Source organism: Acomys minous, assembly GCF_964271855.1.
Source record: "Acomys minous genome assembly, chromosome: 6".
Classification (NCBI taxonomy): Eukaryota; Metazoa; Chordata; class Mammalia; order Rodentia; family Muridae; genus Acomys; species Acomys minous.
The window spans coordinates 8,881,677-8,953,765 of record NC_140487.1 but is presented as its reverse complement, the minus strand read 5'-3'; positions in this window follow the sequence as shown (position 1 = coordinate 8,953,765).

Genomic DNA, 72,089 nt, shown 5'->3' with positions numbered 1-72,089 from the left:
TTTCACTTATAATGTCCATGTTACAATGTGTTTGTGTGTGTGTGTGTATATATATATATATATATATATATATTCATATTTATATATAGTTTTTCTATGATGATGATGATGATGATGATGATGTGTGTGTGTGTGTGTGTGTGTGTGTGTGTGTGTGTGTGTATAATCCTAATGCTGGGGAATCAGAAACAAGAGCATCTCTGGGGCTGACTGGCATATCGGCCTGTCATTCTTGATGAGTTACAGAGCAATCAGAAACTATGTTTCACAATTAATCAATCAGTCAATCAATCAATCTGATGGAAAATGCCTAAGAAACAGCACCAAAGGTGCTCTCTGGACTCTACACCCAAGCACATGCACATACCTACCATTTCTTTATTACCAGACCATTTAAATATAGCCTGTTGAAATAATCAGGTTAAGGACGATTTAGGTGATAAGAAGTAATAGTAGTCCACACATGAAGAGGAACACACGGTGTCTTTCTGTGCCTTGGTTACCTCTTTGGTACCATTTTCTAGGATTCCTTTCTCTCCTGTTCTACTTTCATAGCTCTAGATCTAAGCTATGGGATCAGTTGCACTTCTATTCTCCCTAGCCTGCTAACTATCCCCACACTATCAGATTCACCAACTGTAGAGCTACCTTGATTTTAAAGCTGCACAGCTTCACTGAGAGCAGTAGTCTCTCTATGAGCTCTAGAGTGTGGGTGCAGTGTTACCTTTAGATTCCCTCCTGAGGCATTGTACAAAACCAGCAGATTTTGTAAGCTGAGTATATTTCTTAGCTCACTTTATAGTATAAGATAGGAAATACCATTTACCAAGAAATATATAAAAGCCAACTATAGCTTTAAAAATCCATACTAGAAATTTAGTAACTCAATATCTTTTGGACAATATTTCTGAAAAACCAAAGAAGAAAGTCATTAATTTTTCTTTGAGTTGGCAAACTCTACATAGAACATCCATAAGTTTCAAATTCAGATGAAATATTTTGAGGAAACAAGTGTTAGATAAAACAAAATTCAGTAGTGTTGTTTGCAATAAACTTTTACCTCAAGTTTCATGTTCTAATAGAAATAGTAAAAATTACTGATATTTTAGTGAAAACTGAGTCATATTTTCTCATAAAGATTATTAAAATGTTCATTTTCTCATGCTTGACTCCATATAAATTGAAGCACTATCTAAATGGCATTATACACACTATGAAAGTGTCTGTCTTAGGTAGCGTTTAATTTTTGTAGCTGTATTCCATTACCACAGCAATCTTTTTTTTTTCATTTTTTTCTCCTTTATTAATTTATTCTTGTTACATTTCAATGGTTACCCCATCCCTTGTATCCTCCCATTCTTCCCTCCCTCCCATTTTCCCCTTATTCCCCTCCCCTATGACTGTTCCTGAGGGGGATTACCTCCCCCTGTATATGTTCATAGGGTATCAAGTCTCTTCTTGGTAACCTGCTATCCTTCCTCTGAGTGCCACCAGGTCTCCCCCTCCAGGGGACATGGTCAAAGGTGAGGCACCAGAGTATGTGAGAAAGTAATATCCCACTCTCCACTCTACTGTGGAGAGTGTTCTGTCCATTGTCTAGATCTGGGTAGGGGTTTAAGGTTTAACGCCTGTATTGTCCTTAGCTGGTGCCTTAGTTTGAGAGGGACCCCTGTACCCAAATCTGCCTATCATAATGTTCTACTTGTAGGCTTCTAGGACCCTCTGGATCCTTCTACTTTGCCATTCTCCCATGATTCTCTCATCTAGAGTCCCACTAGAATGCCCTCCCCTCTGTCTCAGTTTCCTGGTAAGTGAAGGCTTTCGTGGGACATGCCCCTTGGGCTAATATGCAGATATAAGTGAGTATATACCATTTGAGTCTTTCTGCTTCTGGGTTAACTCACTCATTATGATCATTTCTAGCTCAATCCATTTATCCACAAATTTCGGGAATTCCTTGTTTTTAATAGCTGCATAGTATTCCATAGTGTATATGTACCACAGTTTCTTTATCCATTCTTCTATTGAGGGACACTTAGGCTGTTTCCATGTTCTGGCTATTATGAATAAGGCTGCTATGAACACTGTCAAGAGAACAAAGCGACAGCCTACAGACTGGGAAAAGATCTTCACCAACCCTACATCTGACAAAGGTCTAATATCCAAAATATATAAAGAACTCAAGAAATTAAACACCACCAAACCAAATAACCCAATTGAGAAATGGGGCATGGAACTAAACAGAGAATTCTCAACAGAGGAATATCAAATGGCTGAGAAACACTTAAAAAAATGCTCAACCTCCTTAATCATCAGGGAAATGCAAATCAAAACAACTCTGAGATTCCATCTTACACCCATCAGAATGGCTAAGATCAAAAATTCAAGCGACACCACATGCTGGCGAGGATGTGGGGAGAGAGAAACACTCCTTCATTGCTGGTGGGAATGCAAACTAGTACAACCACTTTGGAAATCTATCTGGTGCTATCTCAGAAAAATGGGAATAAGGCTTCCTCAAGACCCAACTATTCCACTCCTTGGAATATACCCAGAAGATGCTCCAGCACATACCACAGCAATCTTTTTAAAATATATTTTATTAATTTATTCATGTTACATCTAAATTGTTATCCCATCCCTTGTATCCTCCTATTCCTCCCTCCCTCCCATTTTGCCTTACTCCCCTCTTCGCTTACCAGGAAAGTGGGACAGAGGGGAGGACATCCTAATGGGACTCTCGGTGAGAGAAGCATGGGAGAATGGGGAAATAGAAGGATCCAGAGGGTCCTAGAAACCTACAAGAACATTATGATGGGAATATCTGGGCCCCAGGGTCATGCTGAAACTATGGTACCAGCCAAGGACAGTACGTGCAGTAAACTTCGAACTTCTACCCAGATCTAGCCAATGGACAGAACATTCTCCACAGTTGAGTGGAGAGTGGGGACTGACTTTCACATGAACTCTGGTGTCCCATATTTGACCACATCTCCTGGATGGGGAGACCTGGTAGCACTCAGAGGAAGTATAGCAGGCTATCAAGAAGAGACTTGATACCCTATGGGCATATCCAGGGGCAGGAGGTCCCCCTCAGTTACTACAGAAATCTTATAAAGGGAATAATTTAATTGGGGCTGGTTTATAGTTCAGAGGTTTAATCCATCATCTTCATGTCAGGAAGCATGGTGGCATACAGTCAAACACGATGTGGGGGAAGTAGCTAGGAGTTATACATCTGGATTCTCTGACAGAAGGAAGAAGGAAAGAGATTGGGCAAGATTGGTGCATGTGAAACTTCAAAGTCCATCCCCCAATGACATACTTTTTCCCAAAAAACAAAAACATACTTCTTAATCTTGCTGTTCCTTATGGCCTTATGGGGGGCTATTTTTATTCAAATTACCACATTCCATTCCCTGACCCCCCCTATAGGTTTGTAGCCATATCATAATGCAAAATGCATTTACTCAGAAGCATCCATAGTCTATAACAATCCCAACCCTGTTTTACAAAGCCAAAGCTCTAAACCTCTTCCCAGAGGCATGGCAATCCCTTAACTTTAAACCCTGAAAAATCAACATGAAAAAGCAGATCACATATCTCCAACATATCATGGCATAGGATTATTATATTATCATTCTAAGAGGTGGGGGGGGTATTGGGAGGTGAGTGGGCGAGAAACATAACTATGAAATACTGCACCAAAGCAAGACCAAAATCCAGTTCCAAACTCTGCGTCTTATGTCAGCTCTCCAACTCCTCTCAGCTTTGCTTACTGCAACACACTTCTTTCTCCGTTGGCTGGTAGCAGCTTTTCTCAGCAGATTTCCCAGGCCTTTGGCGTTTCCAACAAGGCAATCCAGGCTCCATCGTTACAGCTTCACACAGTTTCCTCTCTGGTCTCTATACAGAGACATCCCAGATCCATTCTTGGCCTCAGCAGCTTTCTTTATCCATAAAGGGAGATTCCATGACCCCTCATGTTTATCCTTGACTCTAAAACCAGAACCATGTGGCCAGAACTGTCAAATTCTGCTGCTTGCTGGGCTGTAACATGTCCCATTGTTCAATTATATTTTTACCAGCTCTTTTTTTTTTTTTCTGATGGTTTCCTTCACTGTATATGCTTAGCTATTGTAGACCAGGCTGGCCTTGAACTCAGAGATCCACTTGCCTGTGTCTCCTGATTGCGACTATTAAAGGCATGTACTACCGCAGCTGGACCTAAGTAGTTCTTTCATTTCTTTTCACGAGTTGGAAGCTTAGCTGGGTCAGGTCATTCCTTAAGGTCACCATTCCCTTTTATGGTGCTATTTTTCTCCTCAACCCGTATATTTTTTTCTTGCTCAGACTTTGTTTCATTACAGTTCTGGATAATACTTGTCACTAACAACCAGGCAACATAGTCGATGCTATGTTGTTTTGAAATAGCCACTGCCTCAGCTGTTAATCCATAACTCTTCAACTAAACCTTAGATTTGTGGACAAGCAGCCATGTTCTTCAACAAGAACATGACAAGAACAGTTTCTAGGCCACACTCCTCCCCTCTGAAATCCTTGTGCCAGTCCCCACAGTTCAAATCACCCTCAGCGTCACAGTCTTCCATTCTTCTACTACTTTCCTAGAGTAACTCCCCAAAGTCCACATTCCTCCAAACAAACACACAGTCCAGCCTATCCCAGCAGTACCCAACTACTGCAACCAGCTTCTTTATTAGTTACCGCTTACACTGGTGTGAATAGATGACATGACCACGGCAACAGTTCTAAAAGAAAGCATTTAGTTGGCGTTTACTTACAGTTCTGATGTTTCGTCCATTATAATGATGGTAGTAAGCGTGGTGGCATGCAGGCAGACGTGGGGCTAGAGAAGCAGGTTAGATTTTTACATCGAGATCCTCAAGCAGCAAAGAGAGAGAGGAGTGGGGGGACAGGTGGGGGCCTGGCTTGAGCAACTGAAACCTCAACCAACCCCCTATCCTACACAGTGAGACACTTCATACTTCCTCCAACAAAACCACATCTATGCTTGTGAGTGCCATTTCCTAAGGGATCATGAAGCCATTATTATTCAAACAACCACAGTGTCCTAGGAAAGATTTAATTTATAATGCTTCATTAATTCTCCCCCAAAACACCTTCACAATGATCCGGCATGATCCTCAAAGCCTAAGCATTTGTTTTTTAAAAGTATGCTTGGTACTTAAGGTTATTTGCTTGTTTGTCCGATCCTTTGTTTTGTGATGAGATTTGAATTTGGGGTCTAGGACTCTACCCCTGAGTTACTACTCCAGTTTTTAAAACCGTATCTTTTTAAAGTTTATTTTATTTATTTTTTAAATTAATTTATTCAGATTACATCTCAATTGTTATCCCCTTGTTTGTCTCCTTCTGATCCTCCCTCTTTCCCTCCCACTTTCACCCTATTCCCCTCCTCTAGGTCTGTGACAGAAGGGGACCTCCTCCCTCACCATATGGTCACAGCCTATCAAGTCTCCTCTTGGTAGCCTTCCTATTCTTTCTCTGAGTGCTACCAGGTCTCCCAACCAAGGGGAAGTGGTCAAATATGGGGCACCAGAGTTCATGTCAGGGTCAGTCGCCGCTCTCCACACAACTGTGGAGAATGTCCTGTCCATTGAGTAGATCTGAATAGAGGTTCAATATTTACTGCATGCATTGTTTTTGGTTGATGCAGTAGCTTGAGCAGACCCCGCCCCAGGGCCTAGATCCACCCATCATGATGTTCTTCTTGCAGGTTTTTAGGAACCTCTGGGTCTGTCTATTTCCCCCATTCTCCCATACTTCTCTCGCCTCTTGAAACAAGCTGGAGCTAAATTGCTCATGGTAGCCTTCAATTTATTTCTGCCCACAAGTAAGGATGATCACTGCATGAACACTGTAGTTAAGTGCCTGTACTGATGACTCCCTGTTCTATAAAGGCCTTCTTCCATTCTTGCCTTCCAGTTGAACCATATCTCGTCTTAAATTTGAGTTTATGTTTCATAATCAGATTTCTGCTCTTTTGTAATATGTTTCCATGCTAAAAGTAGTTCAGGGTACTTCAGAAGGGTAGCCAATGTTTGGTCTGAGATATGAAAAGAACACAAGTGCAATCCATTGAGAAGAACTTCACTTGCTATGATCCCCTGAATGCTATCATTAAACAAACAGAAGCTAGGGAATTTATCAGTAGTTCTGATTGTCAAATGAGTGCCACCTTTAAATATGCTGTGGTGACAAAAATTAATAGCTGCAACCATTATATTTATAGAGGCAGCTTTTCCTGAAATATACAATGTTATTAAAACTCAATGAATTAGCCATGTCAATTATGATCAAGTTGTAAAAGCATTTTTATATGAAAACTGTTGGAATTTGCATTCTTCTTGTCTTTAAAGAAAATAACTTTGTCTAAACTACAGTGAAGGAACTAATTAATAGAGTATATAAAACTAAACACATAAGGGGCATAGAGAAGCACACTTACAATTCTAGTACTTAGGGAGGTGGGACATGAGTGAGCACTGTCATTAGTTCCGTGTCAGCATGGACTGCGTAGTGAGTACTAGGTGAGTCATAGCTACATCAAAAGTCTCCATTTTAAAACAGGAAATAAACAAGGCAAGATAAATCAAAGGAAAATCAACATGTAAAAACAAACAAGCCACAATACACTAATGATAAACAAGATGACTGTAATATTTCTGAATATAGGAAATAGCACAGTTCTAATTTTTCCCTAAAGCTGAGTGCAGTATTTTCTAGGGATTATGATTACATAAATAGAATCCTACCAGCATTCCCCTCGAGAGCCTCACATGCTAAGAGACAGGAACCTGGATATGTTAGCAAATATAAGCAATAGATGACTCTATTATCTCCAAGATTAACTTCTCTGTTTCTATTAACTACGAAGCTGACCACAAAGCATTGTGAAGGCATCTTCAGAAAATACCTGAAAACCTTTGGAACCACCTGGACTAAATGAATGTTTTTGTAAGTTGAGATACTGAAAGTATTTACATTTTAAAATAGGGATTATTGGAAGTAAATTTTAAAATGTTCTTTTATGTAGTTTTGAATAATATCTTATGCAAATTACACTAATGAATATTTTATTTGATGAGATGTCAGAAGTAACCATTTTCAGTTTTAAATGTTAGGTCAGAGTTTTCTACTCATGCCCTCGTACAAATTCCAGAAAACCAGACTTATCAATCATTTAATTCATTTACAACATTTATCACATGACTATAAATTTTCCACCCTGAGCAAGACATTAGAACATTGATTCTATAATCCAGTAAATGAGTATTAAAAATGCAGGTATATAATACTGTATTACAAAAGTAGTTTTGTTATAAAATTTTTGCATAATTACAAAATACTTTCTAATATAAGTTGCCAATGTTGAGATAGAATTTTAGTGAATCTAAACATGTTTTTGCTTTGATCCCAAGTGTGGTATGTGAAACAGACTTTTGTAAGGGCATGTGATGTTTGTCCTCTGGAAAGAGACTTGCGTGAGGGAAAGTGATGTTTTTCTGCTAGAAGTGGAATTACCTCATGCAAGGGCATGCTTTTTGACACCTGATAAACAACCTGCTATGCATATAAATGAGCCCCAAAACAGAGGCTTGGCTCTTGGCTTTTGGCTTTTGCATCCCTTCACATCACATGGCTGTTCATCACTTTGAGACACTCATAGGAATGTTCTGGAGACTTCTTCAAGGTTCCAGCTGCTGTGGTTCAGGTTGCTTTTACTGAAGTTCTGGGTTGCTGGTTAACACGTCTTCTGGAATCGTGATGAGGAAGAGTCTATTTGACCCAAGAACCTGAGTCTAAAAAAAGCTTTGCTCCTTCTACCCCTATTAACCTTCTTTCCTATCTAGGGTAGGTGGGTTGGTAGGGAGGTGTCCTTTCATTAAATAACCCCAGAAAAGCATATCTGTAAAAGAGCAAAGCCTACAGAGAGTAGCAGAGAGTTCAATCTGCACAGTATGACTGTGGAATGTCTCTTATAGAAACAATTACACTTAAAAATCTTAATATTAACAAATACCTTTGCATAAGTGAAGGGCAGCAAAATTGCCAAGACAGGGTGCTCCTGGGAATAACATTCTCAGTATCAGAAAAAAACAAATGCTAAAATGCTTGGATAGTGTGATGCTTACGTGTAGTTATCAACTTGACACAATGCAAAGTCTCCTGGAAAGAATGTTATCTGACACTGAGGTAGATAACAGTGGACTTGGGCATGTCCTCTGGGAGTGTTATTACATTGATTCGTGTGGGAGGACCCAGCCAATGGTGGGGAAACCATGCCTTAGCTTTGGGTCCCAGTCAGCATGTCAGCAAGCAAGCATACATTCATGCTGCTCCCCTCTTCAGTGTGGAATGATGCAAGTACCCGCTTTAAGCTCCTGGCACCTTTACTTCCCTGTTATGATAGCCTGTAACAAGGAACTGTAAACTAAAATTATTATTTATTTCTAGAGAACTGTACCATAGCCATAGAAATAAAATCGATCCTGAAAGGAAAGCATACAATACTTTTAAAGGAAAAAAACTGAGAAGAATTTGCTGAGGTTCTGGGATAACGAGAAGGACGTGAGAGAGAAAACTCAAGTTTATGTTGAAATCTAACCTGCCTCCCTCAGAAGTATGAACACTAGTTTGGGAATGCTGGACTTGACTACTTTTAAAGCACGAATTAAAGAGCTTATTTTTACACTGTTAGCCTTTGTTATTTGCAGTCTGGTGTGAAGGTGGGAGGTTTTAAAGACCAAGTATTAGTGAGGACATTGTAAGAATTAAGTTTAGGAACAAATGTTGAATATGGACAGAGTCATGCAATGGAGATGGAGACCCGCAGGCTGTCTAAGATATATCGTAGAATTGATAATTGTTATAATATGGAGGCAAAAGGGGGAGAGGAATGCAAGGCTTCTGGCTCGTACTTAAAAGCATTTGTTGGTTAGTGGTTCCATTAGCTATGAGTGGCAAAAATTCGCTGAGAAGAATAATGTGGAATGTAAGCATGGTAAAAGGACAAGATCATTTTACTGGGAAATTTTACATGTGGAGTGGATGCATGTCTGAGCCACCCTCCTCTCTTAGCTACATGCTTAAATCAGGAATAGTTTTATTCAGGAAACAATTTTCTCCATAGAAGGGGCCACGTAGCCATTGTTGTTTGTATCTGGCAATCATTGGGTTACACAGAAAGTTTACTCCACCTCTGAATTAATGAAGTTTCCTGGAAAAGAAGGAGGGCTCTTTTAGATCTCATATGTGGGCACTCATCAGGATTTGCTTTGTGATGGCTCAGGTGCAGCGAATCAAACCCCTGCTAGCTCGACGAAGGAAAGAGGAGAAGAATCCCAAAATCGATCTGAATTTTGTCATCCTCTGGAGCAAAAAACATAAAACAAAACATCAAATGTTTGCCATATCCATAGGATATGCAATAGAGAGAGCAAGCGTGAAATTGAAATTGGTAATAGAACATCAGGATTGACAATGCACAAGCTGATGGATACTGCATGCAAAAATCCCAGCATTTACAGTCAGATAGAGGAGAAGGTAAGCACAAAAGAGCTAGTGAAATGTCAGTAATTCGAAGACTATCAAGAAAGGCAAATGAAGAGAAACTGATTAAAGGAATATGAAGGAAACTGTTAATTATGGCTTCACTTTCTCTGAAACTGATGGCTTGGAGAGAGAGGGGGAAACTTCAGGTAAAAGTATGGTTGGCTATGTAAATGATCATTTTTGTAACAAAGAACACAGAAACTAATTGATTCTTCCACAATGAAGTAGCTTAATTCAGAAAAATATAGCAGGCTATTAAGAAGCAGAGGATGTTATTATGTGACCTACTAAAACTCACTCAGAAATATTTGTTTCTAAAATATTTGAATAAGCATGTTTATGTCCTACTATACACATACAATGCCTTTGCTAGTCAATTTGGGAGTTATACAATTAACTGGAAATTTAATTTAAATTGGCCCCATCCCCACGTCTTCTTATTATTTGACTTGTTCCAGATCTGATAGAATTTTGAATTGTATTTTTGATATGCCATTCATGTCAAAATCTGTCAAACAACTGCTTGATATTCCCTAAATCGTATGAGGATATATTATTTATTGTACAAAAGGTTTATAAAATGCCTCCGAGAGACCAGGCCTTAGAAAAGTGTTTTACTTCACTGCTTTTATAACAGCCTAGATATAAAGTTTTACTGAAACTCATGTGTGAGGTTAAATTTACACAAATATATATCCATCTGTTTCAGGAGACACACTCAGGAACGGGGTTTAGCAATATAAGCAAAAACAAAGCCAGATAGCGTTGTGATGAAAACATCCTAATTAGAACAAAATCTTTTTCTGCCCTCATTTGGAATTTCTGTTATTTTAAGTATTTCATGCCTTTTATTGTGGTTAGCTTAAAGATCAGGAAAAGTTCAAGTAAACTTTCCAAATGCTGAGATGTTGCCAAAAGGTAAATCTAAACATACAATTTACATTTAAAATTCAGTTTAATGAATGAATACACTAGGCTTTTCACTGCTACAGATCTCTATCTCTCTAGTAGAGTCTGCTTCTAATAATTATCGAAACTAGACTAACATATTCATATTTACAGCCAAAATGGTGTCTAAATTTAAAAAAATTCATCTGAGATCCTTGGTAAAAGTGTAGTAATTACTAGTTTTTCAAGAAAATAGATGATGTGGTTTCAAATTTCATTATGCCTTTAAATTTTTGAAATGAACTCTGTCTTGTTGGTTGTTGGTCTCTTGTTTTGCTCTTTTCCTTGGGTTTAGTGTCAATTATGGCATAGATGATATGTTCTACTTTTTAAAATTATTTAAGTTAAAAAATTTAATCTAAGTTTATAGTCATTCAACCAGCCTACATAAAGACAAATATGTTAAATGAAAGCAAAAGAAGAGGGAGGGAACAAGGAGATAGGAAGTAAAGAGAACAAAGAGAAGAGGGTGGGGAAGAAAGATGGGAAAATCACAAGTGACTGTTGAGTGATCTAGAAACAGGAATCTAGAAAATAGTGGGAGAGGGAAAGGCAGGGATGGAAAACGAGGGAAAACCTCAAATCACTAGAGAAATCATCAAGAATTATATCAGTAAATTTGTCATGATACTAAAACTGAAACTGAAGATAGAACATCCTTTATGGAAACAACTTGCCATTAGCAATATGCTTTTTATCCTATTAAAATACGCAACTCAAGAGAAATACGGTAATATTCTGATAACTAAAGAGGCTCCAACAACTTTGTGAAGTGTTTAGTTGGAGTTCATTCCAGTCTCAGGGGGAGCTTTAAATTCAATCTCACTTAATTTGCTTGGGCATCTTTAATCACACCGTTCCTGTGGACCATCAGTTACAACCCTCCACCTAATTTTACACCTGAGCTAACTGAGCAAGAGAGATTAAATAATGTGTGCCACTCACGAGGTAAGTTAATGATGCAGGAGAAGGTAGAAAATGGTATCTTTATCTTCCTTGTAGCTATCACCTCTTAACAGTTAAACAATTGTACCATTAGATGGAGAATTGGAGGTTTAGAAACCAGAAACATTAGCATGCCATCAGTAGGCTGCTGTTAAGAGATTTTTACAAAAACAAATCTTTAGAATAGGATACAGAAAACAGAAAAGGTCATATCTATGTTCAACATGGAAAACTGGCTCACATCATTTACCATTTTTCTTCTTACCCCTCATGACAGTTCACTAGCTCACCTCAGTTATTCTTACTCCCCTTATGACAACTTCTTAACTCTCAGATCATGGTCAGAAAGATGATCTTGGTGAACAATGCCCTGGAAAACTGAGAGACACTCCATGGAAAAAGACAGAGGTCCTTTCACCCCAGCTGTGCTTTGCTCCCTGGATTGTTCTTGGTGTGATTTCATGCCTCCTGTGGAAAACATTTACATTCAATTCATAAGACATGTTTATTCTTGTTGGGTGTCAGAACCCCAGTCTGGTCAGTGTACCCCGAATTAATCCCTCTGCCTTGCTTTCATACTTTCCCTGATATTATCTATAATTTGTGTCAGGAAATTGTGTTTAAATTGGTTTGTCCTGAGAAAGTTTTAAGAAAGGGCTGCTCTATTAATATTTAGTATGTGCTTACTGACATTTGTTTACATGTTTTTCTGATCTTTTCTGAACTCAAACAGCCTTTCTTAGGTCATTGCTTTCTTTGTTACATTCAGGTATGAAACTACATTGAAACTGAAATAAGTTGTCTACAGCATCAGGCTGTAGGCCAGCTCATGCGTTCAGGTCTTTGGATCCCAGGCCTGGCACACAAAGTCTGCACAGGTTAGCTGGAAAGTTGTCACTAATGTTCACATAGATTTTGTTAACTTAGCTTAAATTATTTATGCATTAATTCAGCAACCAACCTATACCAAAATTGTTTTAGGTACTGACTTAAAACTACAAACAAAATAAAATCTATTAATTTAAAGTGATTTAAAGTGTTTGAAGAGATAAAACCAACTAAGCAAATAATTTTAGAGTTTAAATAATAAATATTTCTACAAGGAAACAATGAACAAGTGTTAAAATGAAAAATGGTCATAGAAAAATATGAGAATGGTATTGTAAATGGGTATTGGGTTCACATATTATTTATTCTAAACAATCAGTCATAATCTAACACACACACACACACACACACACACACACACACACACACACACACTACTATTGACTTCATTCATGGCTTGCCATGACCAAACAATCCTTACAGTTCAGCACAAAGCAAAAGTATATGTATATGACTGTTTGGTTCATCAACTGAATGCAAAGGAAAATATTGATGCATAAATTCTATTTTGTTATAATTATTGTCCATTTGCCAGGCCTTGGTATAATATAAAAATGGCAATAGTTTTCTGTTATTTATGAAAGAAATCCACCAAATCACCTGATGCATCAGACTTGAGCAGTATCTGTTCCATCTGGAGGATAGATTTATAGAACCTGAAAACCAGGAATGGGTCTAAATCAATAATATTTAGTGGGAAGCACTTCTTAGAAAATAGTGATTCTTATAATTTAGTGGTTGCAATTTTTAAGACAGTTCAGATCTATCAAGAATGATGAGGCATAAAAGTTACAGGATGAGGTCATAAGCAAAAATCAATTTTAAAAAAAGGTACAATTTCAAAACTTGAATGTGAATTCTAAATGGAAAATAGAGTCATTCAGAGTCTGACAAGAACTTCCTTGTCTGTCAAGCTAAAGTCTTACATGGTGAAGAAAATTATCCTACAAGTATTGCCAGTGAAGTGACTCAGTCCAGTGACTTTCATCCCTACCACAGAGGAACTGCATCTAGCTCTTACCCCTACATATCATAACAAAGGGATCAGAGATTAATTTGAGAATTATATAGAAATATTTCTTAAAATGCAATTACTCATTGTACATGTTTGAATTTTTATTATGTTTATTGACTGACTGACTGCTTCATAGCTTGTTTACTTGCTTGTTTGATTTAGTATGTGGGCCAGGGTACAGGGGGGTCTATAACATACATTAGAAGTCAGAGGACAATGTATGGGAACTGGATCTCTACTTTCAAAAATGAGATCAGGGATTAAACTTAGATCTTCAGTCTTGGCAGCAAGTGTCTTAACCTACTGGTCCATTAAGTGGCCCCATTGTAAATATGGTTAACATGACTAAAATCTCACAGTATTTTTAATAGAAATGCTGTAATTGCTCTAGTATTATATACATATATATTCACATATGTATTTTATACACACATTATATATACATGCATAATATATAACATACACATATGAATATACATTCATATATACATATATAATATATATCCTATATTCATATATATGGGATACATCAGTAGAAATCCTTCTCTAGAATAGTCTTTGTGTTATATCAAGAAACCATAATCATGTACTCTTACATCTTTTGTTCTTGGGTTTAAGGATTCATCTAGACACATTAACGATGATTTTAATCACAAATCATTCAATATAACACAATATACAAAATCAACTATTAGACACTCAAAGTCCTAATTAAAGAGATATATGTCATTTATGAAGAAAATAAATGATATTTTTAATTAGGACTCATATATTAGAAAAATCATTTAAATTCCTATGATTTTTTTTTACATTATTTGAACTATAAGAAATTAACCTGTTAAGTAGCTATAATTAAGTAAAATTTAAATACCAGCAGTCCAGATTGTGAGGAAACTCACATACTACACAAAGATTATGGAAATGAATCTGAACTACTTACCATACAACCTGTTTGTGTGTGTGTGTTAACATGCATACTTGCGTGTATATGTGTGTGTTTGTGTGTGTGTGTGTGTGTGTAGCTGTATTTACATGTGTGCATTGCCAAGAAACATGTTATGAGCAGTAAAGGGAGACGGGTTTCCGATGTAAAGACATTAGGAAGTGGGAGAGCAGGACTTAGAGAAAGAAATTTATAAAACGTTATGGTCCTCTGGGTGTTCTTTCAGAGTCACAGGCACCAAATTTGTTTTATTACAGAAAAATGATAAGATAATAGGTGTCACATATTAGATAATATGAAGTTTATTAAGTGAACATGGGGAAACAAGGAAAGTGGAGGACTCCAGAAAGAGAGAAAGAGACAGAAAGAGGAAGAGAGGGGAAGAGAGAAGTAGATGAAAAGAAAGAAGAGAGAGAGGGGTGAGGTAGGACTGACATTTTATATAGCCCTGGGCAGGGCCACGCCCCCTGTGGCAGGTAGGCAATGACATCACAGGTAGGCAGACTGAAGCAGAATCCTAACACTAGTCCTTACAACAAGCCAAAGCACATTTAATGATTTTAGTTACACTCAAGTGAACAATAAAAGCAATACATTTTAAAAATTAATAATTCATGGCTTGAGATATAATATTTGCACCAGTGGATACAATGTTTGCACAAAGTCCTGTGTTCAATCTCCAGCATCATGTAAATAAGATATCTTAACTATTTTTACAAGACTATAATCTTGCACAGCAATAAGGAAGTGGGAAGATCCAAAGTTCAAAGTTATCCTCGAAAACATAACAAGGTTAAAATCATCTTGTAATTTATGAGACCTTCTCTTAAAAGAAGAAAGCAAGCAAAAATAAAATAATCAATAAAAATTAAAAATAAAGTATTCAACCATAGTACAAACTGTTAATGTCTTTCTCAGTGTTCTATTTCTGTGAAGAGGCACCATGAACACAGTGATGGTTAAAGAGGAAACCATTAATTTCAGAATGACTTACAGTTCCCGTGGGTTAGTCTCTTAGCATCATACTAGGGAGCACAGTAGCATACAGAAAGGGATAACTCTGGAGAGATAGCTGAGAGCTCCAGTCCCTCTTAAGTAGTGCTGTTCCCTGATAACGAAGTACTCAAATATATGAGTCTATGGAGGTCATTCTTAGTCAACCCACCACAATCGACTCTCTGGCCCTAGAGACTTATAGCAATATCATAATGCAAAAATGAATTCAATCTAACTTCGGAACTCCCCATATTCTATCACAGTCTTAACACTGTTTAAAAGTTCAAAGTTTCTTCTGAGACTCACAACAATCTCTTGATTATAATCCCATGTAAAATAAAAATAAAAAAACCCAGATCACATAATGCCAACATGCAATGGCACAGAATATACATTACCTTTCCAAAGGGAAGAAAATGGAGTGCAATGAGGAAATACTGGCCCAAAGCAAGACCAAATTTAGTAGGGTAAACTCCAAATTCTGCATCTCCATGTCTGAAGTTAGAATGTTTTTCAGACCTCTAAATCCTTTCAGCTCTGGTAACTGTAACACATTTATCACTCTTGGGATGGTTCAATATCCTGTTCCCAGCTCTCCCTAGCAGGTATCCTATGGCTCTGACATCTTCAACATCTTGGAGTCCCCCCAGTAAAATGCTAGTATTGATGATGTTGTTTAGTAGTGAGTGGGACTATTATGCAGATTTACAATGAAAAAGAGAAAACTAAGCAAGAAAAAAAATACAAGATGAGGGGAAAATACAAGTTTGAGGAGAAAAGAAGAACAACAGAGTATAATAAGAGTACTCAAGGAGATAAAAGTTCGTAAAAAACCTGAGGCTATATATAATGAATGTTCGTTACCTCAGGGCAATACCACACCCAGATAAGCTTCCAACTAGTGAAAAGGGATTAAAGAAAAGCTTAAGCAGTGATGAAAATCATTAAAAACAAAAGACTCTTATAAGTTCATTGGAATGAAGAAGCCAGAAGAATGTGGCAGATATGGCCAAATAGTTCTGGTTTTAGTGTCAAGTACACAAGAAATGGGTTGTAGAATCTCAAGCTTGAAATTCATTAATCCAGAACTCTTCAATTTAGCCTCAGGAAGATTTTTCATATAAGCGCAGGAAATACCCATACTCTTTGGTAAAATATCACAAGAAGAGTCTCTTGAGCACAAACCCCATAATTCAAATCACTCCCAGCATTGTCTTCCATGCTTATACTGGGGAAATCCCAGTAAGCTCTGCTGAAAGCATTTAGCTGTTGTCCTAATCTAAAGTCAGAAGTCTACATTCTACCAATAAGCAGCATTGTCAGGCCGGTCATAGCAATGTCCTGTTCTAACGTCTGTCTTGGTGTCTATTGCTGTAAAGAGACACCATGAGCACATACACTCTTATAAAGGAAAACATTTCACTGGAACCTATTTACAGCTTCAGAGGTCTAGTTCAATGCCATCATAGCAGAGAATACAGTGGGTTACAGGCAGATATGCTGCTAGAGATGTAGCTTGAGAGTTCCACAGATGGATCAGCAGGCAGCTGGAAGAGACAGACACTGGGACTTGTTTGGCCTTTTGACTACCCAGAGTCCACCTGTAATGATATACTTCCTCCAACAAGACTATATCTCCTAATCTTTCAGAAGTAATACCATTTCCTGGTGACCAGGCATTCAAATATATGATTTTATGGGGGAAATTCTTATTCAAACCCCTTCAGTTAATGTACTATTTTAATATGTGGTAAAGAATCTTGGTAGGTATATATTGAAAGTATTTTCCAGAGATAAACCAATATGCTCCAAAAAAGATCAGAGATTATTAACTGTAGGTCATAATGTACAATGCCTTGAACCTGAGGAGAGGTGTTTCTGCCAGCATTTGTTGGTCATTTCATGGAACTATGGCATGCATATTATATGTGTGCATATTTTATTTTCAGATTCAAGGCTGTAATGAAGTCACATAGGGAAGCTTCGATAAGCTCTACTAGGACCACCTGTGATGCATTATGTATGTATTTTTGAATTTTGAAAAATACGTATAATATTTTTTGGTGGTTATGCATTCAGAAACTTTTTCTGTTTTTTTTTAACATCCCTTATACTCAGGGATACAACCTTATGTAGGGCCTGTACACTGCATAGGTTAAGAAGTTGTGGACTGAATGACAGGTGCCATCGAGAAAGAGAGTTGACTTATTGATTGTTCAAGTTAAAACATGTTTGGTTAGTTGGTTCACAAAACTGAGCTAATCAAAGTATAGCATAAAATGGAAATTCTGAGGATTTCTGTGTGTACAGGGCTTTTCTTCATATACACAAGGAATGTGATATGTGGTAAATTAATTATTCAGAAGTCTAACCATAGAGAAATGGATGGTTGCTTACGTCTCCTTTCAATACACAGAAGTGTGGGTGGGTATCTCAATGCTCGGTGCTTCTTCTTTTCCAGGATCCCAGAATTCAGGCAACACTCACCATTCTCACCAGTTACAACACATCCTGCTTTCTTATGGGAAGTAACTGTGCAATACCATTTTTATGGGAAGATGTTTGGGACACTTCCATGAAACCAAAGATAAAGAGGGACTAAGGCACTTACAGTAATATTCTCTCTACTAGAAATAAAAGAAATATTTCTAAGATGAGAAGTCAAATACCAGTGTAGGATACCTGTTTAAGTTTTTAAATAGGTTCTATCCTAAGAAAAGAAGCATTTTTCCTAAGGCTAGTGGATTCAGAGATGATTATTCATTCTCCTTCCTGATGTATAACATCCACTGTAACAAATCTGACACACATGGGCTCTAAGCTGCCAATAGTCATACACATCTAGTGATAGGCACAGTGCCCTTATTCTCGAGCTTAGCTAAATTTTTCAGAAATTGCTTATGCAAGATTAGAACTTGGATTCTATAGACCAGGATGATTCTTTTTGTTCTTTTTAAACTATTTTCTGCTGGTGTCTCCATCACAAGAAGAAGGATTCAGTAGGGTGATGACCCTGCTGATGGCAGGACCAGAGAGAAAACGTGAATCAGATAAAAGGCTCCTCTAATACTTTTTCAAATGTCCAGGAATGCAGTTCCAAACCTCCTATAATATTTTTCAATTAATAAATCATTTCCATTTACAAGTCAATATCATTAAAAAGTTATGGGGAGAAACTGTAATGACTCTATTGTCACCTTTGGACTGCCTTCAGAGAGGCTGATATGAGAATAAGTTCTGCACTTATTGAATGAAGGAAGCAGAAGCAATGATCTTATAACCAAATGAGATTCGTTGTAAGGTATAACCATTTATTTCAACAGTAACAAAACAATAGATATGAACTCTAACAGAATACGATTACTTTTCTGACTTATCAAAAATTTTCAAGATGCTTTAAAGACCTTAGTAAAAATCAGAGGCACAACATTTTTAGTATGTCATTATCTTTAACTTTTATAGTGACTCTTTTCATTCTTCTAATGCAATATATTTCACTTGGTTCAGGAAAAAAATACACTGAAAGTAGGCAACAATTTTTAATTGATTTTGTTTCTATGCATTCTATGTTTGCAGAAGATATACATTACATTTGCATGTAATCTTAAAAAAAACAAGAGTGCATAATTTTCACCTACTATTTGTTGACTGAAATCTGAGCCATTCAAGCTTTCACTTCAGTGATTATCCCTACAGGATGACAACTAACATTTAATGATCCTATAATAGCTACTATCTAAAAAAAAAAAAGGGTAGCTCCTGATAAATGATACAGGAATCTTTCCTTGCCTCAACATGTATATGCACACACAAAAGCATGCACACATGGAGAAGCAAACATACATACAAATAAATAAAGTATGGTATTAGATACCCATATATAGAACAGGTCATTCAATTATAGCCTACATAATCTGTTGCATATTATGCTTAGTAAGAAGACTAATGTATGCATTATTTATTAACTGGTTCCTTTAGAAATCTCCTCAGCTTTGTTAATGAAATCTCTATATAGTAACAAAAAGAAAACTTTGTGTGAATTAATACATTAAACAATTTCAGAGCTGAGTAATATTCCATTGTGCAAATATACCATATTTTCTTTCTCCATTCTGCAATTGAAGGCCATCTAGGTTGTTTCCAGATTCTGGCTACTACAAATAAAGCTGCTATGAACATACCTGAGCAAGTTCCTGGTGGTATGGTGGAGAACCTTTTTGGTATATGCTCAGGAGTGGTAGACCTATTCTCAATTTTCTGAGAAACTGCCAAATTGATTTCCAAAGTGGCTGTACAAGTTTTCACTCCCACCAGCAATGGAGGAGTGTTTCCCTTGCTCCACATCCTTGCAAGCTTCAGCTATCATTTGAGTTTCTGATCTTAGCCATTTAATTGGCATAAAATGAAATCTCAGAGTCATTTTCATGTGCATTTTCTTGATGACTAAAAATGTTTAACATGTTTAAATTGCTTCTCTGCATAATCTAGGCCTGTAGCAGCACACAGGGATTGAACCATCAGCTATAGAGCATACAGGGGACCTACCAAAGACCCCTACACATATGTAACAAACATGAAGCTTGGTCTTCATGTGGGACCCCTAACATCGGGAGCAGGTACTGTCTCTGACCTTTCTGCCTGCTTCTGGATCCCTTTACTTTAACTGAGCTACCTTATCTAGTCACAATAGAAGAAAGTGCACCTAGTCCTCCTGCAACTTGATATACCGAGGATTGACATCTATGGGAGGCTTCTCATTCTCTGAGGAGACAGGGAGGTGGTAATATAGGAGCAAAGATGAGAGGGAAGGACTTGGAGGAGAAGAGGGGGGAATTTCTCATCTCCCTGTCTCCTCAGACAATGAGAAAACACATTAAATAATTTTCTATTCATTGAAATATTAATTATGTATCTTGTTTTATGAGTGTGCCCTTGTGTGTGGGAGAGTATATCTAACAAACATGCCTGAATGTATGTTGGTGAGAAATATTCCATGAGAGACTAGTGATATAAAATAGAAGAGGGAAAATAAAACTCTCTGAACCTCTGGGATGAATATAGATAGAATTTTAAAGCAATGAGCAGGGACTCAGAATTTCTTTTATTTGTAAAAGAAGAAATGCATCAAACATAGTTGATTTGTAGGTTTCATTATACAAACATGGAAAGCATTTTCTTGTGTTTTTCATTTTCTCAGCAAAATATGAAATATGATTATTAGTTGAAAACGGTATGAAGTGGTGAATGAATAATGGTAGAAAAGCCTTAGAAAATGTGTATTAGACTATAGTATTTCAAGGGTTATAATGTAATTTGGACCTACTTGAATTATTAGTATAGAATGCTTATTATAAGCTAGTGATTGAATACCACTTATTTATTATTAAAGATCTTATATACATATATTTAAACTTTTGCCAATTGATTGGAACCAGGAACAGAGTTTATAGTTAAGGAAAAACATAGTATTTACGGACCAATCATACAGCTATGAAAAGAAATGAAAAATGGAACAGAAGACTAGGCTGGGCACTATATCTCACATTAACACAATTATTGTAGTTGAGTGGTCATATGAGCTTTGTAAATGTGGTTTCCCTCCAGGTTCTATATTGGCTTGTGTGGTCATTTCAATAAGAATGTCCCACATCAGCTTATATAATTGAGTTCTTTGTCCCAGTTGGTGGAACTAGTTGGGAAGGGTCCGAGATGCGACCTTGTTAGAGGCATATCACTAGGGGCAGGCTCTGAATCCAAAAGACTGGAACCATTCCCATCCTCTGTAGGTCTCTCTCTCTCTCTCTCTCTCTCTCTCTCTCTCTCTCTCTCTCTCTCTCTCTCTCTCTCTCTCCCCACCCCCTCACCCTCCCACCCCCATCTTCTACTTTGGGATGAAGGATGTAAACTCTTGGATACTGCCTAAGAAACAAGCCTGGTTGTCTGCTGCTGTGATTTGTGCCATGACTGCCATGGAATCGACCTTGAAACTGAAGATTCCTAATCTACTCTTTTTTTCTGTAAGTTGCTTTGGTTCTGGTATCTTCACAAAAATAGAAAAGTAACTAAGGTAAATTGAAAATGTTTTAGAAAACACAAATGTTCTTACCTGGAGGCCAAAATTTTCCAGATTTCTTTTTCTTTGGTTTTGTTGCTATTTGTTTGTGTTTTATTTATATTAAGGCAGAGATAATATAGGCCCCATTTGCTTGTAGCTTGATACTTGCTACCTAGGCCAAATATGACCTTGAATACTGATCCTTGTACCTCCATTCAAATGCTGAGATTTCAGGTATGCCCAGGGTGTTTACAATTTATTTTCCTTCTGGAGTTAAGTCTATAGTCACTTCATATCATGAGTTTATCTCAACAGACATAATGTATAAAGGAAAAATAGATAACAATAATGAAACATTTATGAACCCTTATGAAGTTTAGAAGTCATTTATGATAAGTACTCCTCTCTTAATTTGAATATAAAGTTAATGGATAAACCCATCAATTTTCTAAGAAGCTATATTATAGGGACAGATGCTCCACTTTCTACTAGTAAAGATAGTATCTAATAAATTATGCAGATGTAAAATCCACAAGAGATATTATCTGAAATTGTCTCATGCATATACAAAATGAAGTGCAGTGCATTCTTTTAAGTTTAAGTGACTAATGTAAATGTGGAAATCAGTAGTGGCCATAAAGCAATAATAAACAAAGGCATATTTATTCAAGCTTGCTATAGAAGAAAGCCAGGCACCATAATTTTTATTTGGAAGAAATGCAAAGATAGAGCAATTGATGGGAAATTTTTTTAGAAAAAATATAGTTAGGCCTTCTGCTATATTCTAATAGAAGGTTTTCAGCATGGAGAAGCCTTCAGATACTAAAATGTACAGTGTTCAGATCTCTTAGACACACACACACACACACACACACACACACACACACACACACACATTCTTCTGTACATTGTCATAACATCATATCTAGGATATTTATGAAAACTCATACAAATTAAGTTTTATAATTTTTTAATTTGAATTGTGTAAGAAATTTGGGAAAGGAAATAAAATAGATATGACCAGTAGCAATAGTTTTTCAAATGATATAATTAACTCTTTAATGCCCAGATGGGGAAGGCATGGACCTAGAGGGCCTTTTGTCAAAGTGAGGTTGTGGATAGTTGCTGGATAGGCCTGACTCTTCTGAGGACATGTGGTGGCCCCATAGACTTTGTATGTGAATGCTTGCCCCGTAAGGAGTGGCACTTGTTGGAGTAGGTGTGGCCTTGTTGGAGGAAGTATGTCACTGGTGGTAGTCTTTGAGGTCTAGAATGCTCAAGTCTGGCCAATGTGCTTAGAGATGAAGATACAGTACTCTGAGCTTTAGCACCATGTCTGCCTGTATACTGCCATGCTTCTTTGCATGGTGGTAATGGAAATGCTTTTGCCAAAACCACCATCCATGCACTTTCAGAATGCCTTATCCTGTCATTTCATAGTTTTCCCTCTGACCAAGAAACTCCACAACCAGAGAAGTGTGGGAGCGTGCCCACGGTCAGTTATGGAATCCATTGGTTTTAGCATGTTTCCCATCATCCTGAAGCAGCTGGCCTGATAGAAAGAAGGGATCAGCTTTTGAAGACACAGTAATAGTGCTAATTAGATGAGAGCAGCCTGGAGGATGGGAACAGGGTTCTACAGAGGTAGTATAGGCTTGAATCAACATCTAATATATGGTATGATTTCTCCCATAGCTAAAGTATAGAAGTCCAGAAATCAAGAGTTGGAAAGGGGAATAGCTCCACTCATGGTCATCTCTAGTGATGTCCTTGCCAGACACAAGGATACCAGCTAAGCACCTCACATTCAAATGTGCTGGCTGCTAACTTGATGAAAGCATCCCCAACAGAAGTAAACTGCATTTCATACCCTGTGCCCTATTTCTCATGCCACAACTCTGCCTGCTTTTCTAGAAGCACCTTTCCAAGCCCTTGCATGCCAATTCCCCTGAAATTACCACCAAGAACAGTAAACGGTATCCAATACCCTGTGCTCCATTTCTCACCCCTCAACATGATCTGCATTCCTGGAGGCCTTCAGTCACCAGAGATAACCAGCTAAGACCCAGCACCAAGCCTTTGCAAGCCATACTTCCCTAAAACACACCATCAGTCTTAAACTATACTCCAACTCCTTGACTCTGCTTTCAAAACCAGAAAACAGATTGTTTTCCTACAGGCTTGCCCGTACTGGTTACCGCACACCAAACTGGTACTAAAGACACCAATGGCAAGGGTAGCACCCAAAACTCCAGAGGCCACACAGTCCACAAAAACCCCAGAAGGGACACCGTACTAGACCTGAGGAATAGCTAGTCACCAGAACTCAGGCTACCCAAGTCAGTTGACAAAAGAAACAGAAATAAGCTCAAATCTACATCTAAACCAATAACTTCAAAACACTGATGACTAGATGCCAGAGTAAAAACACTATCAACAACAGCTTGGGCAACGTGACACCACAGTGTCCCAGCTATTCTACTACAATAAGCCATGGATGTCCTAATATACCTGAAGCGGAAGAAAAGTACCTTAAATCTAATCTAATGTAGAGGCTGGAAGCCTTTAGGGAGGAAATGGTTGGATCCATTAAAGATACACAGGAAAATACAGTGAAACAGTTGGATAAAATGAATGAAAAGATTCAGGAACCTGAAAATGGAAATAGAAGCAATGAAGAAAGTACAAATAGGAGGAAACCTGGAGATGGAAAACCTAGGTAAGAGAGCAAGAATTACATATACAAACATGAATAATGGAATACACAAGATGGAAAAAAGAATCTTAGGTATAGAAGATTCAATAGAAGAAATCAATGCGCTGGTCAAAGAAAATCTTAAATCTAAAAAGCTCCTGACATAAAACATTCAGAAAATTTGGGACACTATGAAAAAAATAAAAGCAAACCTAAGAATAATAGGAGTAGAAGGACAAGAAGATTTTCAGCTCAAAGTTCCCAAAAATATTTTCAACAAATCAGAGAAGATAATTTTCTTGACCGAAAGAAAGAGATGCCTAAAACATAGAAGAAGTTTATAGATACCAAATAGAATCAACCAGAGAAGAAAATACCCCTTCCACATAATAACCAAAACACTAAATATACAGAATAAAAGAGTATTAAAAACTGAAAGGGAAAAATGCTAAGTAAAATATAAGGCAGACCTATCAGAATTACACCTGACTTTTTAACAGAGAATCTAAAACCCAGAAGGGCCTGGGTACATGTTTTGCAGTCTCTAAGAGACTACCATACCATCCCAGACTAAAAAAAAAGAGCAAAAATTTCAATCATCATAGTGGGAAAATACAAGATATTCCATAACAAAACCAAATTTAAACAATATCTACCCGAAAATATAGACCTACTGAAGATAATAGATGGAAAAATCCAACTCAAAGAGATTAGCTACACTCAAGAAAACTAGGATATACACTCCAAACCAGTATAACCAAAAAAAAGTGAAAGACACACACACTCACACACACACACACACACACACACACACACACACACACACACACACTACCAACAACAACATAAAATAACAGAAGATAACAATCATTGGTCATTAATAGCTTTCAATATCAAGGGACTCAATTCTATAATAAAAGGATGAGAGCTAAGAGAATGAAGTGAAAACAGTATTCACCACTCTGCTGCATAGAAGAAACAAAGATAAACATTATCTCAGAGAAAAGGGCTAGAAAAAGTTTTCCATGTAAACAGAGTGAAGAAACAAGATGGAGTAGCCATTCTAATAATTAATAAAAAAAATAAACAAAGGAGGTGAGGAAGGACACTTCATATTTATCAAAGGACTTCTGGAGGTATCACCATCCTGATTTCAAGCATGTACACATTCCTGATTTCATTTCAGTACTACAGAGCAATCATAATAAAAACTGCATGGTATTGGCATAAAAACAGACAGGTTTATCAACTGAATCAGTTTGAGGACCCAGAAGTAAATCCACACACATATGTACATTTGATTTCTGGCAAAGAATCCATAACTGTACATTGGAAAAGAGAGAGAATCTTCAAAAAATAGTGCTGCAGTAACTGGATGTCTGAATGTAGAAGAATGCAAAAAGATCTATATTTACCACTCTGCACAAAACTCAAATCTGAGTGGATGAAAGACCTCAACATAAACCAGAGAAAGGAAATTTAATAGATCTAAAAACATCTTCTTAAATCCTAAACAACTTAAGCTTGATAGTAAGGCTAAAGCTATTTAGTCTTCAATCCCACCAGAGTCTTGAGCGTTAAATACAAGCTGTAATAGAAAATGATTTAGGTTCATAACTCTGAACTCATCAAGATAGTATAGAAAATAGAATATTTTCTCTTAAGTTGCCAATGCATTTGGACTGGATATTGCAAATGTAAATCCTACCTAACAGTTTTCATAATTATTATTGTATCGTGGTTCATTATTAAAATAAAAGAGGCTTTTATTGGACAGAAAAAAGAAAAATCTATTAGAATAGAAATTGGGTAACAGCCTTGAACTCATTGGCATGGGAGATGCTTTTCTGAACAGAAAACCAAGAGGTGAGGGACAAGGATCAAGAATTAATTAACGGGACATTTTAAGCTTCTGCAATGCAAAAGACTCCATCCATAAGAAAAAATGTCAGCCAATATAACAGGAAAAGATCACCAGTTTTCAATAGAGGAATCTCTATTGGCTGAGAACCACTTAAAGAAATGCTAAAAAAACAAAACAAACAAACAAACAAACAAAAAAAGTCATCAGTAAAGTGCAAATCAAAACAACTGTGACATTCCATATTACACCTATCCGAATGGAGAAGATCAAGAATTCAAATGACAGCACATGCTAATATGGATTTGGAGCAAGGGTTACACTCCTTCTTTGCTGGTGGCAGTACATATACCCAAAAAGTACACCTGTGAAAGATTTTTTGCTTGGTTTCAAGTGAGTGAACCCACTTCTAGTCAGTACCTTTGACGTAGGGAGACACACAACTTTTATGCAAATCTTGAGGCAGGAAGACAAATGCCTTTAATCTGGAATGTGAGGAGGAAAGACACAGCTTTACCCTGGGTCATACCTTCTGCTGGAAGTCTATATGAGGACATAGAAGAAGGAAGCTTCTGCTCTTTTCCTGCTTTTTAGCACATTCATTCCTTTATTGCCGTTAGTTTATTTCCTCCAGGTTCCACCATGCACTGAAGACTGGCTGAGATATCCAGCCTTGTGGATTGAGCACCTCCTAGATCCTTGGACTTTCTGTTCACAGCCTGTCACTGTTGGATTAGCTGGACTGCAGCCTGCAAATAATTCCAATAAAACGTGTGTGTGTGTGTGTGTGTGTGTGTGTTTGTGTGTGTGTTTGTGTGTGTGTTTGTGTGTGTGTGTATGTGTGTGTGTGTGTGTGTGTGTGTGGAGAGAGAGAGAGAGAGAGAGAGAGAGAGAGAGAGAGAGAGAGAGAGAGAGAGATTCATTCCATAAATCCTGTTCCCCTAAAGAACACTTACCAATACAGTATCACAACAGAAATTCCTTCTCAATGATCCCTATGGACAGGAGTATAGCTCCTTTGTCAGTGTCTACCCAAGTGATAGTTTGTTTTGTGCAATAAACATACCTTTATATCAATAAAATGAGCAAATTATCCAAATTAGAAATTTACCGGAGAAGAATGAAATTTGTAGAAATACCTGAAATGGAGGATACAATTGATTACAACATTGTGCCAATCAGTCTGTTTGGAATATGAGCTGTTTAATACACAATGTGCTCATTAAGGTATATAAGTTTTTATTTTCAAATTAATATTATAGTATTAAGCATATCTCTATGGCAAAGGTAGGTTGGTTATGAGGGCTAAATAAATAATAAGCATATTATTAGAGGAGTATGGAATTTATTAGTTATATACGATTTCTCTATAAAGAAAAGATAAAGATATTCACACCAAGAATTCATCTAATAGAAATGTAAGGCCTAAACAATGGTTTAAGAACTATTATGAATAAAAGATAGTTGTATTGACATAGATTGCTTTGTAAGAACATAGTGAAATCCCTCATGTGTTTCCTAAATGGAAATCACACATCTTGTTTTATTCTTAAACATATACATATGTCTATAAAAATAAATCATAGATGAAAGAATTTCTTACAACATTGCTTTTTCTGTTAGATACATTGGAGTGCTATTTGTCATCATGTAAATAATGTGTGAAATATAGAACACAGAGCAAGAATCAGAATTTTACAAAAACTAGTACTAAACCAGAGTAAGAACCCAGTGAGATTTGTGGACTGATGTAAATTAATAATCATGTACCTGCCTATAAATACTAATTCAAAGGTGCCATAACTACCACTGGACATCTACATATTTAACATATCAGCCTGGCTTCCACTTGAGGGAAGTGAGTGGCATTTGATAAACACTGAGTGGACACTCCTATAAGATCAACCAATTTAGAGAAGCCTGGCTTTTGACAAGCTGCCATGCAGAGATTTTGAAGGCCTTGAAGCCCTGTGGCCATCTTTAAATTATGCTGACTGAAGTTTTTCTTTAACACTAAAAGCGATGACAGTTCCAGGTGTGGTAGCCATCACAGCATAACAAAAAATGGTTTTTAAGTGGTCGGTGGAAGCACCCGGTTAAGTTTCAAACAGGAAAGAATCTTTTTGATATATTGGATTTCTTCATATTATTACACATTTTTTCTTTTTCTAGTAATTTTTAATTTTGTTTGAAATACATGATATTAAAAAATAAGGAGAACTTGAAGGGAAATCAAGCACACATACACAAACACACACACACATATGAAGTTTGCAAGACTTTGCTAAGCAGTGCAATAAAGATATAAGAATTCAGAGATTTTATTTGCATACTGTTACCTTTACAGATAGATCATCCTGTTACTACTTCAGTACTCACTGAGTTCATCCTTACAATCACTTAAGCAGGGAATATGAAGAGAGTATGCTGGGATTGAGAAGATCATTGTCTAACTAGCTTTATTAAATGTTCTAAAGCTGCCACATAGACCACATTTTTTTTTCTTATAGAAGGTGGCATTTAATAAAATGCCATTATACTTTATCATTTATATGTTATAGTACTATAATCTAACTATTTTAAAGAATTATATGGAAATGAGATGACATTATTTGATAATAGGTTAGTTAATCACAAAATAAAAATCAATTCTAAAATATTCTTTGAGGCTTATTTTACAATCTAGTATTGATTAAGAAATACACCTCTGGATAAGCATGTGAGGTCACATCCCGAAAGGAGTGGTTGAGTGAAAAGATCCTCCCCAAGAGTAAGCAGCATGTGTCAGAGGCATCTGAGTCTAAACAAAAGGCAGTGCTGCTTACAAATGTGCCTATTCCATTGTTTCTACTGCTGTCATTCTTCTATGAACCAAGCTTCCGGAACCTTTCAATTCGACTGAAGAACAGAAACTCTCCAGGAAGCCCGAAACCTTGAGTACCAAATAGGGATGGGTTGAGGTATCCAGTCTTGTTCTCAGTCTCTCTAGCTTATAAACAGATGTAGCGGTCTGTCCACCCATCTTATAAACCAATGCAATAATTAGTCTTTGGCTCTCAGAGTGGTATTTATTAAATATCTACACTTAAATATCAACTGAAAATGTGTGTGTGTGTTTGTTGTTGTTGTTGTAGTTGTTCTGATATTCCACAGAATATCAGACAAGTCACCATAGAATCATGATTAATAACAAATATGCTTACCATAAGTTTTGCTGTCTTTGTTTTAGAAAAATAGACCGATGAATTTTTAAATCATTGTTCTTTGAAATGGTAAGTTAAAATACTAGAGAGAGAAAAATGATTAATAATCTTACACTGAATATATTACTGCTTATTAAGGCATGCAAAGGAGGCTAAAATTATTGAATCAGTTCTAAGAAAATTTTAGTCACGGTAGGGAGTACTTAGAGAAAAAATACTGACCCAACTATTAAGAAAATAAAATACCATGAAATGCAGTCATCATTCTGTCTGTTGATTACTGGGAAAAATGTTAGGAAAATCTCTGTTTGCCCTTCTTCTAGTTATTGATAGAAAAATGTGAAACTATATTTCCTGCTCTACCAGGATTTCTTTTTAGCATTTAAGGCAATAAGAATAGAGAAGAAACAAAGTAACCAAATACTAGTTAAATAAAAGTGAAATAAGAAGATAAAAAAGAGCAAAGGGGATACAAAATAATTAGCAAGACTCCTTGAGTAACATGAGGTAAAATAACACACTTAGAAGACTGTTTGCAAAACAAGAAATGATGCTTCAGAAATAGTGATGGATTGGTAAGCAGAGCGGACAGAAGAATATGCCTTTTGTCTTGAGAAAGGGCACATGGCTAAAGATCAGAGAACAGTGATGACAGGCAGAAACTTAAAAGCAATAGACCATACTCATCCACAGATTCCGCACAGAAACACTGCTCTGCATTCTAGCATAATGATAATAATTTGAGATTTTTGGGGATGTAGGCTAAGTCATGGATGGTTCTACGGTTGGGATTTTGAAGCAAGATTTAGAAGTGTTTTTATTGTTTTATTACATTTTATTTTTTATCAGTTTCACTTTTGTTTTTTTCTAATTTTTTAATTTTTATTAATTTATTCAGATTAGATCTCAATTGTTATTCCTTCACTTGTACTCTCCCATCCCCCCTCCCTCTGCTCCATTCTTATTCTCTACCATATCCAGTTCTTAAGAAACATAGAAGCAAAGAAAACTAACAATTCAATAAAATATTTTTGTAGCTTCCATTATGTCTGTAGTCACTTCCTGTCATTATAGTTCATGTGTTCTCTCTTGGAAAATTGATGTTTTTAAATAATTTTGAAAATTAATTTTTATAGACTATATTTTGATTATGGCTTTCCCTCCTACAACTTACCCCAAATCCTTCTCCTCACTTTGCTACTCACCCAAATACAACTTTCTCTCTCTCTCTCTCTCTCTCTCTCTCTCTCTGAAAACAAACAAACAAGAATACAAAAACAAACAAAACAGAAATAAAAATAGTATCACCGAGAAATCATAATAAACATTCACATATGTACTCACACATACCCTATAAAAATTACAAAGCTATAAATTACAATATAGAAGCAAAAGACTTTTTTTTTTAAACTACCCTCCAAAAGTGATATGGGACAAGTCTACAGAGACGCTGAGTTCATTTTGTGTTGGCCATCTATTGCTATACATGGGAAGTATCCGTCCTGTGGTTAATATTAACAATGAGACTCTACTGCAGAGCACTACATTTTCCTTTGTGAGCATATGTTCTTTTGCCAACAACGTAACTAGATGTAACCCATTTCTAAAATCGGAAGCTTTAATGGATGGTGAAAGCATTCTAGTTGGGCAGTTGCCTCCCCTGTTACATCGTTAGGCCATTTAGATTTCTTAGAAATATGTATATATTTTAAGAAGTTTCTAAGCTTGTTTGTGGTAGCCCACACCTTTAATACCAACACTTAGGAGGCAGAGGCATGTAGATCTCTGTGACTTCAAGGCCAGCCTGGTCTACAAAGTAAGTATAGGTCAGCTAGGGCTGTTATACAGAGAAACTCTGTCTTGAAAAGCAAGCAAGCAAGCAAACAAACAAACAAACAAAAAGTTTCTAAAGTAGTAGGTTTCATATGAACCATCCAATTGCCTTTACTATTAGTTTCTCTCCCCCATTTTCACTCTCCTATCTCTTTCCTCCACGTTTAATCTCCCTGTCCTATTCTTTCTCCTTCCTTGAGAGATCTTCTAGTCCCCTCTCCTCTAGTTTCTTACTATATAATCCCTGTGGGTATACATATTGTAGTGTGCCTGTTGAAGGTTCAAAAGTAACATCCACATATAATAATTACAAATAATATTTGCCTTTTGAGTTCTAGATTACCTTACTCAGCGTAATTATTTCTAAATCCCACTTTATATTGTAATTCCATTATTTTGTTTCTTTTAACAAAATATGTCATTGTGTAAATTCATGATGTTTTTATTAAGTATTCATCAACTGATGGACATCTAGGCTATTTTCAATTTCAGGTTACTTAAAGAGAACACTGAACACTGTTAAGCAAGTGTCTCTGTAGTAGAATAAATCATTCTTTGGGTATATGCCCAAGAGCGACATACCTTATTCTTGAGGTAGATCTATTCCCAGCTTTACAGAAACACACTATATTGATTTCTATAGTGGTTGTACAACTTTCTATTCCCACCAGTGGTGAAAGAGCATTCCTACTACTCTACATTATTCCCAACCTGAGCTCATTTGGTCTATTGATCTTGGCCATTCTGATTGGTGTAAGATGAAATTGTAAGTTCTCAATAGTTCCTGCATCACAAATATGTATGTCAGATATATTGGACCAGAAGGCAGAAGATAATGCACCAACAATATATAGAGTTTTGGGTGACTGTTCAGGCAGCAAACTGTTTCTGTCATCTTCTCACTTTGGAAGTTGTTAACCTGCACTCCCTGTATATTCAGGTAATTATTTTATTCATTCTCAAGTCTCTGATGGGGTTGAAGACCAGATAGTTTAAATTTACAATTAAGCTTAGTTTTTAGGGGTTAAGATGTTTTTACATCTAGATAAATGTTTTTAGCTGATAATGTTATATGATAGATATTGATTTTCATTCAGAAATTTAGACCTACCACGATAGAAAAAATGTTTTCAAGGCTGCCAAATACAAACAGCCAAAACACTATGAATGTAAGATTTATATAATTCCTGATTATTTTGTGGTTCTTCTTGTTGTATGTAGTTTATTGTATATATGTGTAATAATAATATTGTATCTGTAAAATTAAACAATTAATTTAAAAAAAGAAACCTCAAAGTAGTTTAAGTTATATTTCCTTGTTGATGAAGGATGCTTAACATTTCTTTAGTGTTTCTCAGTGATATCTGTTTCATCTTTTGAGTACTGTCGTTTTAGTTTGTGTCTTATTTTTAAATTGGTTTAATGATATTTTCTCTATACTTTTAATATTTATCTTCTATTGGATGTGTAATTGGTAAATATTTCCCCATTCTTTAGCCTATGTGCTGTTAAATCAATAATATGAAATATATCCATTTTTTTAAATGTAGAAACTTAGTGCTGTGAACTTGCCTGTTATAACTATCTATTTTGAGCTCATTGGTTAGGGTATGTTATATTTTCATTTTTATTCAATTCTAAAAAGATTCTATTTTTTTTTCTTGTTATCTCTGGCAGAAAGTGATTCTGCAAGTCAGTGGGTACCATAGAGGAACAGAGATGGACTCAGAGAGAATAGCTTGGGCTGAGCGGGGCTTCTGGGAAGACATAAGGGAACTGTAATAAGTAGGGTTCCTAGAGCACTGAAGATGTGGTGGGAAGAATGTCTCCTGCAAGTAGGTTGCAGTACAATGAAGAATAAGGTGTAGAAATGAGGATGACAGTGCTATGGGGAGTGTGGTCTGTACCAAGAGTTTGATTCTCCAGTGAAGTTGATGTGGGAGGAAGTGCACCTGTAATCAGATTCTTACAGGGCTGGTGGTCATACTGGGGTAATGGCCATGAAGGACCAGAAAGAGTGAAAATCACATACCTGAGTCAAGATCTGGTGTGGCCCCAGGGTGGCCAACTAAATATCCAATATTATATACAATTTTATAATAGCAGAGGCTGCAGAGATGGTTCTCTTGACAAAGTATTTACAGAATGAGCAAGAGGATCTCAGTTTGACGCTGCCCCCCAAACCCTTATAAAAAGACTGGGTTATAGCATTCCCTGTAATCCCTGTAGTGAGGACAGTCGGAAGGCATATGGATTATCCCTACGGCTTGCTGTCCAGCTAAGGGAGCAAGATAGGATAGTTACAAGTTCAGAGATAGACACTATCTCAAAACTAAACCACAGAGCCATAGATATATTCAATATTATTATCTCACCTCCAAAGGCACACATAAATGCAAATGAGCAGATATTCCCCTGAGTCTGCATATAGGCAGCAATATATAGAGAGTGAGATTTCCTCATTGATAGGTTGCTTGTGATCATCTTTATGTCAACATGAGAGAGAGAGAGAGAGAGAGAGAGAGAGAGAGAGAGAGAGAGAGAGAGAGAGAGAGAGACAGACAGACAGACAGACAGACAGACAGACAGACAAAAAGACTCATTTTGATTTCTGTTAGGGGCCAGTCATCCCCTCATGGGAACCCCATATTTAATTATTCATTGAAATCTCACTATTATCTAAAGGTACTGCCTTCAGTGTTTATCCTACAGTGGAACAGGATACCAAAACATAAATTTTAGGGAGACACAAATATTCAGTCAGCTTAATTTTAAATATAATAATGCATTTATATTTAAAAACATTTTAGAATAAGTACTTTGAATTTAAGCTACATTTTAATCCTTTTCTAGATTGGTGCAAGTTTTTATTGAAGTCTAATCTAATAAAATCTTATTATAATATCCACTACTTAATTCAAAAGGGGACAGAAAGTCTTATCAGTAATATTCGCTTCAATCTTTGTTACCCAATTATTTTAATAACATTCTAAATAAGAAAGCAGAATGTGGTTTAATATACCACCTCAATGTGACTTTGCTTTTGTAAGCATACATGTAGAAATGTATAATCTATGCTGACTAATTTTCCATGTCTTCAATATTCCTAGTGTGTTTGCCATAAATCAGCTGGTTTTGATGTTGCAGAACAGAATTTACATCCATTTGAAGAAAGAAAATTTTTCACATATATGTGGAAATTATGTTCTACAAACAGGATGACTTTTCCATTCTATTTCTACATAGGAGTAGCTTTTAATCAGAAAAGCCAGCCAGAGAAATCAGATGCACGGCAGCAGAGTCTTGTGGAGGATGTTCCCTCTAATAAGGGCTTGATTTCTGGTTGTGCTGTGTTGATATGACGTCATGCAATGATTGTTATCCAAAGCAAAGTCCAAACAAATCTCTGTAAACTTTTTTCAAAAACATACCTGCCAAAAAGAAGTGAAAAAAAAAAAAAGTCCACAGAAAAACTGTGTGCTTCATAAAAACTCTGTAATAGTCCTCGTGAGGGATGTCCACCGAAGGTAACACAATTTTATCATGTAAACTAACAGTGAAGAATCCCAAAACACCATGTTAAGTGAAAAGAGCAAACTGGAAATCTAACAACTGTGAAGAGTTAAAAGCTTTAGCAACCCTAAACAGAATGTGGATACTTCACCTCTCTTACATTTAGTGGGCATTCGGCTCTTTTTGACATAAGAGTGCAGTCATCTTGAAAACTACAATGAGAACCTGCAAAAGCCATGGCTGGACTTCTGACTCACAGAATCTCTTGTGTTGCAAATGAATTGTTTAATCTATCAAGTGTATAATGATTTGATTAGAATCAGTAAAATATGAACTTAATAACCATTTTCTAATTTTTAAATTTTTTCTATTTATATAATGTTCTTATAATGAACAAAGCATAATGTCTTCAGAGGTTTCAGCTGGACAAAATGATGTATCTAGGTATTAGAAGCAGAACTGTATTCATATGACATAAAACAGAAAACACATACACACATCTAACATGATATTACTTCATGTTTTCATTGGAATTTTGAGGCTAATTAACATGTTTATTATCCACTTAAAAGTAAAAAATTATTTGTTTCTATTTCTTCATTTATCCGATTTTTCTATTGTTGTCATCTATGGAATTTCAAAGAAAAATAGCACAAAATGTAACTGTGACTTTGATTTGGAAGGGATAACGCAGAGACAGAGTCCTAATGTGAGGCACAAGGAGAGATCCTGGAGAATGTGTGCCCAATCAGTAGAAACGCTAGCAGTAGGGAAGAAACAAGAACTGGATGAATTTCCTCAGCTCCATGCAACTACACCTTCAGGAACTAGAGAAGTTCCTCAAAATCCTAGAGATATTGACTAACCAAACTGAGATTCCTGGCATTGTTCTGAAAAAGAATGAAGGACTGAAGGAAGGGGTGGGTGTGGGTTGGGAGGTAGGGGTGGGGTTAGGGGGGGAGTCAGGAGAGTGGGTAGTGTCTTCAGGAGCTCCACAGAATGGCTATCAAGGCTGAGGGATCTGGACCTAGGGAGGCCTGCACAGACTGATACACCAACCGAGGACAGTACAGAGGACCTGGATGCTCTGTTCAGGTATAGCCAACGGACTGATCATTCTCCACATGGTGAAGGGGAGGGGTGGAGGGAGGGCTGCCTCTGACACCATCTCTAGTGCTTGGTATAGATCAGTGTAAGGATCACTCACCCTTGCTGATAGGCCCTGTGGGAACACAAAGGAGGGGGATACAGACTGTCCAGATGAGACCTGATGAGTTGAGGACAGAAGGTGGGGGAGGAAGAGCCCACCTGTCAGATACCTAAGGGTGGGAACAGGAAGATAAGAGAGAGGGGAATACAATCCAGACGCAATGTGTATAAATTATAATACTAAAAGAAAAAAAAAAAAAGAATTTCAAGCTCTGCTAGCACGAGGAAGCAGAATTAGAGATTTTTTTTGAAGATATTTTACTATTGCCTTAAGAGGAGGGTTGAAAAAAATGAGAAGCACACAGAGAAAACTAAGGCAGAAATGAGAGCATGCCGTGGCTTTTCAGGAAGAGTCACAATATATTGTCTTAACATTGACACGTAAATTATTTTTGTGTCTCTCAAGTCACATCTCAAAAGGTGGCTAAAAATTTAATTTAGTTTTGTGTTATCTTTTTAAGTATTGATTGCAAGATGCAAGAATCAACTTTGGACTCTGATAAGGTAACACAAGGCATCACTGAGGTTGAACAAAGGATTTGGTTTATTACCTTTACCTATAAGTGGTGATTCTGGTGAAATTCTTAGAAAATTACTAGTTACTGCTTGTCATTCTGGTTGAGCTTATGATATGTGTATGTGGGCATGAATGCCACAGAGCACACAGGGAAACTAAAGGGCAACTTTGTAGGTTAGTACTCTTATTTCAAATTTCTGTTAGTTCTAGGGGCCAAGTTCAAGTTGTCGAGTTTGCATGGCAAGTCCCTTTACCCACAAGGCCATTCTGCTGGCCTCTTAAGCAGTTATTAGTTGTGCTGAAATTCCTATTTTTTGCTGACAAGAGACTTCAACCAGATTACAGTGAGAGAGTTTTCTCTTTCATATCTCTCAGGTTTTTCATTCTATATTGACTGTGTGAGTCACGGTCACAAAAGATTAAAGCAACTGTTCCCATTCCATAATAATGAGGGAATACATAGAGGAACAGTAGAGTAATGGCTTAATCCTTTGATTCCATCAACAATTTCAGCATATGAAATGTTGCTACCAACATTTAGGGTGGAACTTCCCATTGCAATTAAACTTCTCTTGGAAAGGCTCTTATATACAAGCCAGTGGTTTAACTTTTATGTTAATTCTAAGTTCTGCCAAGTTGACAAGCAAGATTAGCTATCATTCTTTGTTTTAAAACACACACAGAGAGAGAGAGAGAGAGAGAGAGAGAGAGAGAGAGAGAGAGAGAGAGAGAGAGAGAGAGAGAGAGAAGGAGAGGGAGAGAGAGAGAGAGAAACACATGTGCACGCATAGGATTTTTGAAAAAAAAAAAGCATTTTATTGATAATTGACAGTGGAGAGGGTGATACCTCTGGAAGAAAGTCTTTACTAAGATATTCAATGTACAACACCATGAATTCTAGAGGGCCCTTTCGGGCACATGTGAAGTAGTGTTAATCATATTTCTGCCTTACATTTCCATGTCTTACAGGGTCATTTCACTGCTCACAGATCCGTTGCTCTTTACTAACAATCCGCCTCTCTAAGGATTTTGAGGTCAATTCATACTCAGTAGAGTATTTTCATTTGTATTGATTTATGTACAAGATAAAATGAGAGAGCTAGGTATTGCAACTGGCTTAGAAGTTCACCTCACATTGCTAAAACATACTACAAGAAAGTCAGTAGAATTCACTATAGATTGAAAAGTTAAATAACAGGTTTATATTATATGAAACCTTATATTAAATATAGGAAAACCTCACATTTCTTTTTCACTATAGATTAAAGTAGAAGCAAGATCCTTTATATTTCACAGTTGTTGGCCAAGCTCTTGCCATTAACTCAAGTTTTCTTGAAATCAGTGCAATCTTTCTGCTACAACCTCCTGTGTATTGAGATTGAAGGCATGGGACCACCTCACATGACTTTAAAACATTATTTTCTAAAATCACTGAAAATGATAGATGCTAACACTAACCCTTAAGAGTCAATTATTTTGTGTTCAGAAGTGTTCAATGTGCCTTTATTTTGTTGTCAAGCATGATTGATAAAAATTGTGACTATAATTACACAATAACAGCTTTTATTGTGGTGAGCCTCTCAACACAAAATTGTGGCAAGAATAAAATAGGAAGTTAGAAAAGCTTGCACTTCATGGATTGCATGCTACAAAGCCACTTCATTACCACGTCTGAGTAACATTCAGCAACACAGAGTGACTTTTTAAAGTTAATGAGATTCCTAGATGCTATCACATTTTATCAAATAAGTTTGGGACATAAAGGAGTCAAGTATTTTGTAGTTAAAAGTCTTCCTCATGTACAAATGATGACCCAAATTTAAAGAGCCACTTGCTGCTACTTTTCTAATATGTATGTACATGTAAGTGTAAGTCAGATGTCTAGCCAAGGAAAGTCTTCCTACTAAATATCATTTGCTTTATGCATATATATTTCATATGGAGGACTCTTTGAGAATCTTCATAAAGCCATGTTTAGATCAACTCTGGCTATTTTTAAAAAGGCTCTATGAAGCTCCTAAAAATTTATGAGCATTTGATACATGAGAGACACTTAAGCAAAAAATATATTTATATAATTATATTATATATTTATTTATAACATATAAGATGTACACTTTATAAATAATATGTAATTTAATATAATATGCTTATATTATAAGTATAATAAGTAATATATCATCTATATTAGTTATATACATACATTTATATAAAATCTATCTATATGAATCTATATCTATATCTGTTTCTTTTTGTCAAATAGAAAAAGGAACAGAGTTGGTGGGAAGCATTCATAGGAAGTAGTAAAATTTTATCTTTGGATATCAAAATACATGCTAATTTATTTTCATCTGTAAAAGTGAAGTTCATTGCTTATACCTAAAAATTTGATCCAGGCTTCTCTTATTCTGAAGGTCTTACACATAACTTTCTGACTCATTCATTAGACAACCTACACCTCCAATGTTAATATCCCAGGTTGCTAGACTTAGTTTCTTTTATGAAATAATCTCACATATGTGTTGTGTGCCTATAGTGTGATGAAATAAAAGTAGAAATGGGGGTAGGAGAAAGGGCTCAGCGGCTAAGAGTGCTTATTTTGTAGACTGAGTTGAGTTCCTTTCCAGCAGGACAGGCAGCATACAAACATATGCAGCTCTAGTTCCATGGGAGTTCACACTTTATTCTTTACATGCACTCTCTCACGCAAATGACATGCATACACATGCAAAAAATAATCAAAAAGTTAAAATAACATTTCAAATTAAAAGTCTACTGGTCAACACAGAAGTCAATAAGCTAGATGATATTAGCTATTATGGATTACTTTCAAGAATGAGAGGTTATAAACTAGAAAGGCCTTTTTGCAAGTAAATACTTGGGAGTAGTAGGGGTTGCAGGAATGTGTGTATTCACATGGAATCTAACACATATTAAAGAAATTTTAATCCAGCCACAGGCCTTCTCTGCAAAAAGTGGTTTGTCACATGGAAAGACCTAGGTTTGAGTGATCTGTCTGCAATGACACACATCTAATCCCTCTGGCTGCAATACAGACAAGCCCTTAGTACACACTTTTAATCTCACATAACGAAGGTAAAGTTAGTTTATAGAAGGAAGTGTATATCCTTGAAAGTGGCATCTAAATGAGGGGTAGAAAAAGTGAAGAATCTGAGGAAGACTTGACAGAATGAGGCAGAAATAGGATATGCCCACCTCTCATGGTAACAGACAAGAAAGAGAAGCTATTTAAGATCAGTGCAGCAGAGTTAAGACAGAAAAGAAGTGTACAGTAATGAAAGACTAGGGTGGACAATACAGTAGAGGGTTCAGTAGAGAAGGCAGTAGAGTAGATTTGAGTTCCATAAAGTACATTATAGATGGTACAGTGCAGTTTAGTGGAGTGAGGTTAAGCTGAGCTCTTGCAGTTCAGTGCAGTCAGTTCGTGGAGTTCAGAAACAGAGCAATTCAGGAGACATCAATAGAAGCCAGATTGACTCAGTCAGCTTGGAAAGGAATTTGAGGCAAAACATCTGAGTTAAACCAGTTCAGAAAGAGCTAGAAATGGTGAACTTCCTCGAGAGTAAGGCTGTGAGATGACAATTACATCTGACCAATAAAAGTGACTTTTACAGTAGTCACTTAGTATAAAGTGAGAATATTGGATGTGCACTTTCTGTCAAACAGGTAGAAGCTTTTACTGAGGTCAAACATTGTTTTAAGCCACTCTTTGTGCTGTAAAATTTGGATTAGATGAACAAAATGTAGAGGAATATTGAGAATTTGTCTGATATCTTAATATACAAGAAAGTGATCGGGGTTCACATATCGCAATCCTAACTCAGCAGTTTGGAGTGAAACCAGAAAACTGATTTTCAGTAAAGACCTCATATGACCTACCTGAAGTAGAAGCCATCAGTTCTAGAGAAGGAAAGTTACTCATCAATTGTCAACCTATCGTTTTTTTTTTCACTTTGTATTGAAGTTTGATGTAGAATGTCATTTAAACTTTCTAAAAGTCAGAGAAAAGTGAGTGATATGAACTAGAACCTGAAACTTGGTATAAATAAACATAACTGTCTGCCAAAACATAACCAGTTCAGTAGTCCCATTCATTAAAGGGATGTGACCCAGAGCACAGCAATCCTGCTTGCCCTCCATGATAGCCAACAGCCTCTGAAGCAGCCATTTGTTGTTAGTTCCACTATTCTCCAAATGTTTACTTTGGTTACTTCCAAGAGCTTTTCGGATTCCAGAATGAAAAGTGTAGAGAAGACGTACTCTAAGACCACCTTCTATGTATACCACCTTCCATGTATAAAACAATAAAAATTAAAAAAATAGAAAAAGAAAGAAAAACCAATAAAAATCATTCAAATGAATATCTTGTATATTACTTATTCTTAAGTCAAAAGAGGTCATTGGAAGACAGAGAATCATCCAGATGGTCTAATTTAATAGAACCAAGCTTCTGTCTCAAATGGGCAATTGGTCAATTAGGGTGTTTAATGTAAAACATGATGGTTAAGGAAAGTTCTACGTATGCTTATTTGTGTATATCAGAAATATATCTCATAGAGAGTCTACCCTCTTTTATATAAGCCAAGAAAACCAACTTTCTGTGGCCAATGTCTTAAAGATGCATACACTTTTAATCTATATGTCTTTGGGACTATATTGGAAGAATGTTTTAGCCTTATCACAGTTTGATGTTCTTTTCTATATGTGAGAACATAATACCTGTATAAAGAAAACATAATCTGAAACTGCAACTTCATTTTGAAATTTTCTGCATTAAAATAGACATGAAATGCTTGGGCCTTTATTCTTCTATCAGGAGATGTAGTTGTCTGTCCATGCATTTATTATATTTTATACACTAAGCTATACATATTTCTTTATCAACTAACACACTCTATTTCATTTTTTAATGATGTATCTCTAATTTTCAAATAAAATATCCCCAGGATATAGAAATAATAGCTTGATTTCACTAAGGAACAAGTTCACTAAAGTAGTACATATCTACATAGTATCTTATTTTGTGCAGTTGGCACATTTTGATGCCAATTTAGAACTTTAATTAAGTTTTAATAAGCAATATCAGCTTAATGTATTATATTATTTTCCCCTATAACTAAATGACATTTTTATCTCCATGTTTCTTATAATGACTTCATTTTCACTTGAAAAAATCTGCTTAAAATTGTTTATTTTTAATAGGGATGCACTCATATATTTAAAAATATTATTTGAGAAAGAAATATTGATATTTACTTTAACATTGTGTCTTCTCTTTTAGAGTAGTTGATAAATTATATACAGATACTTTGATCTTTACATCTCAAGTGCCACTAAAAAGGCAGAAAAGTGAGGAGGAGGAGGAAGAGAGAGAGAGAGAGAGAGAGAGAGAGAGAGAGAGAGAGAGAGAGAATCTTAAAATATCAACTTTAACTTGTGTCTTGGACACTAAATTTTAAAAAGTAATGACATATATTCCAAGTTTTTAGGGGAAAAGACTTTTAACTACTCCCAATTTGAACGAATGCTTTAATAAATCTACTCAGAGAGAGCAAAGGGATCCCTGAGTGGATGGAGTCTTGAATAGATGTTTACTGAGACATGGGCAGGGTCTGTCTGGGACTTGGAAACCTATGGGCACATGGTAAATGGGCAAGGCTATTACTAATATGGGCCAGGATTAAGAAGAGTGGTGGAAAAACTGTCCTGTGGAGTCCACGTATGAGGGTTACGTCCAAAGACTAATAACTGTAGCTTTCTCTTCAGCTTTTGCTTACCTTTACAGCCTGAGACTGCTCACCTATTGTTGACCACCTACAGAGAAGACCTCGCCCCAGCCCTTGTGCTAAGCCGTAACACTGGGGTTCCAGGTGCGATGGTGTTCTCACAGAACCCCACCTGATGCAGCTCCCTCACGTCTCTTCATTCTCTGGCTGCTCCTAGCCTGAGTTCTGGAACCCAGAGTTTGGGGGGGTCCTTTGAAACTGTTCTATACACAAATGAGTGAAACGTAAAGATTGAGAGGAGATGCATTTTGTATGCTACTTTCTGGCAACAGGAGAAAGAGATACTAGAAAAAAATATTAAGATATGTTTTAGAAACGTCCCCCACATAGTAACACCAGAATGTACAAAAGAGAAAAAGAAGTCAGACAATTTTAGAGTAAATAAAAAGCATTACAAATAATAATAATAATAAAAAAACCCAAAAAGTTGTGCAGTGTCACTTATACATAGAAAATTATATTCAAGCCACAATGAAGTAACTCCTTCCCATAATTACAATACTGAATAAAAGACAAAGACATGCAAAGAAGCTCATTTAGCAGATGTAAAAAATAAAACGAATTAAGACTACTGGATGTTATTGATACGATGGCTAATGCTGATTGTTGATTATCAATTTTACCAAAAATCTCTGTCCCCAATGCCCCCCTCTCTTACACATGCACGCACACACACACACACACACACACACACACACACACACACACACACATACACACACACACACCTGAAAAATGAGAGGTGAAGACATTATGAGTTGAGCTGCAGCATATGCTGGATGGAGGCCTGAGTAGGAAAAATATAGGTGAAGAAGAAATTTTATACATATGCATAAACTTGATTTACTGGAAATACATAGTCCTTACTGCTGGTCTAGTAGTTAGAGACATCGGACTCCTGATTTTTCAGCCCTTGATCTCAGACTCACACAAGAGATCCTGTAGCGAATTCTCTGCTCTTTAGTCTTGAACCTGGGCCACATGATTGTGTCCTACCATTCTTCAGTTTCTATCTTCTAATGACTCCTTTTTACATATGAAATTATTACTCAACTCCTCATTTATAGCTATATTATATAAATATATGAATGAAACATTTACTACATTAAGAAGTGCATCTAATAATAACTATTTGATATTCACACAATTAACAATTTGTCAAAGATAAAATAATTTGCATATTAAGAGCAATGTGGGTTTTTTTTTTTTTTTAGGTTTTGCATGAATATTTGATGCTGCAAAACGTAGACTACCTTTGACATTTTTCAGAGTAGATCAATGTTTTGGTCTTTTAATCATCAATGCTAACATATAAATACCTTGTACATAATGGCAGAAATGTGTTTAGTGTGCTGTCATAAATTGTTGGAAATTCTATAATAATCTCAAATCACTTTTCATGAAACTCAATTCAGCAAACCAAACAGAAAATTTTAGGATCAAACATTCCAACACAATATAATTCATAGACATACTATTTTGGTGTTCATACACTGAGTAATGACAGTAGAAAGCTTTTCATGGTGTTTGCTTGCTGTACTCAATTGTGCTTCTCTAGGAGGAGAGACCTGTATGTACAGTACACAAAAAAGAACAATCTTCTTAGATCTGAGTCCAGGTGTGTTGGGAAGCAGCCAGTGGTGATGCACAATGTCCTGGCATGTGTAGTGTAAATTGTGCATGCTGGATTCAGAACCCACGCTCAGCATTTCTGTATGCAGCAACATGGAATATATTATCCAGAAAACCACAGATTCACTTCATTCTTGATTTTGAATCAGTTTTTGGTTGTTGTGCATTTATGAAACATTGTTTTCCTAATATTTTTTAAATTACTGCAGTCAATTATTATATCAAACCAAGATGCCAAGTTTACAAGATTACTTAAGGCGATGGTGACCTGTAGGAGGAGAGGCAATGTTTGTAGGATTTATTTATTTTTAAAGATGTATTTATTTATATATTTATTTCAGTGTATGAATGTTATGTCTGGATGTACATATTCAGACAACAAAGCCTCAGATCTTATTGCAGATGGTTGTAAGATACTGCACAGTTTCTGGGAATTGAACTCAGGACCTCTGGAAAATCATCCAATGCTCTTAAACACTCAGCCATCTCTCTAATCTTAGGTTTGTATGATTTAAACTTAAAGTAGTTAGGGTCTTTCATATTATTACATGCACATGCTTGCAAACATATTTCTAAATAAAACTGTATGTAGATAACAATTGTGCATGTCTTTGCATTTTGTGCCTGAAAAACACCATTTGAGAGGATGAAACAATGCTAAAGGGCTTAAACAACCAGGTAAGAGTATTGTCGCTTCTTGATTGGGAATCTGGAGAAACTTATCAGGTCTCATAAACAAACAGCAAAACCATCTATTGCTTTGCATTCTCAGGTTCCATGGTTAAGACCATTTTAAAGGGAGTAGGAGGTCAGAAGTGGTTGGCTTTTGTCACAGCTGGTCCAACTTCCTTGTTCTCTGCCTCTTGATCTGCCATTAATCTAGCCTTTGCCACAACTCCTCTGAACTGAAAGACTGCTGTAAACCTTCCACTACATAATAGACTGAAACTGTGAGCCAAAATATTTTCTCTTAGGTGGTTTCTGTCAGTTATTTTGATTGTAGCAGAAGAAAATTAACAAATATGGTGAATTATACATGTATCTCTGAAACTATCCTTTCCTTCTGTTAGGCTGATGTAAGAAAACCTTTTTTATTTTTTATTTTTGACAGAATTTAATTTATCCCACCATGATCTAGAACTCGTATTTTTAGATGAGAATGACTTTGAACCCTTGATTCTTTCCCCTATACACTGTATTACCCACACATCGAGAAGATACTCTTTCACAAACCTACTATGCTTATGTAGTGCTGAGAATCCAGCCCAGGGCTTCCAGCAGGCTAGGCAAGCAGCCTACAACTGAGACCCAGGCCCAGCCAAGAGAAAGAATATCCAGTGACTAAAACCAGTGAGTCAACAGAAAAGACTTCCCACAGAGCAATGCATGTAGAATGAAAACTGTGTGCTACAAGTGGCACCTGCCTTGAGAACTATTTATCGCTTCTCTAAAGAATCATAGTAGTCAGACTGGCTACACAAATCGGTGAGGTTTCTTTCTCTCTGGTATTTCTTTTCTTTTTTAGAGGGTTGGCAGGTATGTGTATTATCTTTAATGCTTGTGCAATAATAGAATTGCATTTTCATTATTTTTTTGGTTGAGAGGTTTCATAGGCTAGCAGGATATTCTGTTTTTAATTGTATTTCCTCAGTGATGACCATTAGTATCTGCACCAGTCTGATAGTCTTTCAGACATAGTTGTCGGATCTGCACTTTCTTTGTCCCTTACCCATGTTTTATTTAAGGACCATAGCTCTTTTTTAGTAGAGTTGTTCTCTGAGAGGCTCCACCCAGCAGTGGTAGGGAACACATGCTGAGACTCATAGCCAAACACTGGGCAAAGTGTAGGGTATCATGTGGAAAAGGGGGTGGGGGAGTAAAATGCCCTAGAGGTGACAGGAGTTCCACAAGAAGACCAACAGAGTCAACTAACCGGGGCACAGAGGTGCTTGTGGATGCGGAAGCACCAACCAAGGATGATGCATTTACTGGGACTAGGCCTCTACACAGATGTGGCTATGGGCAGCTCAGGCTTCATGTGGGCCCTCTAGTAAAGCAAGCACGACCCTCTGACATGGACTCTGTTGCCTGCTTTTTGAATGGGTGGGACTGCCTTGCCAGGCACAGGGAAGGAAGATGGCTCACTCCTGATGGGACTTGATGAGCTGGTTAGGTGGGTGGGGGGCTCTCCTTCTCTGAGGAGTAGATGAGCTGGTTAGGTGGGTGGGGGGCTCTCCTTCTCTGAGGAGTAGATGAGCTGGTTAGGAAGGGGGGCTCTCCTTCTCTGAGGAGTAGAAGAGGGGGAGGAATAAAGAAGAGAGAGGATGGAACTGGGAGGAGAGGAGGGAAGGGCCTAAGACCTAAATGCAAAGGGAATGAATAAATAAGAATAATAAAAAGTATAATAAAAAAGAGTCAGCTAGATGTTCTCCCCACATCCACAGAATGTTTAGAATTCTGATCGACTGCTCTTACTTATTTGGAATGCTGGCTAGCTGTCCATACATGATTATGCCCTCACCTCACTCCAAGACTGCATCTGAAAAATTTTAACACTGACACGGATACAAGATTTCCCTTAGGAGTCTAGTTTTTCTTTCTACAGATTTGAAATTTAGGCATCTCTTTGTTCTGTGCCATATTTCTTATGTGCCATGTAATTATACCTAACAGGATTTTTTGACAAAAGGTTGTGGGTGGACAGTACTGATATGGTTTATATATGTGGGTTTTATTTCTTTCCCTAAGGCATAATAAGGGAAGATTTATGCTATCAGTATAAGTATCCTATCAGATGAAGAGATAGGAATTAGGTAAGAAATAAAGAATGACCTCATTTGAATCATAATGACATTACCATCTGTAAGGTCATTATTAATGCTTACTCTTTTGGTTCATACATTTGCATTCTGTTTATTTTGCCCAGAAACATTCAGCAGCTCAGGTGATGAAATAAAGAGTACAGGGAAACAGACACATTGCTGTGTCAGGTATGGGGCTTTATCCCACATATTTAATTAAAGATTTAATAGTAAAATATATAATAATAAAATATTTAATGTAATGATAAGGAATAGGATACTGAAAAGGATTGATTAAATATATACATGGAGTAAGTGCAACATAATTATGGAATAGATGATGAATAGATAAGAATAGCATTATAAATAACAACATATTAAATCTCTGTCTCATGATTGTTATTCTTTCTGTCTTCCATGTCAAAACTCTGACCTTTTGTTTTCTTTAGAAGAGAAAAATATTTTAACAAGTTAATCCAAAAAATGTTTTAAATGAGGCATTTTGATGATTTTAATTAGATGTGAACCAAATCTCAATGTAATTTTGAGATAATTTGTCAATATTGTACAATTACATCTCTCCATCTGTGAATGCAAGGAGTTACTCCATTTATCAAATATTTGTTTACATAAATACAATTTATAATTTTATGAAGATATAATTTCATTAACACATGCATTTTATTTTCATACTTATTAGGTGTCTAAAATCTGTTCCATAGGGCTAGAGAGATAGTCAGTATATAAAGACACTTACTACTCTTCTAGAAGTCCTGAGTTGAGCTCCCATCACCATACTTGCTGGGACATGACCTCCCATAAATCCAGTTTCAAATGATCTGATGTCATTTTTGGTTATCTGCAAGCACTTGCAAACACGTGTACACAAAGAACCAGGTATCTCTTTACCTTTTAGTCTAGAGAAATAGTTTTAAGAGGTTCTGGAATAAAATGATGCTTCCTCAAATTATTTTATTTCTCTGTATACTACTACTGAAATGAAACCAAACCAAACAAAATAAAAAAACTTAAGTTATTTGTAGATACAAAATAATAGTAAAACAGCAAATGTGGACACAATTAATATCGTCTTATGTGTCTTTCAGACCTATAAGGATCACAAATTCTATATATGGATAAAACCTTTGGCATCCTCAAGTTAAAGCATATTTAGTTCTCATTATTACTCAGTTATTATATTTATTCTGAACTCAACATTTCAAGTCCAAACTATGTATCACATTTATAAATTATGAATCAGTGATCAATGACAAGGAGACATCTGCTCCAAAGCCAACACTGTCCAGGACACTCTAAAGGAGACCCACGTGGGCACCAAACATTAGTAGCACTACAAATGGAATTTGCCTCTGTTAAATACAGACATATTGAGATAAAACATATTGGCCTCTATAGTATGCTTAGAAAAGATATCATTTCAGATAAATGCTACCGGGTGACTTGGATAGATAACAGTTTCACAAAAGCAAGTGAGATGAAAATTTAACTAGACAACACACTCAAAAGAAAACAAGAACCAGAATGCTTGCTGAAAAATCCATACCGTATATTATGCTCCTACAGAACATGGTAAGCACACTGGTCTGAAGTCTTGGCTCTTGAAATTCAAGGAATGAGCTGTGGGAAACTAATGGCTTCTCTTATAGGAATTAATAAATGTCAAGTATAATCTGCATTAGAATTCTCTAAATCTCCCCCCCCCCCCAATGTAAAGAAGACCAATCAGATAAAATAGTTGATTGGGATTGGAAACCTATTAAAAGCCGACTGGGGTTTTATTTGTGAGAATAACTTAGTCATTATATTTTTTAAAAAGTTCCATTGATAACCCCTTCCAGCACCCGCTTATGAGATGAAGCAGTGTACGTGCACAGGATTATGTCCAGCAATGACTCAGAATCCATAATTAACTGACATTTGTTCTTGATTTAAAGGCCAGTATATGATAGCATTGTCATATGGATAAGATGTGCTTCTATTAAAACCTGAGAAAATATTGTAATCATCTCAGTCTAACTCAAATTATAATTTCTCGGCTCTGTTATATGATTTAATTAGTTTTATTGCTTTATAAAGATCATAGTAATAGAAATGCCTATTTTTGTCCTTTTTATCATATGTATTCATTATGGAACAAGTTTGGTCATTTTATTTTGAGAACTTCTCACTTTGTAATTAATATGCTAGATTTTACTTGGTTTCTGGTCTTGTTTCCATATTACTATTAGTGTAGTGTGAGACAATTACAGCTAATCGTATTATTTTTATAGGACTTTCCCTGGAGAAATAACAAGAAACATGGAATGTTCTCAAATAAAAAATGACTCCAAGTCTAACATAGTGAAGGAATAATTTTATTAGGGTTACTTACAGGGTGTAGGTGAGGAGTTGCTTACAGGGGAATGACTGAAAGGTAACTGTGGCACCAGGAAGCCTATTCCAGCTTTAGTAAGAGCTCATGAAGGCTACATCCTTGATACTCATAAAAACAAGTAAGAAACTCCACAGGCCAAAGGGGCTCCTCTTTCCCCAATAGTTCTTTCTGCTTTTTTAAAAATCTATTTATTTATTTATATAGGTGTTTTGTCTGTATACACATCTGCACACCAAAAAAGGACACTGGGTCCCATGGGACTCTAGTTACAGACAGTTGTAAGCTGCCATGTGGGTGCTGGGTATTGAACTCAGGACCTCTGAAAGAGCAGTCAGTGCTCTTAACCAGTGATCCATCTCTCCAGGCCCTACTGTATTAGTTTTTAACTCAATATATTTTTTAAATTTACTTATTTATTAATTCATTCATATTACATCTCAATTGTTATACCATTTCTTCTATCCTCCCATTCCTCCCTCCCTCCTGCTTTCCCCTTACTCCCCTCCCCTGTGATTGTGACTGAGGGGTACCTCCTCCCCCTCTATATGATCATAAAATATCAAGTCTCTTCTTGGTAGCCTGCTATCCTTCCCCTGAGTGCCTCCGGGCCTCCCCATCAAGGGGATGTGGTCAAATATGGGGCACCAGAGTTCATGTGAAAGTCAGTCCCCACTCTTCACTCATCTGTAGAGAATGACCTGTCCCTTGGCTAGATCTGGATAGGGGTTCAATGTTTACTGCATGTATTGTCCTTGGTTGGTGCCATAGTTTGTGCAGAAGCCCTGGGCCCAGATCTGCCCATCATAATGTTCTACTTGTAGGTTTCTAGGACCCTCTGGATGCTTCTATTTCCCCATTCTCCCATACTTCTCTCACCTAGAGTCCCAAAAGGATGTCCTCACATCAATTCCACTTTCCTGGTAGGTGAAGACTTTCATGGGACATGTCCCTTGGGCTAGTGTCTAGGTATAAGTGAGTATATATCATTTGAGTCTTTCTGCTTCTGGGTTAACTCACTCATTATGATCATTTCTAGTTCAATCCATTTGTCCATAAATTTCAAGAATTCTTGTTTTTAATAGCTGAGTAGTATTCCGTAGTGTAAATGTACCACAGTTTCTTTATCCATTCTTCACTGAGGGATACTTAGGCTGTTTCCATGTTCTGGCTCTTATGAATAAGGCAGCTATGAACATGGTTGAGCACATGTCCTTGTATGGGTGGTAGCTGAGTTGGAGAGCCTGGCATCTCAGCCCTACCAAAGCCATTAGGTCCAGTGGTCCTGTGCCCACACCATCAGGACTAGCAAACCGATGCCCATTATGGCATCTCTCCCATGCCTTACAGGTAAAGGGTGGGCCCAGCACCATCATGCGCAGGCCACTATTGGTGTCATTATATGGTGGCTGAGGAAGGGCAGCACAAGCTAAGAGAGGACATTGGACATCAATGTATGGCTTCCCAGACCATGGATGTCCACCTGACCTTTGGTGGACCACATGGGCCACAGATTATCAAGACAGATGCCTGCTGAGGTAGGGCCATGATCTCAGACATGTTCCTCAGTGGCAGAAAGGGCTTGAATATCACCATAGCCTCAATTGGTAGGGAAAGCATATCATATCAGGATGTTTCTCACCCGTTCTGTCTCCAGTTCCACCTCTCTTCATAGTGTACAGATCACTCTGCTTCTTTTTCTCTCCTATCCTTCTAACACATGCTTGCTCTCTTAGTGGAGCCTATCTGCCCTTATGGCAAGGAGGCAGGTGGGCATCTATATATAATTACTTTAATATCTTTATTTTCAATAGTTATACTTAATGGTATATTTACATACTCTATCAAACATGTATTTGCCTATCCCATTAATAATGTAATTGGCAGAACTAGACATAAGATATTACAAATGTCTTGTGTTCACCATGATAAATTAGCTCAAAGGTTAACAGTAAAAACATGAAAGAAAATCTTTTGTGTCACCAGGATCAGGCTTGCAAAGCATATAATAAAAGTTACTTAATTTGTACAGTATAGAACTGTACTAACAACATTTATCTAAATTAGGCAGAACATTGGTATACATAATTATTCATGCCTAGAATTGATTAGACTTACCAACTGCCACATGTATATCTGTGTTTGTTGTTTCAGGTTTCTGAATGTGATTCAATTTGACAATTGCAATTGAAGAGTGATTTTGGCTACAACTCTCAGTAACTTGCCAAATTCTCCTTATCACTTAGGAACTTAACTGAAAATGCAAAATAAAAAAGAGTGACCATACACTATTCATGGAGCTATTGAAAAGAAGCATTTCAAATATAGAACTTCAAAACAACAAAGCTCCAAATTGAGTGCACTGGGCCAAAAACAGGGTGTTAGAAATTCTACATGAATGCTACAGCAGGGAGATGGGTTCTGTCTTGACTAGACTTGATGATGGCCAGCATCCTTTGACTATATTGTTCCAACCTCTGACTCTGTGGTCCATTGCACATTTTCTTCATGCATGGTTTTTATCTACCTCTCTCTTAAGAAATGAGACTCAGTATAGGATGTGTTTCTTATCAAACAATCACTAAGTAAACTGTAGTTGCAAGGAGTCCTTTCTAAATAAGAAAGCGCTTTTCGTATCTTATGGGATCTGAAGATGCATATGTGGCCATGTTTCTCAGAGCCTTAGTCTTTTGACTCACTCTTAATATGTTTGAGTGAGGAGCTGCATGTGGACACTAAAGCCAAATGAAGGGTAGAAGAATGAGCACCAGAGGTATCAGCATACTAATCTACTCTCTGTAAGAGCAAGATTAATGATTGCTGGTCAGGTGATCTTAAGACCCTAAGATTATTCATGCTAAAAATATCTCCTTCTACTGACAGACTATCAATGTAGTATGAAAAGCTAGATATTAAATCCAGGAAATGAAGAGAAACTATTTAAATAGCTTAATCATTAGCTGCACTTAAAGATGATGTTTATTTCAGTTCTATAAACTGAAGCAAGTCCTATTTACACAAGAACAAGTGTGGCAAAGGAACTGTCACTGTCCCTGTCATTGTCACTGGCGTCACACTTGCATTTCTCTCCAAGAAGAGCTGGAATGGTCATTGGCCTATGTCCAACAGAGAACAGTCTTAACAAAGGACTTTAGGAGATTTTTAAAGTGCCTTAGATTATGGTATAAATGACATAACTTTAGTTGATTATAAATGATAAATGATAACTATTACTAAATATAACTAGAGGCCAGAAGTATTTATTTAAAAGAATTTAATTTTTTCAGAATTATTTGTTCACTTTAATGAGTTGTGTTTTATCACTCTTGGAATTCAGATGTTGAAATTCTTGTATCCTTGGATAATACCTGATTAGGGGATAGGGTGTTTGCATATTTAACTAGTTAAGACATACATGTGAGGACAATCTTTTTACCAATATAACTAGTCTCCCTATTAAAAACTGAGATCTTAATAATGCATATAGAAAAAAATCCAAGGAATGAACAATAAAGAAAAAAACCAGTCACGAAGCTGAAGCAACTGAACACGGAAAATTATAAACAAAACAACAAAAGAAGGCAGCCAACATGGAATACAGCCTAAAGAAGCCATGTGTGTGTGTGTGTGTGTGTGTGTGTGTGTGTGTGTGTGTGTGTGTGTATGCTGAAACATTGATCTCAATGGACAGCTTCTATGCCTTGTGCTGAACCATTGACCTCAGTGACAGCCTATATATCAGTGTGCTGAATCATTGATCTCGGTATACAACTTCTATGTCGGTGTGCAGAATTATTGATCTCATTGGACAGACTCTATGTGAGTGTCCCGAATCATTGATCTCATTGGACAGACTCTATGTCAGTGTGCTGATTCATTGATCTCAGTGGACAGCCTCTATGTCAATGTCCCGAATCATTGATCTCACTGGACAGCCTCTATGTCAGTGTGCTGAGTCATTGATCTCAGGGACAGCCTCTATGTCAATGTGCTGAGTCATTGATCTCAGGGACAGCCTCTATGTCAATGTGCTAAGTCATTGATCTCAGGGACAGCCTCTCTGTCAGTGTGCTGAGTCGTTGATCTCAGTGGACAGCCTCTATGTCCTTTGTCAGTGTGCGGATTCATTGATCTCAGTGGACAGCCTCTATGTCCTTTGTCAGTGTGCTGAGTCATTGATATCAGGACAGCCTCTAGTTCTTTGACACAATATATTTCCTTTATTTTGTTTGTAGTACTAGTTTGTGATTCTTCATGAAAGTAACTCTTAAAATAGACTATATTTTCAATGTTGTCAGACCTCAAAACAATTTCAAGTGTTTCTCACTTGGTAGTACAGATATAATCCACATTCCTAGCGTATTTCAGAAACTATATATTTTACTTGTTAAGCACAGATTATTGATTGCAAATATTATTAGTGAATGCTTACTTGTCTCCCAGAAGCCAGTGATTCTCCTATTAACTAACAGTTTTCCTTATTGATATAGTGAAATCTATGAAAACAGTTAGCATCCACTGAACCAACCTGGCAAAGCAAAGCAAGAAAATATGAAAAATGTCCTGAACCTTCTTCATCAGATAAGTGTTCAGTAAATGTAGCTAATTATGTGAACATTGTTACTTTAATTCTATTGCTAGTATTTTAATTGTTTCTTCAATTAAAGAGAAGGAAGGCAGTTATAACAATTTTTATTTTTTTCATTTATTTTTATTATTTTATATATACCTGTGTTTCTGTGTGAATGAAGGTCAGAAGTGTGGTTGTGCCTGCAGAAGCCAGAAGAGGCACTAAAGATGAGCTGGAGTTAACAGGTATTTGTTAGCCACCCAATGTGGGTACTGGAAACTGAACTCTGCTGTGTTGGAAAATCAGCAAGAATTTGTGCCATCTCTGTAGCCACAAGAATATATATAATATAGTATGTAATTATTAATATATAATTATGCAGTTATATAATTGCTTTATATTATATTATAATAAGTATGTAATTATAATATAAATATTATATAATGTATTATTATGTTATAAAATTATATATTATAATTGTTTTAGGATTAGAGATAGTGCTATTGTCTTTCTTTTTTGTTTTTTTGTTTTGTTTTGTTTTGTTTTGTTTTACTTTTTAAAAATTTTTTTACTATTGTCTTTCTAAGGTATTAATTCTTTAGAGTTTGCATTTCAGAAATTATAATATTATCTATAATTGATGCTTTTCAAATTATGATTATCAATACTGTTATTAAAATTCCTTCACAGGGAAAGACATAAGCCATGCCTGCCCATTATCCCTATATAATAGCAACAAGGCAATCACAGACTGATTCTGCCAAAATACTCTAGTGAACCAATGAGTTTATTGAGCTTTTTTTTTAAATACATTTTTATTAATTTATACATATTACATCTCAGTTGTTAGCCCATCCCATGTATCCTCCCATTCCTCCCTTCCTCCCACTTCCCCCCTACTCCCCTCCCCTCCCCTAAGTCTGTGTCTGAGGGGGACCTCCTCCCCCTGAATATGCTCATACGGTATCAAGTCTCTCCTTGGTGACCTCTTATCTTTCCTCTGAGTGCCACCAGGCATCTCCGTCCAAGGGACATGTTCAAATATGGGGCACCAGAGTTTGTGTGAAAGTTAGATCTCCTTCTCCACTCAACAGTGGAGAATGTCCATCGCCTAGTCCGGGTAGGGGTTCAAGGTTTTTACTGCCTATTTTTTCCTTGGCTGTTGCCACCGTTTGCAGAGGGCCCCAGGGCCCAGACTCGCCTGTAGTTTTCCAGGACCCACTGGGTCCTTCCATTTCCTCTTTCTCCCAGGCTTCTCACACCTAAAGTTTCAATAGGATGTCCTCCCCTCTTACCCACTATCCTGGTAGGTACAGTTTTTCATGGGGACGTACACCTTGGACTAGTGTCTCGATATAAGTGAGTATATACCATTTAGCTCTTTTTGCTTCTGTGTGAACTCACTCATTATGACAATTTCTAGTTCAATCCATTTGTCCACAAATTTTGGAAATTCCTTGTTTTTAATAGCTGAGTAGTATTCCATAGTGTAAATGTACCACAGTTTCTTTATCCATTCTTCTATAGAGGGACACGTAGGTTGTTTCCAAGTTCTGGCTATTATGAATAAGGCAGCTATGAACATGGTTGAGCATATGTCCCTGTTGTGTAGTAGTACATCCTCTGGGTATATTCCAAGGAGTGGAATAGCTGGGTCTTGAGGAAGCCCTATTCCCATTTTTCTGAGAAAGCACCAGATAGCTTTCCAAAGTGGTTGTACTAGTTTGCATTCCCACCAGCAATGCAGGAGTGTTCCTCTTTCTCCACACCCTCGCCAGCATGAGGTGTCAGTTGAGTTATTGATCTTAGCCATTCTGATGGGTGTAAGATGGAATCTCAGTGTCGTTTTGATTTGCATTTCTCTGATGACTAAGGAGGTCGAGCATTTCTTTAAGTGTTTCTCAGCCATTTGATGTTCCTCTGTTGAGAATTCTCTGTTTAGCTCTGCGCCCCATTTCTCTATTGGGTTATTTGGTTTGGTGGTGTTTAATTTCTTAAGTTCTTTATATATTTTGGATATTAGACCTTTGTCAGATTTATTTGAAAAAAACTTTAAACCTCTGAAGAAAGAGATTGAAAATGACATCAGAAGATGGCGGGATCTACCTTGTTCGTGGATTGGAAGAATCAACATAGTAAAAATGGCCATCTTACCAAAAGCAATTTACAGATTCAATGCAATCCCTATCAGAATACCTACTAAATATTTTGAAGATATTGAAAGAACAATTCTCAACTTCATATGGAGAAACAAAAAGCCCAGAATAGCAAAATCAATCCTATACAATAAAAGATCTGCTGGAGGAATCTCCATACCTGATCTCAAGCTGTACTATAGAGCAACAGTAATTAAAACAGCATGGTACTGGCACAGCAATAGGCTAGTGGATCAATGGAATCGAACTGAAGACCCAGAGATGAATCCACACACATTTGCTCACCTGATTTTCGACAAAGAAGCCAAATCCATTCAATGGAAAAACGACAGCATCTTCAACAAATGGTGCTGGTCTAACTGGATGTCTACATGTAGAAAAATGAAATTAGACCCCTATTTGTCACCATGCACAAAACTCAAGTCCAAGTGGATTAAAGACCTCAACCTAAAACCACAGACATTAACCCAATTAGAGGAAAAAGTGGGGAAGAGTCTGGAACTCATAGGCACAGGAGACAACTTCCTGAACAGAACACCAACAGCCCAGGCCTTAACATCAACAATTAATAAATGGGACCTCATTTGGCTGAGAAGCTTCTGTAAGGCAGGTGACACTGTCAAGAGAACAAAGCGACAGCCTACAGACTGGGAAAAGATCTTCACCGACTCTTCATCTGACAAAGGTCTAATATCCAAAATATATATTGGGCTTTTTAATATATCATTGGTGAAGGATTACTCACAGCAGTGTGAGTGCTCTTCCCTCAAAAGGTTGCTCCTGAAAAGCCTGACCCAGCAGTACTAAAGATTTCCCAGTAGCTGTGTAGATGGAACTCTCCTATCCTACTCCTCCCTGGTCTACTTATATTAGCCTCCACCAGCATATGTTTAATTAAGTCAGAATTCATTACACTATGTGGTATGAAACAACTGGTACTCACGTGAGGGTTTCATGTCCCACCCTGCCACAAGAGAGTGAAAATAGTTAACAAGCCCATCTGTGTAATCTTTTTTTAAATTTTCTGATTTTTATTTTTGTTTTTAGTTTTTAATTTATTAAAAATTTTTTATACCAAGAGCTTGATAAATATTAGATATCATGCATAGAAAAGAATCCAAAATCTATGCACCTCAGTGACCGTCTGTTTAGTCAAAATAGCCATGCTGAAGCTGTGGAGCTCCACAGGGGATCTTACACTTTCAATATTGAATATATTTAAAAATTTTTATATATGTGTAAGAAGTTAATTTTTTGCAGATACATTTATCTTATTATATATAATTACAAAAACTACATACAGCAAGAAGAACCATGAAACAATCAGAAATTATAAAAATGTTACATTCATAATGTTTTGGCTATCAGGACAGCTTCGAAGAAAGCTTCTGATCCCAATTTGTCCAGCATTTCAGACTGTCCCACATAGGACTTCTATTAAGCCTGGAATTTCTATTGCTAGATTTTTTTTGGACATTTTCCATGATTTTATTTGGGCTCATACAAAGGTGTTATTTGCCCCAGTTCAGCCAGAAGAAACCTTAAGAGAATGACTCCCCATTTCCCCTAAAGGGGATTAGGTAGGTTTTGGTTGCATGTGTATGTTTAAGCTTTTCTGAGCTCTGTTTGAGAGTTAATGTGCCCATCATAAGTTTCAGGCAGATGCAAACTGGCTGCTTCTTTCTCCTGTATGGAAGTCAAAGAAATACTCATGTTGTCTTCGAAGGAGTAAGAAAATACTTTTTAATGCCCTGAGGAGATTTCCAAGGCTGGCCTGTAGCGAAGACACTGATACTTTCCAGTTTATGTGCACTACAACTCTTATCTGGTTAGATTCCCTTACATAATTGCCAAAAGAACACTTACTTTCACCAGTGGTCACATGCTCTGAATCCTACTCATCTCCACCTGCTTATGGAAGGCTCTACTAACACCACACATCAGGAACCTGTTATGGCTTTCATGCCTATCCTCAGATCTCCCTGTTCCCAAGACAGGCTGAACAATCTTCCCACAGGCAGCATCTTTCCATTCCAGTTGTGCTTTGTCTCATTTCTTGTTGGGCCCTCATTGACAGCTTGAATGTTTTCCCCTCCTGGCTGCAGCTTTGTCTGTCATCTTGTTATCAAGATCCTTCTTGTAGTATGACTATCTCCTTACTGTGCCACGTTTTGACTTTCTGTACCAGGTTATTCATTTGCATGGCCAGATGAAGCATACCTTTCCCCTGCTGATGATCTGACAACCAAACACGTGGTCCCTCCCTGTGCACTGCTGCCATACCCTTAAAGAAAAATACCTATCTGTCCCCCAGCATCCACCAAATACCAATAGCTCCTCGGGTATGCAGAGGTTGTTATATATGTCTGCATCTTGCCACTCCTTGTTGGAATTTTGCTTAGCTTCAGCTGGAACAGGTCTTGTGTAAGTGATTGCAACCACTGTGAATTCATTTATGCCTCTTCCCTACTGTGTCCATAAAATAGCTTTCTTATATCATCTATCACCTCTGGATTTAATCCTGCATCTTGGGGAGAGAATTTTGATATTAACATTCATTTAGCCTGAACACTAATGGTCTTTTGTTACCTACATGAAAATACTTGTGCATCTCTGTGTTAATCACCATCTACTGCAAGAACTTACCTGATGGGGATTGAGGAACACATTAATCTATGGATATGGCAATAACTCATTCACAGTTGTTTTAACTTAATATCTATTTAGCAGAATAAGAGTACTGGTTTCTCTCCTAGGCTTTATGACCTGTATAGACATAGGTTCTTGTCCTCAATGATGGTGCCAGGTACGGGTTACATGTAATGGGAACAGGCCTTAAATTTAATCAGAAAACAGATGATTACCTCTAGAACATTAATGCCAGCATTAGTACCAGTGGATATATCTTGCCATGATAGTCATTATTTTAATTCACAGGGTTTTCAACTGGGTAAGATAGATGATTACTTTTTTTATTCGGTAACATTCATGTCACTTTCTAGCACAATGCAATATTATGCAGTATTTGAGGGAACTCACTTGTCAACAACACAAAAGAAGAAAATCCATTCATATAACTGGGTTTTCTTTTTTATATTTATTATAATTTATTCAGATTACATCCAGATTGTTATCCCCTCATTAATATCTTTCTGTTCCCACCCTCCCTCCCTCTCCTGCCCTATTCCCCTCTCCTAGGCCTCTGACAGAAGGGGCCCTCCTCTCCTACCACATGACCACAGTCTATCAGTTCCCATCCAGATACCCTTCTTCCCCTTTCTCTGTGTTTCCCCACCTGCTGCCCAGGCAAGGGGAAGAGATCAAATTGCAGGTACCAGAGTTCATGTCAGAGGCCGTCCCTGATCTACCTCACCCACATGTGGAGAACGAACTGTCCATTGGCTAGATCTGAACAGAGGGTCTGGGTTCACCGCATGCATTGTCCTTGATGCAACAGTTTGTGCAGGCCCTCCTGGGTTCACACCCACTGGCCTTGATGGTCTCCTAGTGGGGATCTTGAATACTCTGGGTCCTTCTATCCCCATCCTTCATTCTTACATACTATTCTCATCAATCTGCCCAGAGTCCCACCACAATATGTGGCGTCTAGTTCAAGTATCATTTGTTCATTATAGAGTAACTCCATTCAGACTTTTGTTACATTTGTACTTTATGCATTGTAAGAAGGCACTACAGTAGAATTCCCGATTATTTTTCAAAAATCCTTTATTTTAGTTATCTCTACCCATATTCCATCTTTTGACCCACTCTCCAATCCACCATTTAATGGTTTTTGTTGCATTATTTCTCATTTTCTTTTATATCACTGTATTCTATCTTTCTTCATTTGAAAGGCACCCTCTTCCCTAAAACCCCTTACTATTTTTTAATTGTTCTATATATTCCTAATGAAATCTATATCTAAAGAGACAAAGCTTACATATGAAAAAAGATAGAGATTGTATGTGATGTATCCTATTTAAGATATGGTTACAAGTAGGAAAGCATGGAGCATTTAATCATGTAAATCAAGTATGTGGGTTAATCTTGCCACAAACTTGTTTAATTTGTTCCAATGATGAAATCAGCAATTTTTAATTAATCCAATCTTTATATATTCAAGTCAGCATATAATAGATCATTTAAAATAAATCTCATTTATATTTACATTGATGTATAAATATTTCTGAGACATGTTGACCTGGAGTCTTTAGGATACAAACTATTCTTTCTAAAGGCTGATTTTTTACTCTACCATCTGCTATAAACAATTCTCAGAACATGATGCATTCTAGAATATAACATTTGAATGATTAGATGACGTTATTTAGTATGAATGGTATGATGGAATTTATCAGTCATGTGTTATAAGACATTTAAATAATGTCAATATTTCATTATGAATAACAGTTCTCATAAGCTTTACATTCAAAGGCTTTATTTTATAGCCCTAGGAGCTATACACTGAGTTAAAGAGCCAGGCTAAATTCCATGTGTGAAGTATATTAATTTTTCATAGAGATGAAAGCTGTTAATGGGAAATGAACTTTAAAGAAAGATGTGTTTATTTTCTGAGCACCAGATATTATATGACGTTCAGAAAAAAAAACTTGATGATTTATTCATTTGACTTAGGAACATGAGCACTTTAACTGGAAAACTTGGATGACTGGTTTTACAAATAAAGGCACACAGATCCTCACATGATCTAAAAGGGTTTGTTTTTGAGAATTAATTAATCTTATAAATAAATGTGTGACATGATTTTTTAAAGTCATGTTTCGCAATTTCATTTATTTTAGGATAACACATGTAAATAACAAATATGAAGATTGTCAAATGGGCAGTGGACTTCATGACACAGTTGTCTCTGTTATTGAATTATACTTTGCACAATATATGAGAATACTTTATCTGAGACATGTCAATTTTCTATATAAATTGCAAATAACTTCTAAATGTGTGATATTTGTCTTTAGACTGTTGATAGTATCACTTGACATTACAATATGCCATAATTAATGTGTTATATGATTGACACCTATTGTTTTATGTCAAAATTTCCTTATATTATCCAATAACTCGGATAAACCTGCTTCTAATTATTGAAATTGTGGTTTACACGTTGTATGTACAGTTAAATATATCTTCTTCTCTTCCTTCTCCCTCTCTGCCTCTATCTCTCTCTCTTTTTTTTCTCTCTTTTAATGTTGTTGCTGTTCTGTATGGGCCCTGCATAATTTTCTTACTCCAGAAATCCACATTCATTAAATCATATGAAAATTTAAATAAATCCCTTAAAGTCATAATAAGTCTTACCCACGAGACACATTTCAACAAAAAACTGTATCATACAAATAGAAAAATATTCAATTTAATTATTCCTGGATGTAAATAACCTATTCACTGTATTATATTTCAACAGAATTTCATCAAAACATGAACTAGGTACAATTATTAAATTGGTGACTCTTTATCTGGAATCTCCAGCCTTATAATTTTGTGTTCTCTGGTTTTTCACTCTTGATATAGCTCTCACTTCCCCACTGTACACATTCCCTCTGAACCTTCTTTGGGAAACTTGATATAACTTGTTGTTGTTTTATTTTATTGTTTTATATTTCTGTATATTGAAGGTAGAGATTAATGAATGATAAATAAGTTCTCTATCACTGAGTGGCATATTTAGCTCTCATTTTACATGGTTTGGAGACATGGTCTCACTAGGTTCCTTAGTCTGACTTTCAACTCATTCCATAGCACAAGCAGTCCTCAAATATGTGTCCCTCTTGTATTAAACTTTTAGTAGTTGTGATTATACATATTTGTTACCAAGGTCTAACTTGGGGATATTGTCATTCTGTAGGCTCCTCAACAAATCCTCCTGAGCTTGTTTCTTTTGTTTTGACTAGGTAGTTCAATCCTATTTAAAATTAATTAAAAGGAAAATGATCAAAATCTTAGGTTTTATTATGAAGATTTAAAATTGTTCAATAGGAAAGGTTTGGTTTGCATTGCTTTGGAGTCAATAGGCTACCTTAGTATGTATATGCTTATATATCATGATGGCATTGTTTTAGGAAGGTTCTGTCCATGAGCCTTTTTACCTGACTTGCCCTAGTCCTATGTATCAAAGGCATCTGAAGCAACTTGGATGAATACCAAAGCAAATCAGGACATCAGCCCTGAGTGACCAGGTTTGTGTTTAAATTGCTATTTTCTTCATCTAAATCCAAAATTCTGATGTGGTACTTCATTTTCCCAACCATATGATATTTTATGGATCTTCATTAAATATATGAGAAGTATATAATAAAGGTGTTTCATTCATATGTTGTCATTCATTTGGAATGAGGTTACTTTATGTTTAAGAATCTATTTCATAAAGCCAAGAAATTTTTAAATCAAATGGAATTAAACATAGAAGGCTTATTCAAGATTGTGGTATCATAGGAGGTCCATTAAACTCAGCTCCACTGACAACAAAGAGGGAAATACTTTTAAGAATTGGGAATTCATATCCCGCTCTCCACTCAACTGTGGAGAATGTTTCTCACGTACTCTGGTGCCTCACATTTGACCATGTCCCCTGGAGGGGGAGACCTGGTGGCACTCAGAGGAAGGACAGCAGGTTACCAAGAAGAGACTTGATACCCGATGAGCATATACAGGGGGAGGTAATTCCCCTCAGGAACAGTCATAGGGGAGGGGAATAAGGGGAAAATGGGAGGGAGGGAAGAATGGGAGGATACAAGGGATGGGATAACCATTGAGATGCAACAAGAATAAATTAATTAAAAAAAAAGAATTGGGAATTCTTAAAAATTGAGGCGAGTTAGATAATACTAAAAGGCACCAAGGGAAATATGTGTAAGCATGAGACTTGATTGTATTGTCAAATTGGCCATATGGAAATTAAGTTCTATCCTCTCAAAGAGGCTACAAGACAGGGGTGTTTTCTTCCTTAGTCATCACCATTTAAAGAGATATAGCCCATGTACTTGGAAGAACAGTAAAATGAAAAGAGCATGACAGATAGACCTTCAAAGACAAAGAGACAGTATTAACAGTTTCGTGTCTTATAAAACAGCTATACAGTTAAAAGGATTATCAGGTCATTACGGGCAGGAAGAAATTTGTGTAAAGTAGAGAGAAGGTGAAATACACACAAATGCAGGACTGATAAATCAACACAAGCTGCTTATTGTAATGCAGATCTTCTGACTTACACTGGAATTACACAATGATGACAACATAGCAAGCTAAAAATATCCCAGGTGGAAAATGCACTTAAAGTAAGTCATCTACAGAAGAATGCAGATTAGCAATAGAGTAGACTGTAGAGCATGCCTTGTTCCCACCTGGATTAAGAATGGCTGACTGGAAGCTGTAGCTCACGTCAACCATCCAGCATCACCAGAGAAGTTTACTGTAAGAGGTTAGTCAGAAAATAAAAGTTCATAATTGGAAGCATTACTTGGGGAATCACTTGTTTACATTAGTTTCTGATACATAGATTGTGTAGGAATTGCGAAGAATATATGTAGAGACCAGGACAATGTAGCAGAAAAAAAGCTCTGATTATTCTTTTCCATTAAAATTTATGACTATAATAACTAATAAAAAAGCCATGAATTTGTGAAAGCAAACAGACAAATATACAACAACAACAAAAATGAGGGCTCCATGAAAGGATTTAGATATAAGAAAGTTACAAACAAAAGAACTTATGTAATTACATTATAATCTCAAAAGTAGAATAATAAATAATTTTTTAAAAAATCCATCAATCAAATATATGTTATTCATCATTATGGAAAAACTCTACAGAGTTGCAACATCATTCAATTTGACCAGAAGATGAGTAAAAGGTCTGTGATCTGGGAGTTTGGACAAGCAGGATTTTCACATGAGTCATAGACTCAAGTGCTTAGCATATTTAGAACTATTTATTATACTACATATAATAAATTGTTTATACAAAATACTTGTATATACTTATACTTAATTGAGTGAATAATGCACATATAATATGTATGAAAATATAAACATAGATATCAACATATATGTGAGTACATCTATATGTCATGCCATTCAAATGTTAAGGCAATCTGAATATAAATATAAAATAAATTTCCAAAAATTATACATTCCTGTTTATAAAAATAAATTCTTATGTACATTTTGAGAATATTACAAAATTGTTTATTTAAATATGAACTACACATTGCAAATAAATCATTTCCATAATTATTTTCATGTTTTGAGTAAAGTTAAATGAATCATACCAAAATTTTAGAGATTGATAATCTTATTTCTAGTTCTTCCTCACTTAAGATAGCTGATATATTTGAGATATAGTTGCAGATGACAGTTTTAGGCAACTGAGAAAAAATATTTTGCCTAAAACATACTTGCAGTTAAAGTGTACCACATTATCTGCAATAATTATAGAATAATGTCACATTTAGTCAGCTTTTCAGCATTTACTGTGAGTTTTGTGCATGTAGGCACTATAGATAAATTCTTGGTGACTTACATAATTATGGTTGAATGACTTTGACATTTCCTTTTGCTTTTATTCTAACATTACCTATCAATATTCATGAAATACATTTACAAATGATTTAGTTGTATCTACACGTAAAAAATAAATGAGTTTCACTAAGTGATTTAAATTATAAATTGTACCTTAACGTAATTACATAACTCTCCCAGTGTGCCCTTTTTTCTAGAGCTGGCACTACCACCAGGGAAAATGTGATTGGGACATATATTTTATAGTTGTGTTAGGTGATTTCTTCACCTCCAGAAAGAAGTATCTAACAAACAACAATTTAAGAGAAAGAGGATTTATTTTGACTTCTTGTTCAGAGGAATGCAGTTCATCATGGAAGCCGTGTTGGGCAAGAGAAACAACTACATCCATAGTGGCACCTGCCAAGAACCAACAAAAGGAGAATGACAGTGCTTGCTACCTTCTATCTTTTGGTTGTGCTTTAATCTACAACTCCAACTCATTATGGGAACCACACATGGTCAGATCAGGTCTTTCTCCCTTAGGGCATAATTTCTAAAATCACTGAAACACACATAGCAAAAGATACTACCAGTAGCATTGTGAGTGTTTTAATACAAATTAGTTGGGAATAAAATTAGCTATTCACAGCTTCGTGCCTTGTTAATTTGCCTCCACAAAATATCACTATTAACTATAACAATAGCATGTCAGCCTCACACATGGAGAAATTCACTCAGCTGCTTCTTTCTTCATCACAAGTGCAGGTAATCTCTCCTGGCCTGAGCAAAGTTACTTAAAGCATGCTTAATTTTTGGTTTTTATTCTCAACTAGTTCAGCCACAAGTAACAAATTTTGTCATTATTCAATCTCACTGTTTGGAATGAACTAAGGACGGATAGGAAGGAGGGAGGAAGTGTTGGGAGAACCCTGTACGAGGAAAACGTCAAGGCTGCTGCATTTCATTTATGGCTGCACATTTTATATCTGTCCTGGAAGGGACTATAGTACTAAACTCCAGAAACATTTATTCTTCATTTATCTATGGAAATTATTTCTGCAAGTATATTTATACAACAGAAAAATATACTTAGATATTTTGTATGGAGAAAAGTGCTGCCTTCATATCACATTTTTATTTATTTATTTGTTAGTCAAACTGCTGAGTTCAGCAATCCTATCAGCACTAGGATGTGTCTAATAAATCTCCAGCCTTGCTGTATATTATGAGCAGCACAGTTATATGGCAAATACTTCAGAGGCAAGGATAAGTGTGCATATAAAATGACCAAGTAAAAAGATCAACCTAATTTTATTGGCTTTAGTGGACAAGCTGCACTTGGCCCCCAATTTGGGCTTAGGAGATTGAGTTACTTTTTGTATGTTCTCTACTTATCATACTATTCCTGATGTCATTTCTTAAACTGAAAATTCCATAGCCTCCATGATACTCACGGTAGAGGAAAGGTGGGACCAAGTCTCATGATTTGTAAATGGATGGATGGATGGATGGATGGATAGATGGATGCATAGATGGATGGATGATAACACATGACAAAAGAAATTACAAAAATTATAAAAAAGACAGATGAATCTTTTTAGCATTGCCTCTAGGAGCAAACATATATCCTAATTTATCTACCTTGTGTATATGCTATATCTTGAAATAACGATATTCCATTTAAGATTACTTTGGATGTATCTCTAAATTATAAACAAACCTTCTGAGGCTCTTAGATTGAGGGTATGCACATTTACTACTAGAGCTGGGCATTCTGGAGTGATGTTCCAGTCCCCATTTCTGTTGTATGAATTAAGGAAATCAAGATGAGAATAAAAATATTTTGAATATATTTTTACCTTAGGTGCAGACTGTCATGATCAATCTACCTAAGGAAGAAGAATAAAGGGAAAGATTGCAATATGGTTAAGTTAGCCCATTCTGGCAATGGACATAAGATCTTATGTACTTATAAATTGTACTATAAATCTGAGTGGCTGGTTCTGACTCAGCTAAACTATCAAGCATAAAACAGAGAATTGAAAGACCTGTGGTTTTTAAGAGCAATGGAAATCTTTACTGAGACAAGGCTGCAGTGGTATTTGAGGCATTGGAGCTGCTCTGAAAAAGCTGTTTCTATGGAGGTGTTCCAAAACCTGAGATGTGAATTGTAAAATTGGGCCTACCAGTAAAAGAACTGTATTACTGATTTCAAATAACCAGTCTTCAATAGCAAAGATTATCTCTTTTTTTTTTTAGTTTTTTTTCTCCTTTATTAATTTATTCTTGTTACATCTCAATGGTTATCCCATCCCTTGTATCCTCCCATTCTTCCCTCCCTCCCATTTTCCCCTTATTCCCCTCCCCTATGACTGTTCCTGAGGGGGATTACCTCCCCCTGTATATGTTCATAGGGTATCATGTGTCTTCTTGGTAACCTGCTGTCCTTCCTCTGAGTGCCACCAGGTCTCCCCTTCCAGGGGACATGGTCAAAGGTGAGGCACCAGAGAAAGCATTTGATAAAATCCAACACCCATTCATGTTTAAAGATTATCTCTTTAATTTTAAAAAATACAACACAAAATCCACTCTTTTTATTATTTATTTATTTTTAACAGAAAATTTTAATATATAGTTTTTGAAAATTTTTATTTTGTTTCTTTTTAGCATATACATTTATATTATTACACATGAGTAAAATAAACTACATATAGCAGGAAGAACCACGAGACAATCAGGAATTATATAAATGTTACATTCATAGTGATTTGACTATTTGTACTTGTCAAACTTGAAGTAAACATCTTTCCTATCTTGTTGGGTTTAAATTTCTGAATGGAGATTAATATCTATTATATTTCATCTCTACTAACTTAAAACATCTTATCTTGATCTAAAAACATCTTAACCCCTAACCTACTAAGCTTAATTGAAAACTAAACTATCTGATCTCAAACCTGCACACTTCATACCATCACAATGTTAGAATTGTATAATGTTTGTGAGAAATTATGTTTTCAGAACAAAAGAACTGGACACCAATGCTGGATCAGACCTGACAGGATTCATTCCCCTCAGCAAGCTGGATGCTGACATCCTGCACCCTCCATGTTCCAGCCCCAGGCGCCTAAGTCGCTGTTACTTGTCAGAACAAGAGAGCTTCCAGGACAGCATTGTAGAAAGTTCCCCATCTTAATTGGTCCAACAGTTCAGACTGTCCCACAGAGGACTCCTATTGAGCCTGGAATTTCACAGCTTTTGAAAAATGGATCACAAATGCTATCCCTGGCTTACTTAACCATACCCTCAATTTTTTTGGTGGGGGGGAGGCCTTCAAAGGAATTATTTGCTCAAAATCAGCATGAAGAAACCTTAATAGAATGACATTTCATTTCCTCTAAGGGGTTGGATAGGGTTCTGTTTGCTCTCTTTCTTCTTTTTTATTTTTATGTGTGCACATGTGTGTGTGCCATCACAATGTGCTTCCAGTGATGCTCTGCGTTCACTAAATACTCAATTTCTTCTCCCTTAATCATGTCTACATCATTTTACTTTTTATGGCTGTGAAATTAACTACCTTAGCTACTTCAGAGAAGCAGAGCTATAAAACATTAGTATTTTTGTTACTGTAGTTTTTAAATTATTATAATATCTTTATGGTTCACCTCTGTAACAAGTGCCAGGATTTTGTCATCTTCAGTGCTTCAGTAGCATTACATGGGATGCTTTTATATAACATATGCTTACTCATTGATGCATACATGGACAGTTGGGCTACGTCCACCATGTAACTACTGTGTATTTTGCTATTATGGAAATGATATGTGGATATGGATTTGGTCCTATACTTTGAAATATTTTGAACAACTATGCAAAAGCAGTTCATAATAATTTTTAAGAATAATTTTCTCCTTTTAATTTATGGATATTATGAATACTGCCAGTGCTGTAATTAATGATTGCCAGCTTCAGTGACAGTTTCCATGGCAGACACAGCAAGAGAAAGAGAACTGGAATTTAGATTTGGGATGGCAGCTGAAAGCCTCATTATCATGATTCCTGAATAATGAAGCAAATTCTAATGTAAGGAGTGATTGTACCCATATATGAATGAGCATTCGTGACATTAGCAGGCTCATGTCAATGATGTCAACGTGTCAGGCCCATGGGGACGCTGAGGCTTTCTCCAGGTCTCCAGGCCAGGCCAGAGTGAGGATGCTGTTGAATGATTTACATTTAGAGAAAAACAGTTTTGCAAAAAGTACTTACCACAGCTTCCTAATCCAGGATTACTAACATCCGCCTGAGACAGCTCTCCTACTGAAACTCTCTGCCAAAATTAGCTAACTCAACTCCTTCTTCAAGCTGTCTACAATAAGCCCCCTGACTTTAACAGCCATTAGTGTGTCTAAATGTAAGCACACAACCCACCTGATCTCAGCTTTATACTATTTGTGTTTGTCTTTCTTAATCTTCTATTACTTCCCATCAGAGATCTAACCACATAGGCTGTGACACATGGGAGTAACAAAAATTTTAAATTTGGGGTGATCATGAAAACCTCATCATTACAATTCTTGAATAGTAAAATTAATTACAATTTTCCAGTAAAGATTTTAAAATAGGTATATGAAACAAAGGCTGCACTTCCAATAACAAAATAATTTGATAAGTAGAGAGAGCAACGGACTCATATGTTGACATGACTATACTACTTGCTGACTATCAAGGCTTGAATACCTTTTAGATGGTTTTTGATACCTACCAAGTATCAGGGCTCTCTGAAGCCTCTCTATGCTCTCTTTATCCTATGCATAAGGACTTGCTAGCATTTTTTTTTTGATCCTCTAGGCTAGGGAGTAAAATTTGTTGCCTCTGGGCATGATCCCATCTGACTCAAGACTCGGTTCTGCAATAGATGACCTGGAAGGTTGAGGGAATTCAGGCTGCCTTTGTTCTCCCAACACTTCTCTGTACAGTGCCCAGACCACTGATGAGTATGAACTAGCCCAATGTCTAATTCTTATAATAACAAAATTGGGTTTGAGTCTGAGTAGTAGTTCATAGATATCTTATACCTTTTTAAATGTATTATCAGCACAGGATAACAGCACATAAAAGGAGAGTTCAATAACAATTTTGTGCACATTTCTCAATTCCCTGTTTTTACTTAATTGGGAAGCTCTCAACTGATGTGAGACTGAGAGTTTTCAGTAGGTCCTTATCATTACAGTTTTACTATGATGCATGGTACATGTTACCACATTGATAAGTGGTATTCTGTATGCATTTAATGGATTGCATGGCATCCTTTAAATTTTTTCCTAACCAAGAAGATGCTGACATTTAACTGATAGCAAAATATTACATTAAATTTATTTATAATTTGTACAATATATCTTTCTCTTTTCCTCTACTATATTGCCACTGACAGCTTTTCATAGAAAAGTTTAGTTTACTGAGTATAGATAGGTCTGTCTCCAGAGCTGACCATTTTGGATTGGACGTGTGGTAGCTCATTCCTCAGGAGACTAGTTATCCCTCACTCAACAGTCCTTAGATTCCTGCAGCTCATCATCTAATGGTTGGTCTTTCTGAAACTTTTCCTGTCCATGTTGGCATGGCAATTAATTGTGCCATTATGAATTATGTATTGTTCATGCAATTAAATGGCTGAGAATTTGTGGGTGCATTTTTCAAGTCATGTCTAAGGGATGTTATCTATCAGCTGACTCCTGGTCCTCTGCTTCTTACAAACTTCCCAATCTTATTTTTCCACAGTTTATCTTCAATATTAGGTGTAGAGATTGTGATACAGACATATCATTTAGAGTTAGGCATCTGACACTTATTATCTGCACTTTGAACAATTGCAGATATCTGTAAAAGTCTCTATGCATTGTGAAGAGAAAACTCTTTGAAGATGTGTAAGTGCTACATGTATATATGAATATAAGGATAAGCATTTAAAATACTAAACATTATATTAGTTTAAGAAAGTGGCAGCAGTAGGTTATTCTAGGATCTATGAGTTCTCCAAGCATAGGCATTTGGATATCTTTACAGTAACAGGCATGAATTTCCACTCATTGAGCAAGCCTTAATTAGAGAGCTGTTAGCCACTTTCAAGATGAAAGTGTCATTATTGTATTATGGAGGATATCTTGCCCCATTATTGTACCTCATAGAGTTTACAGCAGCTTAGGGCTACCAATTTCTATCCTCCTGTGGCAGCATCTTCAGACATCATAGCAGTCATCAAAAGGGAGCATTCTAGGTGCATTTTAGCTTAAGGTCTTGAACTCTTCTGTTTGTAGCATATGGTGTCTTCAGAAATAAGTCATGATCTTCAAGTTGTAAAGGGCAGAAAAAGACAAAGGCAGTAATCTGTAGTAATCTTTCACCAACCAACAAGTCAAGAAGAAGTTGCCAATGCTTGGCATCAGGGTTCTGTATCATAATACATACCGCTTGAAGACAGCATAATCACCTTATATGGTATAGGTCCTGAAAAAAATATATGTAAATATCTTATGTTAATATATATTCACATAAATACATAATATCAATTTTAAATACACTTAAAAAGTAATGTTTCCATTGGCTAGATCTGGGTAGGGGGAGAGAGGGAGGAATGGGAGGATATAAGGGATGGGATAACCATTGAGATGTAATATGAATAAATTAATAAAAAAAGAACAAAAGAAAAAAAAGTAATGTTTCCTATGGTGTTTTCTTTTTGTCCTCATATCTTGTCTTCTTAAAATATACTTAGTGGTATTTATATCTCCTTCCTTCAATAACTCCTTCTTCTATTATCTTACCTTTTATATCTTCAGTTAATTATGTAATAATGTTATGACTATAAATACTTATTGTTAACTTAGCAGGATCTAGAATGTGGGAGAGTTTGTAGATTGAATTTATTGAGATGAGATGACCAGTGAGTCCAAATCAGTTTTTCCTTCTATAGTTTGATTTTGGCAGAAATTTTATCACAGCAAAAAGAAAGCAGCCCCTCTCACATCTCAATGTTTGGTGGGGATATGAATTTGTATCCTTTTTATGAAAGGAAATGTGATATCTGATAATAAAATTAGAATTGCTATGTGTTCCAGGCATCTGACTACTGGGTATGTATCCAAAGGGAATGAAATTGTTATAAACAGGTAATATCTATAGTCATACATTTATTTCAATATTATTCACTATAGCCAAGATGTTGAATCAATTGAAATAACCATCATCTGATGAATGGCTAAAGTGCACATGATGCGTACCAAAAAAAAAAAAAAAGAAAAAAAAAAGAAAAAGAAAAAGGATTCCAACAAGTAAGACAGATGTTCCTGGATGACATTACACTAATGAAGTGAGACAAACAAAGAAAGACAGGAACAATGATTAGATTCTAAAGAGTAAAACAAACGGAAAGAAGAACTATGATAATTATAGGTTTTATCATGGAACTGCATAATTTTGGCCACGAGGTAGTAAGTTCTAATTAGTAATAAATTAAACTAGAGTTTTGTTAAAATATAATCATTATACTTAATAAAAATTCCTTTCATACATGAATGTATTCACATATTTTGTATCTTTGCCATAAAATAGTATGTATATGAAGTAATGATTGTGTTGACTTGGTTAGTCAATTTCAATGAGTACCAAAGTCAGACAATTATGTTTTACACCAAACAATTGTTTATCAATTAAACTGATTAAAAAGCTAAAAATGAATAAAATTATTGCACCTCTCTAGTACCTAGGGAAGTAAATTATCTATGCTATCATTACAGGAAAGCCTACACACACATGGAAATGAACAACTCTCTACTTAGTGACAACTGGGTCAAGGAAGAGAAAAAGAAAGAAATTTGGAACGTCCTAAAATTCAATGAAAATAAAAGCACTGCATACTCAAATTTATAGAACACATTGAAAGCAGTGCTAAAAAGAAAGCTCATAGCACTAAATGCCTTCATAATGAGAATGG